Raw genomic sequence first — 72,089 nt, forward strand, 5'->3', positions numbered from 1 at the left:
GATCCTTTTCATGCTTTGTAAGTTCTCTGTGAACCATGGCTTTTGCTGTAGCAGGCAACTGAGTAAATATCAGGAAAATCCTACTAGGACAGCTGAACTTTATTTGGAGTTAATCAGCAAGAAGACTGAATGCTGTAATTAAATTAAAAGGTGCTTCAACAAAGTATTAGTTTAAGAGTGCACACAAGTATGCAACCAGCTTATTGTACGTTTTTTATTTTTTATATTTTTCCCCTAACAGATTTGTTTGTTTTTCAATTGAATTGTACAGGTTATAAGCCACATTAAAGGTGGGAAAAGTTTTGAAATGATTTATTGTGGTCTCATTTTTTATATCACAAAAACCTGCCATTTTAACAAGGGTGTGTACACTTTTTATATCCACTGTACTTGTATTACTTTTAGAGAAGATTTTTGAGTTCTGGTTCAGACCAGCCAATACATTGTGTGTAGATGACTGTCAGTAAACTATGATGTCCATCCCAGGTCTGAAAATACATTTATAATTATAGAATCATAATTGTCATGCTACACCAGTTACACCTATAATAGACATGATACCATGTGTATGCTCAATCAACATGTTATACATAGTTATTGTTATGTATATTTTTGTATTCTATTTTTTGTGAAACATTACAGTAAGGTACCCTTAATAAAAAGTGGAGTGTGTTGGATTAAAACCTAGGTTCACCTAGGTTCTTGTCATGAACTTACGTCTGGTGCCACAGGGACAGTTAGTCAGCAGCTGTATTTTTTTACACTCATACTATCCAGAGTGCTGACAGCCTATCATCACCACTTACCCTGTTTGCTTGAAGGAAGATGAAGCAACAATTGTTTTAGTTTTTTTTCCTTAAGCAGTGAACTGTGTTTGCACACAGGTGAGCAATGCATAAATGTAACAGGCAATAGCAAACATATACTCTTTTGTTAATACTCATTATGATCCTTCCTCAGTAAAAATAACTACTGTGGAACTCAAAATGCGGTTTACTTAGCTAATCTATTGTGTACCTCAATGTATTTATACCCTGTGCACACAGTTGGGTCACAGGTGTAAATTCTGCTGTCATTAGCATCCAAGTTGCTGACCATTGCACAATACCAATAAGTGTGCTTGCACTTCTTAAGGCAATTGACAAAACTTTTTACATTTTTATACATTTAACCATGTTTGTGCTATGCTTCGTGCCATGCAAATGTTATCAAGAGAATTTTTTTTTAAAGTTAAACAAATGTTAACAATTACACAGCTATGGATTTGAACTATCAGGGTTAATGAAATAAAAGTTGTAGTGTGTTACCTGTATTTGCCACAGTCACAGCTTTGCAACAGAAATCAAATCGTGTGCATACAAGCAATTCATACTTCCACTACAGTATAAACAGGATATACACTTGTACATTCTCAATTTGTTGTACAGGTGTGACTAACACATTTATTGCAATGATTGATCATACAACCATTTCTGAATATGTTTGCAAAAATGCATCTCTTCCTTCTCGTTGTATTGTGTTCATTCTTTCCTTATCTCTGCTGTCTATATTGCATTTTGTATCATTTTCTTTTAAATGTGTGATAAAAATACATAATAGTGAACAGCAGTTGTCCAGGTCCCCTTCAGGAAACACATTACACCGAATAACATTTGATGACCTTTATTAAATTTCCATAAACATAAATGTTAATCAATATTTATTAATTTCAACCAAACATGATACAGATGAAATAACATCCATGTAAAATTATCTTAGGACAGGACAGTGTAAACCTGCTCATCCTGATCAGTAAGCAGCATCCATACCTCCACTCACTTACTTATGAAGCAGCGTACCCGCTCACTTCCATTAACATTTATCAGTACTTATCAAGCAGCATAACTGCTCACTTTCATTACCATTTATTGCATTATACCATCAACCAAATAAGCAGCTTCCTCCACTTACTTATGTACTCAAATAGCATAACTGCTCACTTTCCTTTTCAAACTTATTGAATTGACCATGCAGCACCAGAGGGGGAACAAAAGAGGGCAAGCCTGCCCCTCTTCTCTGCCCTGTCCAAACTAAACATAACCATATCCCCGCTAATAAAAGAGGGCGGGAGGGCAGGTAGCAAGTTCACGCCAAAATGTGACTATTCCAGTTACACTTGCCTAACATCTTTTAAGCCCCTCCCTACCCCTACCTCACTTCCTCCCAAACCTCATCCATTCCTATTTAACCCTATCCTCTCACTATCCTCCCAAATACTACTACTCTAACTAACCCCCCACCTTGAAGATGTCCCTGGACAAAATGGTCTGTTCCAAACCTCATTTGTCCAGGCCCCCTTCAAGAAACACATTACACTGAATGACATTTGACGACTTTATTAAATTTCCATAAACATAAATGTTAATCAATATTCATTCATTTCAACCAAACATGATACAGGTGAAATGACATCCATGTAAAATTATCTTAGGACAGGACTGCGTAAACCTGCTCATCCTGATTAGTAAGCAGCGTCCATACCTCCACTCACTTACTTATGAAGCAGCATACCCACTCACTTTCATTACCATTTATCAGTACTTGTCAAGCAGCGTAACCGCTCACTTTCATTACCATTTATTGCATTATACCATCAACCAAATAAGCAGCTTCCTCCGCTTACTTATGTACTCAATCAGCGTACCCACTCACTTTCCTTTTCAAACTTATTGAATTGACCATCCAGCACCAGAGGGGGATCAGAAGAGGGCAAGCCTGCCCCTCTTCTAGACCCACCAGTCTGACCAGGCTGTTCCCCTCTCTGCGGCACACTTCCAACAAACTAAACACCATGACGGCATCCGGCCAAACATCATTCGGTGTACCCTGTTCCCACTAACCAAGGTGGGTAGAGTTAACTCCTAAAAACCTATCGCATAACAAAATAAACAGTTACCGAAATAACTGAAAACAAAACACTGACCCTTCACCTATGCTAAGATAACCTAGCATTGCACTTCACATGAGCTAAATAATCCTCACTTCATGACCAATGGCAGCTCTGCAATGACTTCAAGGTCATTATAAAAACCACGCAGAGTCAACTACATGCAATCATGCTACATTGCATCCTCATTTACCACCCAATCCAGTAATAACCAAACGAGCTCTCCGCATTTATATTATACTATTGAAAACTCAAACTGTCGACAGAGTAATAATCGACGCGAAAATGTCGAAACCCCCGAACACTGAACACGCACAAAAAAACAAACACCCAAACACAACACAAATTGATCTATGCAGGGGGGCAAGCCCCCCCTGCACCCCCCACATGGGGGCTGCACCCCCACACCCCCCACTACTTAAATATACCAACTCTGAGATTGCACTACATTGCAGTAAATGGAAATCTCCCCTTACGGTGATTTCCGTTTACACTCGCAATGACTTTCGTTTTCGACATTTTGGTGCCGGCAATATCAGCTTCGATATTGTCGGCCTTTGACAGGGTGAAGTAAACCTAACTCTCCTTAATGCCAGAGCAATAACAATTCTAATGACTCCCCCATCACTACCAACCAAAATAGTCTCATTAAACTCCCATGGTCTAGCAATCCCGCCATCACACTATCTCTTACAAGCAATAAAACAGCTCAACAGTCATCATGGCATGCTAGCAACTCAACAAAACAAGCCATACTATTTCTTTATTAAACCCAATTGCATACCATCATACCAATGAGATCTCTTTAATGCAGGTGCAATATCAATCCAGACATTAGGCCAACTAGTCTTTATAACATGAAATGATTAAACAACCATCATGGCATTGTTAGCAGCCCAACCACCATCAGCCCTGTAAGTTCCATATTGGCAACTGGAAACAAACCATAATCCCCCAACAACCCCAATGAACCTCCTACACCAGCTAACACAAACACCAAAAGCAAAATAAATACTTCATGTCCCCTCAATCATCCTCCCTCACACAAGCCACTGACTCAACCCTCCAGCTTATAAACCTTATCGCATACATAGCCAAAGTGATGAACAGGCCAAATGATTGAAAGTAAACCCTTAATCCCTCCCTGATGTTAACCCAATGCCCTCTAAAACCAGACAAGGGCAATCACCAACTAACTTTAACAGCAGTCCTATCTTAGACCAAGATCCTTCCTGTCACCCCCCCCAACTATCCAATAGGAGAGTAGCACCTAAGGACCATCCTTGCCCTTTTTGGCCCTCACCTTTCCATAATGACTAACCACAGCCATAACAAATGCCACAAATACACTGCCAAACCCCACACCTATAAATGTATAATCAAAATACAAATCCCTATAACCCACCCTATCCATCTGCCACAGGGGCTTATCAAAAGAATTAAGCCACAAGCAACAAAATTGATAAATTACACCAACTATTAACCCTACCAAAGTAACCCACTCAAACTGGCCAAAATAAACATGTCCTACATCTGCAAGAAATCACAACTGCCCCAACTGTAATGTGCCTTAATGACCATTGAATAAAATTACCTACTACCCTATAGCCTCTCCAGCACCCAAAACAACCACAAAACAAAAACCATTACCTTTCAAGTCCATTTCCATCAAGGCATTGACTGTTATTCATTCAGCACTCCATTTGTGATCTCAGTGTGCATCACCCAAGTGAACAGGACTTCCATATAAATATGCAGCCAAATTTAAACATGCAGCAAAACCATTCTCACTATGATGACCATCTAGCGTATGTGATCTATATGTCTTCCCATACAAATATATCCAATATTAAGTAACTAGCAACTTAGCAGCATGGAAGAAAAACCCAGGAGTACCTGGCAAAACTGCTACAAATGCAAGGAGGACACACAAAGCCCACACAACTGGCCCCCAGCCGAGAATCAGACTGGAGAACCTCTAGCTGTGAAATGACACAAACCGCTGCACCACTGGATCCCATGATGTTTAATAATAGAACTCTTAATTCTACCATGGATTTTACATTATCCTGTATCACAAATCAAACAAGGTCATAAAACATTAATACTTATTCTAGAGTAAACAGAAAGTTGGTTGTGCTTCATCATCCTGGACAGTCATGAGTTTCTTCTTCTTCCGGATCACTGTGCTTGCCTTTTCACATATCCATTTCTGATTACTCACCCAATGACATCACTGCTTAAATGACACCAAAGCATGAGCGGCTGCGAATTAACTGTATCTCACCACTGGAACTCGGCACACCATCATCTACAAAGAAAAGGAAAAAAATTAAACCCTCTAATAGGAACGAGAAGGCTCCACCTTATACCCACCTATTCAAAATTACAGCCACAGTGCTCCAAGACCCCATCTGCAAGAAAGAAAAAGATATGTAAAACACCCAAACTACATAACACATTCCAAGACATCTTCAAGGACAACCTGCCCTGCCAACCCTAGAAGGAATGTACCACCAACACTCCCATCTATGACAAACCAGCCATAACTGAAGCAATGCTTCCTATGACCCTATCAAATACCCAAGATAAATTTAACTACCAGTGGAGTATATTAAAAGTAAACCCCACACCTGAAGAGACCTGTCCCTATGCACAACCTGGGTAACTTTGTGATTCCAGACCACCAGAGCTGTTGGACATGCCACAGATAAAGAAATCCCAGTCCCTCAGAGCCACACACTCCAGGGATCTAAACCTTGTCATCACAATGAACAAAACATACTGGAGGAATAGGTTCCTGACCGAGAGACTCCCCAGACTCTGGAATAGACTGCCCATAGATGTCAAGCAGAGCACCTCTTTGACCTTCTTTCAAAAGGAACCTTGATTGGATGGGAGATAGGAAATTCACCCTGGGGATCATGTCAGTCGCCCTGCTAGACAGGGGTCCAGGGAAGCAAATACTATGAAAGGAAAAGTGCTTCATCCAACTGACAACGGCCCCGCCTAAAACCACATCCACAATGGAACCTCCCTTTCCACCAAACATACCAAGCACTACTCTTATGCCTAATAAATTGCCAACAAAACAGGATTTGCTTTAACATACCCCCCCTGAAAGATTTGAAGTCCAAAACTCAAATGTACTTCACTGCCCAGTGCCTAGCTCTCAACCTTCCATTTCCAAAACGAGGAACACTAGCGTTGGAATTGTGGAACAAATAGGAAAAATGAGTAACACATACTAACAACGTACTAACAACTTCAGCTAGAAAGGTCATAGGATGGTTAATCTTTGCTGGTTTTACTTCTAACTAGGATCTCTTAATGAATTAATACAAGCCACAACAATCCCAAAGGTTTCTCATTTGTACCGTTGCTCCTGCCCATCACTCCGGCAGCTTGCAGATCCCCCCCTGCACTACCACAGACTTCAAAGCAGTCAAACCCACCTTGGCGAAACATTTCATCCGCACAAATTGCCATGCCACCACTAACAACCACAAAACAAGAAGCAACTGACAAGCAGCAATGGATACACTCGGCAGTGCATTCATCCACACTTAAGAACACAGCCGTCACCTCAGCTATGCTGCCACATCTGCCCCCAACCCATCCGCCCAACAAGCAAACACTCAAGGATACCCATTTTTTTATATATATATATTTATTTATATATTTATTTGTAAAACAAAACACTGACCAGCTTAATTACAAGGGCACTACTTAGCATAAGCACAAAGATTTGTCTTTATACTTAAAAGGCTTAAGGTCAAGAAACCTTTTCTGTGTTCAGCAATAAATAAAAGTAAACAAATAAACAAACACACATATGCATACATCAAGAAACATGGTGCAGCATACTATTATAACTTGCTTCAATGACCTCACCACCCATGAATAGGCCAGCAGTACAGACCTGGAACCCCTGCGGCCCACCTCCAAAATAAGATCCGTTTTTTTTTTGTCACTTGACATTAAAACAGTCATGGCTCCTCGAGCTGCAGACTGGCAGCCATTGGACCCCCCCCCCCCACATTGCTCTTCCCATCCGGGAGCAGTAGCCTGCCAACACAAACGCCCACCCACTGGTAGGACAAATGCACAAAATGCAGAGCATGCATACTCTGCCTACAGCTTTGTAAGGAGCAGACAAAGCGTTCAAGCCTCCCTCATCTCCAGTCATGCCACGAGCATGCGCTACCAACAGCAACCACTCGCGGGCATCTCACAGCTGCAGAAAAAGCCTCTGCCAACCAACATATTATTATGTAAACCTTTTTATAGAAAGAACAAAGTGTAAAGTAAAGACAGGTTGGATCTAGATATCCATGCCTGTGTTAGTGTAGTGTACACATTAGTTACAGGATATGAGACAGTATCTTAGCATATAGAAATACATATAAAACATGCTCAATGCCAAGCGAAAAAAACAAGCTCTGCCCACAAACCAGGTAAATGACAATGAACATGCCAAATGTGAAAACAAACTTTACAACAAAAGGAAGAAACTGTTGCAGAAGAGAGGACAATCCCAGGATGCAAAAAACTCCCTTACCAGCCTCAGTAAGAAACTGAGATCCCTCATTAAATCCTCCAAAGCTAGTTATGAAAATAAAATTGCCAAAGATTCCAAAGACAACCACAAGGCATTCTATAGCTATGTCAAGAATCTAAATGGCAATGCTCAGATCTGCTCTGAGCTACAAAAGAATGGTATTAAATATACTGATCCCAAGGATATTGCCAATATCCTGGCAGATCAATTCAGTGTAAACTTCACCCCCCCTCTCACCCCCTAAAGGGCCCATCTCAATACCGAAAGATTGCCAATTTCCAGTAATAACGGCCACACAGGTAAAAACCGCACTCTCCAAAACTAAGAATACAGCATCCATGGGATCAGATGACATCCCAGGCTGTGTACTACATGAACTACAAAATGAACTGGCACCTCACCTAAGTGTCATGTTTAATCATAGCCTCACCTCAGGCTTTGTGCCCACTGAGTGGCACACAGCTACAGTTATCCCACTCCACAAGGGGGGATCCACCTTGGATTCTGGGAACTACTGCCCCATCAGTCTTACGAGCCTGATCTGCAAGGCCATGGAATGTATTATCATGGAACTTATAAACAAAGACATTGGCAACCTTCAAACACTGGAGCCCACCCAGTTTGGGTTTGTGAAGGGCCAATCTTGTCTCCTGAACCTGATTGACTTCTTCGAATCAGTTTCCAGAGCTGTGGACGAGGGTAAGATGGTCCACACAGCCTATCTGGACCTCGCCAAGGCCTTCAACACCATCCCCCACTCTGGAATCATAGATAAACTTACTAAGCTGGGCATTAATCCCTACGCCACTTGATGGGTTGCCAACTGGCTTACTGACAGAACCCACACTGTAAAAGTAGCCAACTCCAAATCCAGCTCCAGACAAGTGACAAGTGGAGTACCTCAGGGTTCAGTCCTGGGACCGCTCTTGTTTGGCATCTACTTCTCTGAAGTAGAGGCCAACACTAAGGGACTCTGGCTAACAAAGTTCACAGATGACTGCAAACTGGGAGCCATTATTGGATCCCCAAATATTGTGGATATTCTATAAACGGGCCTTATAGAAACAGATGCTTGGTGCCAGAGCCATAGACTCAAGCTCAGTGCCAAGAAATGTATAGTTATCCCCTTTGGGAAAAAAAATGTACCCATGAATTACTACATAGGTGACAGTACACTAAACACTAAAAGTGTGATAAGAGACTTAGGGACACAGGTGGACAGTGGTTTCACCTTTGATAACCACATCACCACAACAGTCAGGAAATCCTTCTATGTGGCACACCTCACCACTAAGGGCTTTTCATCCAAAAAAAAGGAGGTCATTGTCCTTCTGTACTCATCCCTCATTAGACCCATTACAGAATACAATGCCCCATTTAGTATGTACCTCTCAAGACATCTGCAACAACTGGAAAGGCTGCAGAAATACCTCACTAAAAGAATCACAGGCCTAAAGCAGATGCCCTATGTTGACCGTCTAAAAAAACTCCAGCTATACTCTGTTGCATATCATCTACTCAGAGGTGATCTCTGCTTAACATACAAGGCCATGTCAAACCCAGAGCTGTTGGACATGCTACACTTAAAGAAATCCCAATCCCTCTGAGTCACACGCTCCAGGGATCTAAACCTTGTCATCACAGTGAACAAAACATGTTTGAGGGATAGGTTCCTGACCCAGAGACTCCCCAGACTCTGGAATAGACTGCCCATACATGTCAAGCAGAGCGCCTCTTTGGCCATCTTCAAAAGGAACCTTGATGATTGGATGGGAGATAGGAAATTCACCTCAGGGATCACATCAGTCGCCTAGCTAGACAGAGGTCCAGGGAAGTAAATATTGTGGGAAGAAATAGCCAGGGAATTGTTATGGCTAGGTTTGTATAGGCCCTAGGGCCGATAGCCTAGTACCAATCTATGAACCTATGAACCTATAAACATATCCAATGCCCCACAACCACCACTGACTCCCCACCGATGACTTGCCACTCAAAATGGCCACACTGACATCAATGAAGCCATTTAGCAATAAGCACAGCTACTCTTACAGCCCAAGCCTCAATAATGTTAACATGTAAAGGTTCTCAACCACTTGACCTTTCACCAGTTTCAAAGCACTCCTCTTCAACCCACTTAACCCAGTGCTTAAAATATGAATAGCGAAACCCTCACTGGTCAGTCAAGAAATTATTAAAAGAACTACACATCTCCTAGCCTCATGGAGAAAGAGCACATACATGACTACAGCCGTAACTTGTGTACAACCACCAAACTCACCATAGGCTTCTAGTAGATGTTAAACTACAAAGCCAACATAATCAAGGGATGCAGATTACACTTCAGTACTATTATTACCACTGTAATGAGTCAACAAATCACCGGCTCTACGACTGCATGAAGCTCGACTTCATCTTCCAAGAAACTGCCCGGAAGCACTCTACAGTTTACGTCTGTACAAAATTAAGCTGTTTGCAAATCCAACATTCCACCTGCCTTTTTCCTGATTACACGCTGCCCAAGACATCAGAGCAGCAATGTATGTGTCTGAGTTGAAAGCCACACTGACATGCATGAAGCTGAAGTCACCTCGACAAGCATTCCCCAAAATCACAACAGCAGTGACACAGCACCACACAGCTCCACATGCTTCCTCTCCCAACCTGCATCCACACCCATGATGACCCAAAATGAAAGGCAATGCACAAACACAGGAAAGGGAGAGGAGATGCCCATCAAAACCTTCATGCATTCAGGTACAATAAATGGCTCCAGCGGGTTAGCAATCAACATCAAATTTTGTCTGGAAAGAGCGATACCCACTTCAAACCACATGATGTCGACTTCCACTGCTAAAAATCATCACCATCCAAATTACGCCAAGTGCCACTGAAACCCCCCCCCCCCCGACTGAGGAAAATGGCGCAAAATAATTACAATGTCTCTTTACTGAGAAGCAAGTGTGTGTCTGATCTGCAATACAAAGGCAGAATGAACCAAGGAAAACTCAGCAATGGATGATACCAACACTCCAAAACCTAACTGCCACCCGGCAAACACGCATGCACAGAGAGGCACAGCAAGCCAGAAGCCCACGAAAACCACAAACTGTCCCTGCGAACCTGGCAGCAGCTGACCCCCCCCCCCAATGTCTAACCAAGACCAAGGATCCCTGCCCCCAATCCCCCAAAGCCATTGAACCCCCCCAAAAAAAATAATAAACCAACCATACCCAGGTCCAAATCTCAGGGTTATAACTAAAGTGACCCTCAACACAGTCCCTAACCATAAACCTTCAACCAGAACACATGCTCCCCCTCCATAGCAATCTACCGACAGGGAGAATGTGTGAAAATAACCAACAAACAAACACATCCTCCCACCTACACTAACTAACCTTACTTACCTCTGCCATGCCACCAGGCCTACCTGACCATAGCCTACAGGTCATCTGGACATAAACCTGCACTATAGCAAGTTCACACCAAAATGTGACTCCTATTCCAGTTACACTTGTCTAACATCCTTTAAGCCCCTCCCTACCCCTACCTCACTTCCTCCCAACCCGCATCCATTCCTATTTAACCCTATCCTGCACCTATCCTCCCAAATCCTACTACTCTAACTAACCCCCCCCACCTTGAAGATGTCCCTGGACAAAATGGTCTGTTCCAAACCTAATTTTTCAGAAAAGGCAGGAGAATTTTACCATTAGTGAACAAAAATGATAAATGTGTGGTGTTTTTTTTTTCATTTAAAGGCTCACTGAAGTTAGTTCCATGCTTTGTATGTGTGTCCTCACTGACACACTTACTGTAGTGAAGATTGTCTGAATTGCTGTTGTGTTTTCCTTCTCCCTCCCACTAATCAGTCACAGTTGCAAGCCATTAGCAACTAACAGTCGTGTAGAGCCTACATTATGTTTGCATCTGATACACAAAGTCAAAAGTTTAGTATTCAGCAATTCTTATGAATTTACACCTCATTTGCATCTTAAAAGGGCTCAGAGGGCTGAATCAAAACTATAAAAAGGTACCTAGGGAACTTGAAGGTAAGGTGACTTGTGTATTTGGACAAAACAGAAGACTGCTATTCCTGTGAAGGTGATTTTTCTACAGAGAAGGCTTATACGTTTGCTAAGGCATGCTTGTATTTTTCAAATACATTCTAGATTTGGTAAAATGTTACAAATGTTTATACATATATCCTAAAAAATGGAACTTTTATCTGCTGGCATAGGCATTTTTGGCAGGTATTGACATTTCTACGATAGACAGGTTCACTTTCAGCACAACTATATTTTTAAAATTGGGACTTTTCAATGTTCTATGTAGTTGGTGAGAAATGTAATATACACGTCGCTGACACTAGTGTTATGCTTTTGAGATGGCCCAGGGCAGTAGCCACAGGAGTGGTTCTCACACTGAAAAATGACTGGCATTCATAAATTGACTTTTATGTTGAAAATGTACACATCCTGATAATTGTGGTAAAAGTATATATATATATATATATATATATATATATATATATATATATATATATATATATATATTCAAATTTTGTACAAACCCAAATTATTATGAACACAGTCCCTTAATAGCAGCAAAGAAGTGTTTTTCAAGTGCTTTTCGGTTGAAAAGGTGTAGGCATCAAGTCATTTCTGTTTGCAGATATATACATTACTGATGTGCTAATCCTTGGTTTGTGCAAACCTTTGTGTGTGAAGAGGAGGTGGGACAGCCACCTAACATTCAGTTATACTAAATGAAAAGAACATTTCAGATGCTTAATGTTGACAAAAGGGTACACAGACAGATTATTTTTTGTAAGAATTAAATATAGCTCAATGTCTAATTTATAGATATTTCAAAACGCTTAATTAGTTAATTAGGATTCAACTATCAACTCCTTTCATTGGCTCAGAAAATAAGGTTATATACTACAAATTAAAAACTGTACATTTTTTAATTTGTAGTATATAACTGTTGGTGGTCGCAACTGAAATTATGATCAGGTGCAGCATTGGACCACTGATATGATTACATCAGTCTGGATGAGGGCACCTGCAGTTGCCCAAGAACAGTTGAGCATGGAGGTGATACTGCTACTGAGCCACCATTGACATCAGGTGAGGAGTTACTGTCCACTCTCAGAGATCCAGACAGCTCAGTGGAAACTGCACACATTGTGCTTGATGTCAGTGCCCTTGTGGCTGGGAGGATAAGAATGTCCTAGGAGGAACTTCCAGGTAAGATTACATATGTCAGCTTTTATATTTGCTTGTAGAATACTACTTCCTGTGATATTTTTTTTTGTATCTATACCTAAAGATAAGTAGCAGAGTTATACAAGAGAGTTGTTTAGTACACATGGGTGTGGGTAGATGTCGCAACCAAGTTTCAATTTCAGCTATTTCTTACAGGACGTGTAGATGATTATGTATTCACTGTTGGGAGGGGGGCAACATCCACATGGCAGTAGGCCCACAACATTATCTGCTGTTAGCCACATTGGCTAACAGCAGATAATGTTGTGGACCTACTGCCATGTGGATGTTGTCCCCCTCCCAGACACTACCCATTCCATCATGTCATTCATCTGGTCCCTTGAATTGGCCACATGGTATAAATAGTCATGCACATCAGCATGTGCTACACCTAGAATCCTAAGCATGTGCTACACCTAGAATCCTAAGCATGCCCTCAGTGAACATAGAGGAATGTGCCTGTGCCTCCATGATGACCTTAAACAGTGTCACTGCCTTCACTGCTCAGTCAGTGGTTCAGTGGTTGAGGTGTCCACATGCAGACATTGTAGGTCATGAAGTTGTTGATCTGGGAGTACTTGTGAGGAGAACTCATCCAGCAGACATCATTAATGCTCAGGTAGCTCCAGCACATCTGACAATGGGCATGGACATGCCAGTGCAACTCCTGGCAGAGCCAGTTCTCTCAGTCAAAGGCAACAGCGATGAACTGATACCTCTACTATGCACAGCTCACACCTGTCTGACCGGCCAGGAAATAGAGCTAGCACAAAGCTTGGTTGTGTTTTGCAGACACTCACACACACATTTCACACTGAGTGCCCATATATGTGCATGAGGTATTCATGAGGCTTGCAGGCCCTTCTGTCTCAGTGGCTGTTTGATAATTAGCTACATATTTGTCTGCCTATCTTTCTTACTCCCACACACTCACTACTTTTGTGTCATCCTTGGTCTCCTGCTCACCCCCAAACCCCACCTTCTGCAAATTATGATAACCGTGCCATCACCTTGTTTCTATCTTTTGGATCCAGGGATAAGTATGTATTTTTTCTGACACAGGGTGCATAGCTAACTGAGTGGTTAGTATGTGTATTGGTGATGTTATATTGAAACTATTATTGATTCATTACAGTCTTTTTACTGTTGTGATTACTACCTTGAAATTGTTGATTATTTAGTGAGGCTTACTGCTCCACTTGTGAAATACATTGATAGGATGATACTAGGCTATTGGCCTGGAGGACATAATAAGCCTAGGCAAGGATTTTGCCCATGTTCCCACAAAGTCAGCACCTGCTTCTCCCATCCAGCAGGGAGACAGGTGGGATCCCAGGGGTGTATTTTCTGTTCCCCATCCAGTCACCAGGTTCCTCCTAAAGAGGTCTAGAGAGGTACTCTGCTTAACATGGAGATAGACCCTATTCCATGGAAGCTGAAGTCTCTGGGACAAAAATCTGTCCTGCCAACAAGTTCTATTAATGTCACAGACCAGGTGTAGGCCTTGCGTGAGAGATGCCCGAGTGGATTTTGACTTATGGATATGCAGCAACTCCATGAATGTAGGTATAATTAAACTTTGGACTTCTTTTTCTATTGTGGATATTTTAGATGCATGAGGCATGTTAGCTGATAAATAAAAGAAACCTATTAACATAAGTCAGTCCTGTCAGATACTGATGTCATTGCACTTAGGTACATTTCCAAGTAACAATATGCAAGTATCTGCCACTCATTTGTGTTCTTACCCATTTATTTTCCTGTTCCAGATTTAACACTTACTTTGATAATCCTGCAGTTACAATTGTTGTAAATCAGGGCTGAGTCTGTCTGATGCTAGCAGTACACAGCCATTATATGGTTAAGTAAAGGTTGTGAGCATTGCCTGGCACCAATTTTACAGCATGTATGTGCATAGGATGAAAGTTGCACCCCTTAGGTGGTCAGCATATATGCTGTCCATGGCCGGTTGGTCAGAGTGGGGGCATACTGTGCATGCTTACATCTATCTACATCCACAGTAGCTGATAGTTCCTCCTCTGAGTCCTCAACTGCATGTGACTGTTGTGACTTGCCAGTGGTGATGGAATATGTGCTCCTTCCCCTTGGTATTCCTGTTGCAGTTGTTTTCTCAGGTAAATATTGTGTAGGATAGCACAGACAGTGATAATTTTGGCACAAGTACTGGGATCATACTGCAGGGCACCCTCTGATGTATCCAAGCACCAAAACCTTGACTTCCACTCTGTATTTCTTGTTTGGGTGTGTGTCTCATTACAGTGTTCCTCCTTGTGTGTGTGTGTGTGTGTGTGTGTGTGTGTGTGTGTGTGTGTGTGTGTGTGTGTGTGTGTGTGTGTGTGTGTGTATTTTTGATGGGTATCATCAGCCATAGTTTGAGTGCATACCCTGCATCTCCCATTAAAAGGCCTTGTGGGATGTCCCCCTGGAAAACGTCTGGTAGACCTGTGAGTTGTGCCAGATATGGGAGTTATGTTAACTGCTGGGATTGCCAGCACACCCATTCAGGATGATTCCTTTAGCATTATACATGGCCTGGCAGTTAATGGAGTGGAAACCATTTCTGTTTATGTAGACCCTTCCCTGTTCCAGTGGTGGTACTTTGTTCTCAATGTGAGTATAGTCTATGGCACCCACAACTTCAGGGAAGTATGCTATGGGTTAGAAATCCTGCATAGTTGTAGGTCTACAAGAAAAAGAAAAATAATCTGGTTCCACACAGCAGTGAAAATCAATATGTCCTTTATTGTAGTAGGTAAGCGCTTTCTCGGAATAACTTCCACTTTATCAGACCAACAAAGATAGAATAGCAGTTACATTTTTAAACACTAAAACATACAATCAAAAATCAGATAAAATGTGCATCATAGCTAAAAGCCATGTGATAAAATACATCTGTAGAATATATAGATCATTAAAAAATTAAATAAAACAGACTAAATGAACAATATGTACTTAAAACTGGTAACAAATACAATAGTGAACAATAATAAAAGATGGATTATTGAAACATATATGATAAAATATTAAAAGAGAGATCAATGCTTTAATGGCTGTGCTTTAAGGAAGGGTTTCAGGGAAACTGTTGTATAAACCAAGAGGTTTATTAGCTTGAAAGCGCAAAATCCATTTCTGTTCACTAGATTCTGTTCTATTATTTATGTCACCTTCTCTATTGGTACTATGTAGAATCTCTAGTACCATCAAGCTAAATTTATGTTATTTACCCTCTTTAGCTATATGTAGTGATAGTGCACTAGTTTCTTTAGCATTCCTGATATCCCTAAGGTGTTCAAGTATTCTATCCTTAAAGACCCTGTTCGTTTTCCCTATGTAAAATGAGAAGCAGGTAGTACAACAGCAAAAATAGACAACTGCTATTCTATCTTTGTTGGTCTGATGAAGCAGATGTTATTCTGAGAAAGCGCTTACCAACTACAATAAAGGACATATTGTTTTTCACTGCTGTGTGGAACCAGATTATTTTTCTTTTTCTTGTATTTTCTGGTTTTTGCATCTGATTCCTTATTTGGTTCAAGGACTGTTTTCGTTTGGTATAGTTGTAGGTCTGTCTTTGGGAGTATGGGGAAATATATATAGTCAGTGGGATGCTGTAACAGAGCATTCAGGAAATGATGTAGAATCCTGGATGTTGATGCCTGTGAGACACACCCAGCATGTCCCCTATCATTCTCTGGAAGGTCCCTATAGCTAAAATTCTGAGTAGTACATATACCTTGATCTCGTAGCTCACAGCTGTTGAGATTTTCTCAGAATGTTTGGATTTTTGTCTTATATTTATTGTCTATTCCTCATAAATTTTAGTTTTCTGGCAAATCACTGGCTAATTATTGAGGAATGAATTCAGATAATATTGACAGACATTTGAGTTTCAGCCTTCATACTCATCAGAAAATTCATGTTAATACAACATTTTTCACTCTATCAACTTTTTAAGTTTGTAAGAGCAATATTTAAAAAGTGTCCCTATTTATAGACCCATTTTTCATGGTTTCATCCAGATTTCTTGCTCTAAGAGATTCACAGGTATGCTTGGTCTCCACAGGTATTGGTTCCTCTTGGTTTGCCCTTGTTCTCATCTGAGGATGACCGAGGCTGCAGAGTTCCTGGAGTGTGTCTCTATCCACCCTGTAGTGCTCTACTGTTTCCACCTCATGCCTGGAGTGTGTCTCTATCCACCCTGTAGTGCTCTACTGTTTCCACCTCATGTATGCCATGAAAAGTTAAACCATGTCTAAACACCCTTTTCCCTCTTGCCCAAGGTCTAACAGCAGCAGCAGCAGCATAGACATGAGCCTGTTGCACATACACATGCAGAACAGCAGCAGCCCCTTACATTCCTTCCCTCCAGTGTCATTTCCATGGCTGTATTCCTATAGGTTTTGGAGCTTCTTATGCTGTAATTAACATGCTGCAGTGTTTAACATGTTTGCACAGCTGTGCACACTGTGTAGTGCTGCTTACTGAATACAAATCGGCATACAGCCAACAATATTCACACCATTTTAGCAAGCTGTGTACGGTTTACTGAGCCTAGACTATTGTTTTTTTTCCTACATAAATACTTCAGTTGTTTAACACTTTTCTTTCTGACTGGAAATTTATTGTACAAGCAAATAATGTACTATCTTACACTGGTACTACCTCAAAGGGGGTAACATACTGATCAGTACTGAGGCCATTAATATTCTTACTATTCATTAATGACATGACATTCAGTCTCTTCAACCCAAAATGTACTTGATTTATAGATGATTTGATGCTTCCAAAGCCACATGAATCCTCTTGCCTTACAAAAGCACTTCAACTAGAGCTGAAGCTTGGTCATTGGCACACTTCTCAGTGCCCAAACTGGTGCTTCCTCAACACAAATTGATGACCAAAAAAGTCTTCCAAAGTTTAAATCTGGGGGAAAAGATGGTCTTCCCAAAGTAGAAAAGACTTCATTTGCAAGTAATGGTTAATACTCTGCTCTGTTTTTAATAATTTTATTCAAATTTTGCCGATCAATGAAAATGTGACCCTTATCTTTCTTCACATTAACCATACTGTCCATTCATTCCTTTGCTTCTAACTCCTCCTTAGTGACCCCCTAATATTTCCTTTCACTTAAATTCATTCATTATATTTGTGAGAGATACTGTTACGTTCCTTATAAGGTATCAATTTTATATGCTCAAAATTTATTTGTACATGATACTCTTTCTGCAAACTTTTTAAGTTTCTTAAGATTGGAAATAAATCAGCATAGTTATGAAGGATGTCACTGCTACAATTCTAGAGTATTTGAGATCTCTTTTGCTGACTATTTCTGTGCACAATCACTGTTTGATTTCACACTTTCAACTCTTGCTTTGTAATTTTTAGCTTCTCCCATGGGTCTAATTCGACCCATCAAAAACTCACTTTAAGGAATTGCAGAGAAACGAGTCCAGTTCAGCAAAAGTGCATTTACACGAAAATGCACTTTAACAAAAACACATCACTGAACAAAAAAGCAAAATGATAAAAAAACAAAACAAAAAAAAAAAAAACAAATACAGCAAACACAATTATGCAGGGGGCAAGCCTCCCTGCACCCCATCCCCGCTACTTATATATACTAACTCGAAGATAACACTACAGTGGGGAAAAGGGAATATTCCCTTATCTTCACTGTACCATGATCTATAACAAGTTATATTAGATTTAAAGGTTCTCCTCCCATACACCGTGTAACAATCAGTTTACCTGCACCACCACAGGATCCTGGAACTGGCGAACGCTCTTCTGTGATGTGTTTGTCATAGGTTCATAGGTTCATACTAGGCTATCTGCCCTGGGGCAATTATAAGCCTAGCCCGATTCTGTATGGCTTATGCCACCCCTTGATTTGAGTATACTGTGCCCTTTTTAAGGTTTAGTTTACTGTGCCTCTGTCTAATAGTGACACGGGAGTAATCCCTGGGACAAACCTACGATCCCCCATCCACCTATCGAGATTCTTCTTGAAGAGATTCAGTGAGGTGCTCTGCCTCACATGAACTGGAATTCTATTCAAGAGTGAAGGGAGCCTCTGGGTTATGAACCTGTCCCTCCAGCAAGTTCTATTTATTTCTGTGCTGAGGTTCAAGTCCCTCGAGCTGTGGCTCTAAGGGATTTAGATTTACTGAGGTGGAGCATGTCCATTAATTCTGGATTTGACATAGCTTTGTATGTCAGGCATAGATCGCCTCGAAGCAGGCGGTATGCAACTGAGTAGAGCTGGAGTTTTTTTAACCGAGCAGCATATGGCATCTGTTTGAGACCCTTGATCCTCTTGGTGAGATACTTTTGGGGTCTTTCTAATTGCTGCAGGTGTCGGGTAAGGTACATCCCAAAAGGGGCATTGTATTCTATGATGGGCCTGATGAGGGATGAATAAAGGGGCATGATTACCTCTCTTGATCTAGATGTGAAACCCTTTGTGATGAGGTGGGCTATGTAGAAGGTTCATAGGTTCATAGGTTCATAGGTTAGTACTAAGCTAAAACCTCTTTTAGCCATTTTTAAGCCTAGCCCATATCCCCCTGAGAGACTAAACCACACATTGTGTTTGTAAGGCAAACACTTTAACCATTAGGCCACCCTCCAACCCAAGGTCTTTCTAACCACTTTGGCAATGGGGTTTTCAATGGAGAGATTGCTATCAACTTGGGTCCCCAGGTCCCTAATAACTTTCTCTGTACTTAATGGGTTTCTGCCTATGTGGTAATTTGTGGGCACATTGTTTTTGCCAAAGGGTATGACTATACATTTTTTGGCATTTAGCTTTAAACCATGGTGCTGGCACCAGTTATCTGTCTCTGTGAAACCATTTTGAAGGATGTTTGTGTCAGCTGGAGAGTCGATTATGGCGCCCAGTTTGCAGTCATCTGTGAACTTGGTGAGCCATAGTCCTCCCACGTTTGCCTGTACCTCGGAAAAGTATATACCGAACAAGAGTGGGCCCAGGACAGAACCCTGTGGGACACCACTTGTGACAGGTTTCGAGTCTGACATGGCTCCAGCAACTCTCACTCTGTGGGTTCTGTCTTTGAGCCAGTTTGCGACCCATCTTGTGATATAGGGGTTTACATTTAAGCTGGATAGCTTATCTATGATGCCCGAGTGGGGTATTGTGTCAAATGCCTTTGCAAGGTCCAGATAGGCTGTGTGGACTACCTTCCCTTCATCTATGGCTTTGGTGACTGTTTCGAAGAAGTCAACCAGGTTCAAAAGGCAGGATCTGCCCTTGACAAAGCCGAACTGGGTAGGATCTAGTGTCTGTAGGTCCCCAATGTCTTTGTTTATGAGCTCCATGATGATCCTCTCCATAGCCTTGCAGACTAAGCTAGTCAGGCTTATGGGGCAATAGTTTCCAGGGTCCACCTTTGTGGAGTGGGACCACTGTTACTGTACGCCATTCTGTGGGCACATATCCTGTAGTGAGGCTGAGATTGTATAGCTGTTTTATTTGAGGGATTAGTTCCTCTTGGAGTTCATGTAGGATGCAACCTGGGACACCATCTGGTCCCATGGAAGCAGTGTTTTTTGCTTTGGAGAGGGCAGCCTTCACCTGAGCATCAGAGATGTTTGGGAGGCAGACCTCTGCCGGGATAGATACTTGCTCTTTTGGGGGGAGGGGTGGAGAAGTTTGCACTGAACCTGTCTGCCAGGATATTGGCGATGTCTGTGGGTTCAGTGTATTTTTTGTCGTTTAGAATCAACTCAGAACAAGTCTGGGAGTTGCATCCCAGGTTCCTAACATAACTGAAAAAAGCCTTATGATTGTCTTTGGTGTCCTGTGCAATTTTTCTCTCAAAGCTGGCCTTGGAGGTTTTTATGAGGGATCGTAATTTTTTGCTAGTACTGATCAGAGATGCAGATGCACTTTCACTGAACTAGACTCGTTTATCTGCAATTTGTTAAAGTGAGTTTTCAATGGGTTGAAGTAGACCCATATAGAGAATTTACATTTGTAGGTATTATAACTTCAGAAATGGATCCAATACAACTTGCTTTTATATTTACAGGTCAGCAGCCTTTTACCCAATGGCTTTACTTGGTGTTCTGGACATGATAATGTGCATAAAACTCTCTGTTCAGAGACTTTGGATACCGGTGCATCAGAAGAAGATGCAGACCAAATTAACATGTTGCACCTGTGCCTAGATTAAATTCAACATCTTGCTTTTTAACTTTTAACATTTGTTTCCTTCATTCAGAACTGTACACTTATCTTAGTTTTTTTTTTTTTATTTTACTGTGCCAACTTTTTTTTCACTTTAATGCTACCAAAACAAAATATTTTTAGATTTATGTTTAGCAACATGCAAATGTTTTTTTTAAAGTTGCCACCTTTCTTTTCCAATGGTCTTATCTGCCACACATTCCGTATATTTCTTAAAAGCAAAACTGTTTCCTTTCATAATTACAGCCACACCCAATACACGAGGTTTAAATTTTAGTTGCACAGTCTGATTGCTCTATTTCTTAACTTCACTACTGTTACAATATATTCTGATGTTTGTTCTCATTTTCATATTTATTACTGTTGCAATAAATTACTTGATTTCTCACTTTTGCTTTATGATTTGGCATATATATCTATACTGATATCTGTATCTATCTATCTATATATTATCATGGGAGCATAACAAACCTTTAAACCCACCAAATGTAGATCAGGAGAAGATCGCCATGTAATCATGGTAAAAATAAAACATCAATCCACGAAGGATCAAACAAAACATAAAATACATTTTTTACAGGAAGACAGCTCATTTGTACCCCACACACCTCCTGCTACTTTTATATACCTACTCCAACATTGAACCCCAGAGGGAAAAGAGCATATTCCTCTATCCCCATTGTACCATGACTTCATGGTGTAAAAGCTGGTGTGTTCAACCACCTGATTTGGATCAGCTGAACCGGTTTTACATTCTGTGATGAAAAGCCACCTTGATGAAACATTCTGTACCCATTATCACACGCACGCACACACACACACACACACACACACACACACACACACACACACACACACACACACACACACACACACTTTCTATGCACTTGTAATTCACTTACTTTATACACAGCAAGCATTTTAATAAGGCCATATTTGCATCTCATTTCATAAGCCACTATTATTGAAATATGCAACTCACAAAATTTACATTTTTTTGTCCATTCTTCAGTTTAGGAAAACATACATTTATAGTGCCTGTAGGACCTTCTGTTCTTGTAATGAAAAAAAATATTTCTAGCCTCACAATACTTTTTTGTATTTCCCTCAAACCTATTATTTTGTCTTTCTACCTTCCAAGAAAAGCAAAAGAAGTGAACACCTTTAAATCATCCAAATCAGTGACATGTTGTCTCTTACACTGGAGATGATTGGTGACTACCTGTAAATAGATAAACAGGGGTTGGAAACAGGTAAACCCCCCATTCCACAGGGAAAGAGTGGAGCAGCTTATTGAGCAAATATTACAGGATGAATTTTTTGTGTGTTAAAATCATAGATTCATAGGTAAATACAAGGATAACTGCCCTTGTGGACCATTTTAGCCAATTTCCCTTTCAAAATTGGGAATCAAATCATGTACCCTGTGCCCATGAGATAAACACCTTAACCATTATGCTAGTCCCCAACCCCCAAAAGTCACATATCCAACTGGGGTTTTAGACTATAGTATTTGTAACCCAAAGAAATGGAAGAACAGTGCAAAACACAAACTAATAAACAATCCACAAAGCACTGAATAGAGGAGAAGCCAGGCACCGGACAGCTGAAGTAGAATGGCAAGGTTTATTGAAGCAACCCAAACACAAACGTGAAACACTTAGACAATCACAACACATTTTTCGTCAATGCAGCAGACTTCATCAGACAGTTTTTTGTCTGGCTTCTCCTCTATTCAGTGCTTTGTGGATTGTTGACTATAGTATTTGTATTATTCATCACCAAAGACTACACACATACTTGACGCTATATACATACTATACACATATATATATATATATATATACAGATCTTCTTCTAAAATTTGAAGTTTCAAAACTTTGAATTTCTTATGGACAAGAGCATAAAATTGAAGTTCTGAAACTTCAAACAATTTAAATAGAGATCACCGTACAGCACGGAGTGATATATTTACCGTTTTTCTTACTGTAGTGTGATCTTGGAGTTCATATATTTAATTAGCAGGGGCTGTGGGGGGTGCAGATGGGATAGCTTCCCTGCAGAAATGTAAAAAAAAAAAAAAAAAAAAAAAAGATTTTCTTGTTTTTATTTTTTTTTATTTATTTAAGTTTCAAAACTTCAATCTCATGGTCTCAGCCATAAGAAAGTCAAGGTTTTGACACTTCAGAATTTAGGAGCAGACCTCTCTCTCTTTCTCTCTCTCTCTCTCTCTATATATATATATATATATAATATAAGGAAAAAAAATAGAAAATTGTTATTCAAGCAAATCAGTCATATTATTTTGACAACACAGCTGCTTATATGGAATTATTAATGAAACAGACTACAATAAACATTTTCAGGAACAAAAATTATATTAATCATACTACTGAAAGACATCACATGTATATTGGCATTGTTGATATAATAAAACAATTTGAAAAATAAATAGCTATGCAATCAAGAATATTATTCTAAATAATGGAATCATAACACTATTTGATGAAGTTCATTTACAAGAAATAAAGCCATATATTATATGCTACTAATATTCTAGAAAGTAGAAAATACACAGCATCAAGTATGACTCCACATAACATTTATGAAATTTGAAAGCTAAATCAATTCAATCATTATTTACAAGGTTTCAGTTTTATACTTTTCCCAAATAAAAATCAGAAAGAAACCAAAACTTAGCAAAAGCCATGGTCGGTACTCATAGATATGCACTGTATGCCTAATTTTCAAGGAGCTCACTATGCAAAGAGCTGCACGTATAGTCAGACATGTATTAGCAATGAATAATGATGGGATTTTTTTGTAAAGGAAAGTACAGTTGTGTACACTTACTATAAATGTAGATGTTCAAGTGTATTCACTGTTGCAGTCATTACATTTGGGTTATCTGCTTGTAGTAGCCCTCAGTCGGCCTGATTAACAAAGTCTTGGGTCCTACATTGGTTACTGTCTCTTCTTCTGTAACATCAGGTCGTCAGGGGTATAAAACATGCAGCCGATGTCATTACATCTGTTTTTCTTGCCCCAGATGTCAGGTGCCCCCCTAATGGGAAGCAATTAAATCTATAAATATTCAAGGTTATACTCAACCAAAAAAGCAAATACACCAAAAAGCTTTTAAGCATTGAAAAGGAGAGAAGAGATATAGCCTAAAAAAGTCAGGGGGCTGGAGGGAGGGGAACCAGGACTGCAACAGTGAATACACTCGAACATTTACATTTATGGTAAGTGTACACAACTGTACTATGTTCTTCGTGTTTCACTGTTGCAGTCATTACATTTGGGTAGATTCCCAAAGCTAAGGATGGGAGGAGGAATTTAGATAGCATTAGGACCAGCTATAAGGCCCTGCAAAACTGCAATGGCAAAGCCAGCTCTGGATTTAGAGAAAATTGGAAAATGGTAATGCTTGGTGAAAGTATGTATAGAACTCCAGGTAGCAGCTTCTAGGATGTCCCTGGTAGGTATGCCTCTGAGAAAGGCTGTAGAGGTAGATGCAGCCCTGGTTGAGTGGGGTCTGATCCCCTGAGGGATAGGTTTTCCATGGTGCTTGTAGCAGAAATGAATGCAGTGGCATATCCATTTGGAAATGTTTTGCTTTGAAATAGCCTTCCCCTCTGTCCCTGCAGCAATTGCCACCAGCAGTTGTTCAGATTTCCTTTGAGGTTTAGTCCTGTCCAAGTAGAATCTAAGTTGTCTGTGCACATCTAAGGAGTGCAGTATCCATTCCCCTTTGTTCTGTGGATTAGGAAAGAAGGTTGGCAAATGAATGGACTGATTAAAGGCCACGCTGGATACCACCTTTGGCATGAAAGAGGGTTGGTCCTGAGGGACACCCTGTCCACATGAAAGATGATGAAAGGCTCCACTGCCATAAGGGCCTGTAATTCAGATACCCTTCTTGCTGAAGTGATGGCTAAAAGGGAAGCTGTTTTATAAGAAAATAATTTTAAATCTGCAGTAGCAGATGGCTCGAAAGGAGGAAGGGTGAGTTTCTTCAATACAAAGTTAAGGTCCCAGGCTGGAGTTGGAGCTCTCCTGGGTGGTCTTAAAATTTTGGCCCCTCTGATGAACTGCTAGAGCGGTGGATGAGAGAAGAGGGGAGGTTCTGTGTTATAATGAGCTGAAATGTGAATTTTTATTGAGGAAAAAGACAGGTCCTTGTGAAACATCTCAGTTAAGTATTGTAAAATCTGAGGTAAATTGGGCACTGCTGTGCTCATCCCTTGAGATTGGTTCCAGGCACATAATCTTTTCCATTTTTCAGCATAAGATTTTTCTAGTACTAAGGCCTCTTTGCCTCTAAAATGACATCCATCACTGTTTTACTGAGGGATGGTAAAGGAGAGCTTAGGTAATTTAGGCAGGCTGCTAGGTTCAGTGTTTGAAGTGGAGAGTGCAGAATCTGGTTCTCCTGCTGAGACAGCAGGGTAGGAGTCTGAGGCAGGTGCCATGGGGCCAACAGTGACACATTGCACAGGAGGGGGTACCAGTGTTGTCATGGCCAGGCTGGTGCAATCAAAATCATCCTTGGTTTGTCTTGTTTGATCTTTAGTAGTACTTTGGAGAGCAGAGGCAGAGGAGGATAGGCATAAACTGATAGTTTTTTCCAGCTGAAGGACAGAGCATCCACCTTCCAAGCTTGTCTGTGGGGAGTCCTTGCACAAAATGTTTCCAATTGATAGTTCTGGGGGGAGGCAAACAGGTCTATATCTGGGCTCCCCCATTTGCTTGTCAACATGTTGAAAATCCTTGGTTCCAGTTTCCATTTGTGTGGGTCCATGAGGTTTCTGCTTAGTCCATCTGCCAGTGTATTTAGTTTTCCTGGCAGGAATTGAGCTTGTAGATGCACTTGGCAGTTCAAGGCTGTGTTCCACAATGCCATGGCTAGTATGCAAAGGGGGTAAGAATGTGTACTCCCCTGCTTGTTTATGTACCACATAACAGTGGTGTTGTCCTTCTTTACCATTAATTGTCCTGGAAGAATGTGGTCTTTGAAGGCTGTCAGAGCATTCTGTACAGCTAACATTTCTTTATTATTGATGTGAAGGTGCATTTGAATTGGGTTCCATTTGCCCTGAATGCACTTCCCTGCCAGGTGCGCCCCCCCCATGCATAGTCTGATGCATCTGTTGTTAGGGTTTGGGCAGCAGGGGTTAATGTGAATGGCAGTGCTTAGTTTTGGTGGCAGGCCTCTGCCCACCAAAGGGACTCTAGGCATAGACAAGGAATGATAGGAAGCATTGCTTCTAGATCCTGAGAATGTTGACACCATAGGCTTTTTAGATACCATTGTAGTTTCCTCATATTCAGTCTTGCGTATGGAATTAGAAGAATGCAGGAGGCCATGAACCCTGAGGCTTGTAGTATTTGCCTTGCAGATAGCAGGGTTTTTGTGGCCACTTCTTTGAAGTAGGTTGTCAAGTGAATTTGTTTCTCCGGCATGAGGAAAGCCATCTGGGAAGTTGTATTCAAGCTTGCTCAAAGGAATATAATTTGATGACAAGGTACCAGGTGTGATTTCTTTTCATTTATGGTGTACTCCAGACAAGTTAGCACCCTTTGTACAAAAGCCAGATGATTCAAAAGTATGTCCTGGTTTTCTGTCTGAATTAGACAATCGTCCAGGTATTGGTATATTTGAATATTTCTTTGCCTGAAAAATGCAATGACTGGAGCTAGGCAGTTTGTGAATACCCTGGGTACAGTAGATAAGCCAAAGGGCAGTGCAGAGAACTGATAGTGCGTGTAGCCTGCTTTGAAGAATAGGTATCTTCTGCAAGATTCCCTGATTGGGATGTGCAGGTATGCTTCCTTTAAATTTAGTGTTGCCAACCAGGCATATTTGCTTAGCATAGGAAGCAACTGGTGAAAAGTCAGCATCTTGAATTTTGGAATCACCAAAAAGGTGTTTAGAGTAGGCAGGCCCAGGATAGGACGTCATGAATTGTCTTTTCTGGGTACCGGGAAAAATATCAAGTAGAAACCTTGTCCCTTTTCTTCTTCTTGTACCAACTGAATAGCCCCTATGCTTAAGAGAGAGTACTTTCTTTTGGGCCTCTGCCCACTGATTTGGAAGTAGATCTGGCCAACTGCTTGGAGTTGGTAATGTGTGGAAGTGAAATCTGTATCCTTGGGACACTATATTTAAAACCCATTTGTCCTGGGCAATGAGTCCCTAGTTCTTTGCATGAAGTTCAATCTTTCCCCCCAAAGGGGCAGTCAGTTGAGAAGTGCTTGGAAGTTTTAAAAAGAGGTCATAGAGACAGTTTACCATAGGGGCAGTTTTAATACTCCCAGATTTGGAAGTGGAGGCCCCCCACTGTTTAGTACTGTGCGTTTCCTGGGACTGAAGCCTGGGTGCTCTGCTGGATCTGGGTTTGGACTGAGAAGGTCTGGAAGAGGCAGAAAAGGACCAGTTCTTAGAAGGCCAATGCCTATTAAATCTTGGAGGTTATACTTGTAAAAAATCTTTAATAGTCTGCATAGATTTAGCTTTTTCCTCCATCTTTTTAAGAACTTCTTCTGCCCTGTTGCCAAACAGGTGGTCCTGATTTAAGGGAGCATCCAGTAATTTTGCTTAACATGATGTGGCAAGGATTGCTCTTTAAGCCAAGCATGCCTTCTAAGTACAGACCCATTTACCGCAGCCCTGCAAGATGTCTCTAGTGAATCAAAACCACATTGCAATGTATGTTTACCAACTTGTTCAGCAGAATGCATTAAATCCTGTAAATCCTTATTTTCAGCACAATCAGGAAACAACATAATTTTCTGTTTAAGCAATCCAATAATATGCTTCTGATACTTTAACAAATGAAACCGGCAATTCAAGGCCCTAATGGCCAAAGTTGCAGAAGTATATACCTTCTTACCCCATCTATCCAGCACCCTGGATTCTCTGTCAGAGGGGGTAGGATTTTTGGCAGTAGTAGCTGTAATGTCCTTGGGTCCCTGTGAAATGGTTTCAGGATCCGCAGTAGGATTTTTGAAAAGGAACTTGTGAGACTCAGGAACCCTGTAATATCTATCAGGTTTTCTGGAAGCAGGAGGTAAAGAGTCAGGGGCCATGCTAGATTCCAAAAAGGCATCATCAACAATGTTCAGTACAGGAGGTATAGCTAAAGGCCTGTGCTGGGGCAGAAGTAAGAAATCCCTAAGCATCTTTTTAGAATAAGAGAAATCCTGGCTTTCCCAATGAAAATGCTCCCTGAGAATATGCAAGGTTTCACCAAAAGAGAAATCATCTGGGGGGGGGGGGCAGAGGGAATAGAGTCCTCAGCATCAGAATCCTCATAGGTAGATAAGGGTAAATCCTGGTCATCAGAGGAAACTGAAATTTCAGAATCCTGGTCAGAAGTACCATAAGCAAACTCAGTCCTAGGTCTCTTAGAGGGGGAAGGTTGGCGTCCCCTGATTAAAGTAATAAGATCTTCAGTCATTCTTATCATTTGTTTTTTAGGCATAGAGGCCTGACCATGCAGTCTGGGTGTCAGTTTTCTAGGCATGGTTCGAGTTTTAGGCCTTGAAGAAGAAGATGGCATTGGTTTAATATGCAAGTCAGTAGGCCTGAATACACCATCAGAAGCCGTGCCTGCACAGCAGCTCCTGACCCATCCAAGGTAGAAACATCCACAGGTTCCACAGTCGAAGCATCTTGCAACATACCGGACTCCAAATGAGTCTCAGTAGAGGCCTGCGGATCTGAAGTAGCGGATATCAGGGGCTACGAAAGCGCCTCACTGAGTACCGGCGAACTGGGCGTCTCTGTCTTTATCTTTGCATTTTTTTGGAATGTCGGTAGTCGAATGGCTTACCAAAGACATATCAGGATAATTGAACCAAGCACCAAAATATTTAGAAGTGCAAATATACCAACTACGGATAGTTCATGGTTTAAATAAGGCACAAAACCGACAGCGAAGTATGTTGTGGTCAGGGCCTAGGCAAGGAATACAGTACGAATAAAAATCTTTATGAGGTGTTTGCTTTCCACAAGAAATGCAGTTATTTACTTTTACTGACATCGGATTAGAGCAAGAAAAAGTTTCCCCAATGGGGTACTTAGCTTTTAGTTGAAGACTTCAGTTCTGAAACTCGAAAATGAAAATTTCAGGAGTCGGCCGACCGGCACTTGCATACTGCTTCTGCTTCGGACACCGCACGACAAGAAAGACTGCTGTAATGATGTCAGCTGCATGTTTTATAGCCCTGATGGCCTGACATCATGGAAGAAGAGACAGCAACACAGCAACCGACGTAGGACCCAAGACTTTGTTAATCAGGCCGACTGAGGGCTACTGCAAGCAGATAACCCAAATGTAATGACTGCAGCAGTGAAACACGAAGAACATCTTGTAAGTGGAGAGGTGCATAGCAATAATGAGATAAGCAGTTCTTGGTGGCTCTATAGTAGAGGTAGCACTAGAGTAACAAATGTGACCGATGTGATGGACATCACAGCCAAGGCAGAGAAGCACAGGCAATGTATGCATGCTGACGCTCACAGTGTAATGTCACAAAGCTGCATGCTGCACCTATGCAACATAGGAACAGCCACATAGTGAACAGCAAATACATTAATGTGGGCTTGCACAGCAAAGGGGCAATACTGTTCACCATTTAATTCAGAGGAAATGGGGTAGAATAGAAAGTTGGAAATGAAAAATCTACAAGAAGAGGGAACCAAAAAAGGCATCTTTAAGGAATATAGGGGTAAGGGAAGGAAGGGTATTTTTTGTTGGAAAAACATTCCTTTTCTAAGAGGTCCAAAGGAAGGGTGGGGAAAACAACTAAGGAATGCTGTGGAAGAAACTGAAGGAAGAAAACAGGGATCAGGGACAGACAGACAATCATAAGAAGAAGACACAGGGAGACAGGGATGGTATGCAGAAAAAAAGGTGGGGAGGAGAGTGGATGGACACATATAGACAGATGGTGAAAAATGGTAATAGCAATGGCTGGGCAATGAAGAAGGAAAGGATAATGAGATATAATGGAGGATGGAGAGAAAAACACCTAGAAGGGCATAAAATAGGATCTTGGAATGGGTGGATGCCAGCTGACGCAGAGGGCAACCAATACATAACTCACTTAAGTGGCCAGTGTTACAGGCAGGTTGCTCTTGGCGTGACCCAATGAATGGGGCCTGTCAGTTGTATGATGACCAGTCTTGGCAGAAAGCACTTAGCATTGGTCAGTTGAACATCCACCTGCTGGCACACCTTAGCAGCTTACAATTCTCCAAAACTCATGCTGGGTGACCACTAGAGAAATTGGTGGTCTACTTTCAGGACAGAAGCCTTCATATCCTCCTAAAAAGCAGCTTTAGAATGAACACCTATGGCCCCTCCAGGTCACCACAGCAAGGGAAACATCATCGCATTGCAGCCACAGATGACTCAGTGTCAGAGGCAGTGCCTGGCACAGACTGAGATGACCACAGTGTCACCTCCTCATTCTGATCAACTGAAACTGTAGAAGAAGGACATGATGGGAAAAAGTTATCACACACATGTTAGAAACACAGTTATTGTTATACAGTGGGCTGTGCACGTCACACTACCAGTACAAGTACACCACCTTCTGCTTTATGTTCACTGTGATATGTACAGCTCATACCATCATGTATGCATTGTGCACTGTATACTAGCAGTTACTTTGGAAAACTGGCACTAACTGACATTGACATGACTAGCATGCTAACTGAGACTATCTAAACAATCCTATCTTTGGTTTGTGATTTACTGTGGAGATGACTGGTAACAGAAGTTTTATTTGTATTTATATTTTATTTTTTACCACTATTTTTTACTGTTTGTAGGAAGGAAGGGATAACTTGTAGACAAGAATATTTACATCGATTTATATTTTGTTGTTTTGCCTTTAATTTTCACTTTTGGTTGGTAGAAAGGGTTAGGTTTTAGACAGGCAAGCTCTAGCCTTCCCAAGGGACCTAGTCAGTTATAAATATGCACAGAGTGCAGAGAGAACAATCTACAGCTTATCTAAACAATCATATTTTGATTTATTGTAAATTATTGTTAAAACGAAGTCTGACTGCAAGCAATAGTGACTTTTGTCTGACTTTCACAACTTGTACTTTCAGAACAACAACTTACGGTACTTACTTCAGGATTTATTTGTATATTGCTTGTATGATTTTTCTCATAGAAGTTGATTTAAGTGGTTTGAATTCTGTAGTTACTGATTTTTATTATTCTTTTATCATTTTTTATTCATTTAAAGCTGAATATGGATTCCTTAAATGAGTATGCCATTAATGATTTGCTAAAACATAAATATCTTGTACAGTGTAATCAATGCTATGCATATTTAAAGGCGACATCTGCTAGCACTGGTGATCTGCATGCCTCATCTCAAAATCTGGATGATTTGCTTATCATTATTAGAAGTAAATCTTAACTTACTGATGATTGTAGTTGTGCAATTGAGACGGCTTGGAGAACTGTTGTTACATATATTAATGACTGGACTGGTGAGATAAATGATGTTAGGCAAAGAGCAAATAGAACACACTTAAGAAATGATGTGCTTATTGTCTGTAAAGATCATTCAACCCCTATGAAACAATATGATGCCCCTGACAACTTTGGAATTCTGGATACAAGTATTCAGCAATTTGAGGATTCAGAATGTTTAGAAGGAAACCAAAGAAGAAAAAAAGGCAAAAGTTCACAACAAATAAGGAAGAAAAAGAAACTGATAAAAGTCTGAAAAGTAAAGAAAATACATACTGAAAAGGACACAGATTTGTTAAATAACACACAGACTACAGGGAATGATAACATTTTTCTATCAGAATCCTTCCGTCTACAGAAAAGGCATACTGCAGGATTCAAGAAACTCTGTGCAGGGTTCATGTAGAGCCTACATGGACTGATTCCCTGTACAAGAAGTTGTACCTGTGGTGGTGCCATCCAATGCATATTAATGAAGCATGGCGTGCTTAAATAAGGCTTTGCAGCATGCAACAGTGTTTTTTTTGGCTGTGAAACCTCTTTGGGAATGTCAATAGCATTTCTGTGTAAGGTTTATGTTTGCAGCATGACAGTCATATCTCTCAACCTCTTACAGCAAGAAATCTGAACAAAGATATGTATAATGGGGGGAATAGACCCACAAATAAGGACAATTTATAAATACTGCTCTTATAAATTTAAAAAGTTGCTAGAGTAACAGGTTTTGCATTAGCATGAATTTTCTGAAGGGTATGAAATCTGTGTCTCGAAGCTCTGTCATAATTTTCTGAATTTAATCCTCAATGATTTGTCAGTGATTTGCCAAAAGCCCACAATGTTATGAGAAACAGACCAAAAATGTGAAGCAAAATCTGGACATTCTGCGAACATCTGTACAGTTGAACGGTATAACAGCAATTGTATTCCCTTGTTTGAAATTTGGCAGGGTCACAAACAAACTCAAATTGAGAAAAATCATATAGGGGACCCTGCCATAGATATGTCATTATACATTTATTAATTTCATATATTTTATTGTATTTCATTTCAATCTCTTTTTTACTTTAATGTTTCACACGTTTGCATGATGCTTAGCTTGTTTGCACATTCTGCATGTTTTTATTTTTTTGTTTTTCACATTTGCGCAATGCTTAGTTTGATTGCATGACTGGACCCACCATGTATCAGACACGACCCAAACAGCCAAAAATAGAAACCAGATGTATTCAATTAATACCACTCAGCATTGTGCAAACCTGGGAAGTGAGGCTGTACTAACACTGTCAAGTTAATTATGAATACTAATATAGGGGATGTCATGTAACTAATCCTGTGGCAACAGGTGGTAAGTCCAGGTCTGGAGTGTAAATAGTTATGAGTTCTAGTAAAGGGTGAGCAAACATTTCTTTTACTGTGTTGACACTGCAGATTATACAAATGAAGTGCAACATAGCCAAGTGTTTCCTCAACCTTCTTGTGGCAAGAGCTGTAAGTTTAGGACTACTGAGAACCACATGGTCCTGGGTTTGAAAACCACATATTCCATGCAGTTTTAATGTTGTTCCATGTCATGTCATATTTACTCTCAATCCTAACACATGACATAGTGTAGCTGATATTAATATTTACATGTATGAGGGCTGAGACTCTAATATTGTGTCAGTTATCTGCTATTCATTTATATGGGTATTGTACATACAGTATCAAAAGTATGACTGTGGGTATAATGTGTACTGTATCCATGCAATTATATTTCTGCAATCATATTTAAATAACAGAGCTACACAAGTGATTGTATATGAAATATCCTTGGCAGTGCATTGCTTTTTATTTTTTTATTTATTTATTTTTTATTGCCCACTGTTGTGCATCACTTATCAGCATGCACCCTGGCTTACTGTGTTTATGCGATGGTAAGTGGGGAGCAGCTTTTTCAAATGTAGCAAAAAACAGATAGTGCACACTCTCAGTAAGCACAATACATTCAACTGATGGGAAAACACATATTTAAAATGGAATTGGTGGGAAATGCTCATTATACATTGACCTTGATCTTTAGGAGACATGGCTGGTATTGGAGAGGGTGTGCACTTTCAAGCACAATGGTGGGGTGTTCAGGAGTCCAAAGTTTTTGCTGGGCTCCTAGTTAAAGAGCATGGCTCATGCCTTTTGTAGAGGGACTACTCAGGTTCTCGGTATAAGTCTGAAGCCTGGACTAGTTTGGCTAGGCCTTTGACCAGTGCGACAGGAATCCCACGTACTGGTGAGCAGTGCCATCATTATTACGATGATCTCCATAGGAAGAAGAGGGATACCCTTGGTCAGTGGATCAGGAATGTAGAGCAGGGAACACTCCACAGATGTGAACTATAAAATGCATTGACCAATTGTAAAAGTTATAGCTGAATAAGACTGGTATTCATAATGGCATTCTGTTTTGTTTTTCTTTTTCCACAGCTGCTGAAGACAGGGCCTCGAATGTGAGGTCTCATGGAGTATGCCTGACAAGGATGAGGGAAGCATGTGGTATGTATGCATATCTAAAGTCCTGTTATTGTAGCTTTAGCAGTTAAAGACAGATTACTTGTTATTTTAGACAGCTGTATGTAATTGAATATGCATATCTCAACTGTAAAAGATAGTATGCATGCCTTACTCTGTAGCACAAAGGAACCATTTTACATGTTCAAATAAAAGTGAGCAGGCATGTATAAAGTGTAAAAGGAAAGTATGCATGCATGTATGGAGAACATCAACATTTGTGCCATAACAGAGACCTGGTTCAAGGCAGCAGAAAGAACCCCTGCATTACCAGGCTATAACTGATTCCACATCTTTCGGCCCCAGAACTTGGACCGAAGTTGCAAAGGCAGTGGTGTTTCCATATTCATAAAGGATGCACACACTTCCAGACTGGTAGCCCAACATAATGCATCTGAGATACTTCAGGTGCAGCTAACATTGGGTAAGACAACGATTCATGTCGTAGCCTGCTATAGATCCCCAACCATGTCCCAAAACTCACACTCCACATTCCTAAGCACCCTGGAGAATATTAGGGTCCAGTCTAACACTCTCATATTGGGTGACTTCAACTACCCCTCCATTAACTGGGAAAACTACTCATGTACCAATACACTTGCCCAACGTTTCTTGGAATTCATTAATTCCAATGACCTAGACCAGCTCATTCTTACTCCCACTAGGGGTAGCAACATCCTTGACCTGGTCATTACTAACATGGGTGACCATTGCTCTACACCAATAGTCAATTCCGCCCTCGTTAGATCTGACCACAAACTAATCTCCTTAGAAATCCACACCCCTCCCACCCCACCCTCACAAAGGTAACCACCATCAAAAACTTCTCCAAAGCTAACTTTGGGCTTCTAAAAACAGAGGTGGCTAACTTCACAGCACCCATGCAAATGGAGATCAGTTGCATGACCACCGAATCATACACCAATGCACTGTATGAACACATACACAAATGCATGGATCTTGCCATACACAATAGAACCAAGACGCTCTCTCCAAAAAAAGGAAGCCAATCTGGTGGTCCCCTGCCATAAACAAACTCTACAACAGAAGTAGGAAACTGATGCAGAATAAGGTGAAGTCCCAAGACTGGAAAAACTCCCTTATCAGCCTCAACAAAAAGTTAAGATCCCGCATCAAATCCTCTAAAGCTAGCTATGAAAAAATAATTGAAGCAGATAGTAAAGACAACCACAAAGCCTTCTATAGTTATGTAAAGAATTTCCATGGCAATACCCAGATTTCCTCTGAACTACTGCACAATAGTATCTCCTATACCAAGCCAGCAGATATTGCCAATATACTGGCCGACAGATTCAGTGCCATCCCCCACCAAGGGACCAGTCACAATACCAGTAGATTGCCAGGCACCCAGTATTACTGCTGCACCTGTTAAAACAACACTGTCCAAGGCCAAGAATACAGTTTCTATGGGACCTGACAATATCCCTGGCTGTGTTATACAGGAACTATAGAGTGAACTGGCACCACACCCGTGTGCCCTGTTCATTCACAGCCTCACCTCAGGCTTTGTCCCTACTGAATGGTGCACTGCTACAGTCATCCCGCTCCACAAAGGATGAGTGACTACAGACCCTGGGAACAATTGCCCCATTAGCCTGATGAGTCTGATATGCAAAGCTATGAAACGCATCATCATGGACCTAATAAACAAAGATATAGGGAATATCCAAACTCTGGATCCCAGACAGTTTGGTTTTGTGAAGGGTAGATCATGCCTGCTCAACTTGGCCAACTTATTTGAGTCAGTCACCAGAGCTGTGGATGAAGGCAAGGTAGTTTATACAGCCTACCTTGATCTGGCCAAGGCCTTTGATACCATTCCCTACTCAGGAATCATAGAAAAGCACACTAAGCTTGGCATCAACCCCTATATCACTAGGTGGGTTGCAAACTGGCTCACAGGTAGAACCTACAGTGTGAAAGTAGCTGACTCCAAGTCAGACTGCCGACCAGTCAGGAGTGGACAGGTTCGGTCCTGGGTCCCCTCCTGTTTGGTATCTACTTCTCTGAAGTCCAGGACAACATGAAAGAACTCTGGCTGATAAAGTCTGCAGACAATTGCAAGTTGGGAGCTATTATTAACTTCCTGATTGATGATGACATCCTACAGATAGGCTTCACTGAGACCGAAGTTGCAAAGGCAGTGGTGTCAGAACCATAGACTTAAGTGCAATGCTAGAAAAAATGTGTCATCATCCCCTTTGGGAAAAACCCAGTTCCATGATTTACAACATTGATGGTAGTCCACTGAACACAGAAGGCGTTATAAGAGATCTGGGAACACAGGTTGACAGCAACCTCTCTTTTGACCACCACATTGCCACTATGGTGAGAAAGTCATTCTATGTAGCACATTTCATTACTAAGGGTTTTGCATCCAGGAAGAAAGAGGTCATTGTCTCCCTCTACTCTTCCCTCATTAGGCCAATTATTGAGTACAATGCCCCATTTGGCATGTACCTCACTAAACACCTGCAACAACTGGAGAGGCTGCAGAAGTACCTCACAAAGAGGATCCTAGGCCTTAAAATGTGTCCTATATGGACAGACTAAAAAAACTCCAACTATTCTCTGTCTCATATTGCCTACTTAGAGGTGATCACTGCTTGACTTACAAAGTCATGTCTGACTCAGCTCTGTTAGAAATGCTACATCTAAAGAAATCCCAATCCCTTTGCACCACATGCTCCAAAGACCTCAAACTCATTTCCACAATCAACAGAACATGCTGGAGGGATAGGTTCATAACCCAGAGACTGCCCATGCTATGGAACAGATTTCCCATACATGTCAAGCACCTTACTGGCCCTCTTCAAGAGAAATCTTGATGAGTAGATGGGAAATAGAAAATTCACCCCGGGTATCTCTCCAGTGGCTTTACTCGACAGAGGCACTAGGAACTAAGGCTGGGTGGCACGATGCCAGGGTAATCCTATTGGCTAACCTTGTAAAGACTCCAGGGCCATTAGACTAGTACACACCTATGAACCTATGAACATATGTATAAAGTGTAAAAGGAAACTATGCATGCATTACTCTGTAGTACAAAAGAAAAGTACAGTATTACAGTAATCAGAGGTTGTGGGTTCAAATACTACACTTCCCAAATATACAATAGTGTGCACAGTAGTATTATGTTTTCATTATTATATACATAATACTGTTAGCTAATCATCATTATAGCAAGTTACTTTCAGACCTCAATACCTCTGGCATGAATGGCCTGCTATCAAGTGTAATCATGAATATGTACAATATATGCACATGTGAATGATTGCTGGCTGCAATCTGATCACAATCTGATCAGTGCTACAGTGTCCATCTGTTAGTAATTTGGTAGTCTTCAAAGTAATAAAGACATTTCTTAGGAGTTGGTAATGTTTAAAGTAAAACATAACAGAATAGAGTGAAATAATTGTAGAATGCTTTTGTATATTAACTATGAAGTTGGTAATATTTTCCTGTTTTTTTTTCTGTCACACCACCTCTTTTCTTCCTTTTTTATTGTTTACTTTGTTTTCATTTTGTTATTATTATGTATAATTTTGTATTCTTCATTTTAATTTATTATTTCTAATTTTGTTTATATTTGTTGTTATATATTTTTTATTTTTGTTATTATTATGTTTAATTTTTGTTTTTCATTGTTCATCTATTTATTTTTTTATGTCTAATTCTTTTATTTTATAATTATATGTCAATGTTCTTTTTTATTAATACAGCACAGTAGGGTAGGCAAGTCTCATGTGATCTTCCTACTCTCACTCCACCAGCTACAGCAGCAAAACCCAGCACTTCTGGGCTGCAGCTTGGCAGCACCCCCTCTGCTCACCCTGCACTACCTGGGCCCTCAGGTAGTTCTGCCCCAGAGGATAGGCTTGTGGTCCCCTCTGGGAGCAGTTGTCGAGGAGGTGCATTATCACTCAGAATTAGTTGCCAGGTATGGTGTGTAGGGTTGTGCACTACACAGTGGACACACGTGTACACTGGATGGAGACATCCTGGTACAAAGTACCTATTGAAGACACACACATCGGGCACTGCAGCTGCTGGCACAGTGAAGGGGCAGTGGTGACAGGACTTTATTCCCACTGTCACCCATCCTGATGTCCATGAGACCTCGATTTCCCCATCCTCACCTCAACAATGATGTTCACCCCTTCTTGTGTCATTCACCATCCCTGTATCTTTTCATTGTATGTCCTGTCTGTCAGAAATTGCTTCCATAACTTGCCAACTTGCCTGCCAAAGACATGCCTATATCCCCTCCCCAACATTACTCTCTCACCAAAAAAAAGGACACCTCCCCCAAAAGAAAAAAGAAAAACATTGTCCCATACATAGTTGTCCATTTCACACATGTGCCTACTTGATACACTCGATTCAGTACAATTGGCAATACAACATGATTATGTTGTTGTCACCTCTGTCTCTGGGGGTTACAGTCCAAATTCAGCTAATATTGTATACATCTGATCAGTTTTTACTGTTGAAGAAATGGACAGCTATAGTTCTTTCTTACATCCTTTTTGCACATTACTGCCCTCTTTTTACTTTGTTTATACCTCCGCTTGGTTTCCATTTTACCATTTTCATATTTTCCCAATTTCTTTTCTTTAAAAAAATCAGTCCACAATGGTGTGTGATCCTCAGCATTGCTAACCAACAGTAAAAGACAGTAGTATCAGTAAATGTATGTAAAATTATCATACACACTTGTAAAATTCATGCCTATACTCCATTTCAAATCCAGTACCATCTGCCTCCAAACAACAATGCATTAACCTGTGTGGACACAGTTCTTTAGCAGGTGTATTTTATACAATCAATATTAACTGTCACATTTTATATTAATATTTCCCTTTGTACTCCCCAGTGCTTGCTCCTTATATCATCAATGTCATGTTTTCAGCATTGTGTATGAAGCATCATTGCATGATAGAGGCTAATGTTCTTTAAAGCCTTAATGTGCAACCCCATTTACTTTTATAAAGCATGTGTGTCGCGCAGCTTTGCTAAGCAAGGCAAATAAAAATTTTATTACATAATAGAAAGGAAAATAGTAGTGAATAGTAGTGAATAGTATTAGCTACAGTTTTATTTGGAACCAGCTCTATGCAGTCAAAAAGGAACTTATCACTGGCTGAAGTCAATTACTACCTGCAGCCAAAGATTCAGTTAAGTAGCAGGTGTATGCAACAGCAGTGAAGTCTGCAATTTTCTATTCAGTGTGTAAAATACACCTGCTGCTCAACTGACCCTGTACCACCATCTGTCAATGCTTTGATCCAACCTTGTTTTGGTTCAGATGATACTTGGTTCAAATATAGGCAATGTAACAGTTTCACATACTTTTAAGTGTAAATAAAAATTATAAATTGGGATACTTATGAATCTGCATCATCATTTTTATGGAACATGGTAGTGGTTTAAATACAGGTTTATGTAATAGCTGTAATTGCTTTTGCTGTAGGTGTACATTGTTGCACAATGCAAACCATCTTGCATAGATTCTCTAAAGAAAAGAAATGGGAAAGACAGGAAAGTGGTAAAATGGGGAGCAAGCATGTGGAAAAGCAAAGTTAAAGGAGGGCAGGAATGTGCAAAAATGGTGTAGGAAAGAACCATAGTTATCCATTTCTGCAACAGGAAAACATGATAATATATGAAGAATATTAGCTGAATTTGGATTGTCACCTCCTGAGAGAGAGGTGATCACAACACAATCATGTTGTATAGCCAATTGGACCAAATCAAGGATGTCATGAAGACACTTTTGTGAAATGGAGAGCTATGTATGGGAGGATATTTTTTGGGACAGGTGCCTTTTTTCTTTTTTTTCTTTTTCGGGGATAGCAAAGGGCACAAGAGGGGGTGAACACCATGGGTGGGGAGAGGGGGGACATCAAGAACCCATGGATGTCAAGTCTGGAGACTGAGAATTGAGTCTTCACCCAGTGGACTGTCATCACTCTCACCTCAATGCACCAATGGCTGCAGTGTCTGACATCTGCATCTCTTTGTATTATTCAGAACAACAATGAAGAGCAGTGTCTGCACCCGGCATAGGTGTGCACCAACTGTGTGGCACAAAATCCTATGCACCAACCCTGGCAATTCATTGTGGGTAATAAAATCACAACCTCTGCCACTGTTCCCAGAGGGAGCCACTGGCCTGTCCAGTGAGGTAGAACTTCAGGTAGTGCAGGAGCAGCAGAGGGGTGCTATGAGGGTGTGTCTCTGATGTGGTGGGATGTGGTGCAGTAGCTGGTGGAGTGGGGGCAGGTGGTTCCCATAGTACTGGCCTACCCCACTGTGCTGTGGAAAAAAAGGAAAGAAAAAAGATCATAAGGGGTGGGAGAGAGAAAAAAGAGAGAACATTAGCAACATCATAAGTAACATACAAGTCAGTGATATAATTATTTCACTCTATTATGCTACCTTTACTTTAAACAGAACAAACCATAAACAAACTTTTTTATAACATTTCTGAATACCCAGTTGATACAAGATGCACACTATAGTACAGATTTCAGCCAGCAATCCTTGATGTGCACATATATTGCACACATGCAGGCTTCAATTCTACTAATTACATTTTCCAGCAGTCCATTTGTGCCACTGCTAGAGAGGTTTGCAGTTACAGTGCAATGTTGATGAAAACATAACAGTACTTGTTCATTTGGCAATTGCGGTGTTTGAACCCACTGCTGCTGACTACTCTGTCCTACTGTAGTGTTCTGTTTTCCCATAGAGTATTGCATGCATACCTTCCTTTTTCAGATGTGAGATGTATGGTGTATTTTATAGTACTGTATTCATAGGCCTCAAACTATGGTTAACTAAGTGTACATGCATGTGAGATACACCTGTTTGCATATAGGTAAGCAGTGTGCAAACATGAGCCACGTTGCTAATGTATGACAGTAGCTCCACACAAGGTTTTCCTGATGGCCAACAGCATTTATTGAATGTATCCAGTTTCTATGTCTGCCTGTCCTCTTCCTAGGTGGACCAGTTTCACCAATGCCAGTCTTCATGCAAGCCACATAAGCACAGCCGAACTTGCACTTATTTGTTTGAGCTATATGGCAAATTGCAAACAGTGGAATAAAAAAAAAGTGGGAAAATAAATGGAAAGGGAGACATACATCAACTGAGCAAAAGCAAGGTATGACATAGACACTACAAAATGATGCTACACATCAGGTATTTCTACAAAGTTCAGGATTTGAATCTCACATCACTGCAGATTCAGAAAACAAGTTGGCTGCCTTAGCCTTCTTTGCCACACAAACAGCTTTGCAGCAAAGAACTGAAGTCATTGTTCACACAAACAAATGCATCAGAATGTACACTGCTATGAGATCTTCAGCTGTGACTTGCACTTTTAACCCTCTTTATTATATTTGGATGTAGTGCACTTACTGATCACGTAACCTATTAGGATTCTGCTCGCAAATATACAGCTTTGTCTTACTTGTCTATGTTCCTTGATACTTCATCAGTTATCTGAGCAGTACTTTGAGACATTCAAGTGCGTAAGGCATTCAATATCCATGGCTTAAACTGTGTGCGGATATTGTCTGGGAGTTATATGATATGCATTTGCCAGCAAGTGAAGGCCAGGTTGGATGTCACAAACAGCCATATACTGTTCTTTTGGGGGGTTGATGAGTTACTGTTATGGCATACGCAAGGCTACACTGCTCTTGGGGGGAGCTCATGTACTATTATGTCACAAACAAGCATAGCCTGTTCTTTTGTTGATAAACAAAGTTGTTATTGCTATGGCACAAACAAGGATATGATGCTCTTGTTACTCTTTGTTCTACTTCCTGCATGTTGTTTGGTCTTGGGGAAAGGTTGTGAAGACAGAAACTGAAATGTGTATCAGTGCTGTCTAACTTCTCTCTCTTTACAGATTTTCCAGTACAAAGTTATGGTGCAAAAATAAGGCCATGAAGTGAGCATCAGTACACTTCAGAGGTAGGACTGTGTGAATCTTTGAAACCTGAAGACTAGTACTTACTAATGGGCACATATGAGTAAATTAAAGCTCACTCTTCTGTCATGTTAAAGTACATTTTTGCACAAATCCACGGCACTATTTACTTAATTCCTGTTCCAACCTACTAAATACAGGGATATGCCATAATATCATTGAAAAACTACACTCTAGGTTCAGAACTTACCTTGCAAATGCAGTAGTGGACGCATTTTGAGTTCAGGGCTGACTGTCTGATGCAAGCAGTACACAACCAGTACATGGGGAGGTACAGGTTGTGTGAGTTGCCTGGCATCAATTTTACTATATGTGTGAGTAGGAAAAAGGTATTAGGCACTGACCATGTCTAAATTTGCCTGCAGGCACAGCAGCTAGTGGTTCCCCCTCTGAGCCCTCCTCTGACTGTGGCTGTGATGACCTAGACATTGGTGGAGGGATGTGTGTCCCTTCCCCAACTGCTTCTGCTGCTGCTGCTGTTTCTGGAAGATCAGATTGTGTAGAATAGCATAAACTCTGAAGACTTGTGCACATGACTCTGGATTATACTACAGGGCTCCACCAGATGTATCTAAGTATTGGAACCATGACTTCAACAGCCCAAACACATGCTCTATGATGTTTCTGGCTTGAGTGTGTGCTTCATTATGATGTTCTTCCATGGGTGTGTGTGTATGTGCACTTCTGATGGGTGTCACCATCCACAGTTCCAGTGCATAGCCAGCATCCTCCTGTAAATGGCCCTGTGGGATGCCCCCCTAGCAAACATCTGATGTAGCTGTGATGTGTGCCAGATATGGGAGTCATGATAACTGCCAAGGTTGCCAGCACACACATTCAAAATTATTCCCCGGGCATTACACATGACTTTGCAGTTGATGGAGTGGTATCCCTTGCGGTTAATGTAGATTCTACCCTGCTCACGAGGTGGTGCCTTAATGTCTACATGAGTGCAATCTATGGCAGTTTCTTCACTGACATGGCTACTAACCATGTAGATTCCAGGCTATCAGCATGGTGAAAATGCACACACTAAAATCAGAAACATCATAAAGTGTGTGTTTTGGGCTGCTGAAGTCACAGTTCCAGTGCCTAGATACATCTGGTGGAGCCCTGCAGTATAATCCATGCACATGTGCACATGTTTTCACAGTATATGGTATGCTACACAAGCTGATCCTGTGGAAACAGCTGCAGCAGGATCATCAAGTGGAAGGGGCACCCCCCCACCAATGCCTAGGTTACTACAACCACAGTCAGAACAGGACTCGGATGGGGAACTACCAGCTGCAGTGCCTGGAGGCAGATATAGGTGTGCTCAATATGCCCTTTCTTTGGCTAAGAGAAAATGTCTAGAACATTCACTGACCACCTAGGTACGTAATACCTTTCTCCTACTCAGATACTTATAGTAAAGTTGATGCCAGGCAACTCACACAAGCTGTACCTCCCCATGTATTGGCTGTACTAAAATTGTGTCAACTGCTGCATTTGCAAGGTAAGTCCTGAGCTAAGACTGTATTCTTGAATAATATTATGGCAACTCCTTGTATTTTATAACTTGGTACAGTAATAAAGTAAATAGTGGTGGCTTTGTACAAAATGTTCTTTAACAGGTGACAGCAGAGATGTATTTGACTTATAGGTGTCCATTAGTAAGTAGTAGGCCTCAGGCATCAAAGCTTCACACACTCATACCTCTCAGGAATACTGAAGATCACTGCATGGCCTTAGTTTAGCTCCACACCTTCGTACTGACAAATTAGTAAAGAGAGAAGTTAGAAAGTAATGATGCACATTGCAGTTTCTGACTTCACAACCCTTCCCTAGATCAAAAACCAGGCAAGATGCAGAGCAAGGACTGCAACAAGAGCATCATATCCTTGTTTGTGCCATAGCAATAACACCTTTGTTTCCCCACAAAAGAACAGCCTATGCTTATTTGTGACACAACAATAAATGAGCTTAGTTACCCTCCCCAAAAGAGCAGTGTACCCTTGTATGTGCCATAACAGTAACTCAGCTATGCTCCCCCCAAAAGAACAGCATATGCTTGTTTGTGCCATCCAACCTGGACTTCAGTTCATAGCAGCTGCATATCATATAACTCCCAGTTAATATCCTCATACATTTTAAGGGCAATGATATGGAGCAGCTTACACACTGCACGTCTCACACTACTAGTCAGATAACTGACAAAGTACCAAGAAACACAGACATGTAAGAGAGAGCTGTATATTTGCAAGCATAATCATAACAGGTTGTGTGATAACTAAGCTTACTACATCCAAATATAATAAAGAGAAACAAGTGTACAAATCACAGCTGATGGTGTGATAGCAGTGTACATTCTGATGCAGTTGGTTGTGTGAAAAATGACTTCAGTTCTTTGCTGCAAAGCTGTTTGTGTGGCAAAGAGTAATAAGGCATCCATTCTGTTTTCTGAAGCTGCACTGGCGTGAGAGTTCAAACCTTGAAATATGTAGAATTATCTCATGTGGGCTATTATTTCCTACTGTGTATGCCATACATTGATCTTGCTCATTTCACTTATGTCTCCCTTTTTATTATTTCTACTTTTCTTGTTTTTAATTCCACTTTTTTTGCTATGTGATGCATAGCACAAACAGTGGAACCAGAGAACAAATAAATTCAGTTCTGGCTGTGTTTATGTGGTTTGCATGAAGTGCAGCATTGCGGACACAGGAAAAAATGGACCACCAAAAAGCAGACAGCCAGAAAAAGAAACCGGATACCCAGCCTGGAGCACAGTTGGTACTGGGTTCTAGTACAGAGTCTACAGCTTTTGTTTTACTGCTTTGACATTGCAGATTGCAGCAATGAAGTGCAACACAGACAACTGCTTCCTCAACTTTCTTGTGGCAACAGGTGTAACCACAGGACTGCCATGCATATTGACTTGGGGTTGAAATCAGCAAATTCCATACAGTATTAGTTTTGTTGATTGGTAATCTATGTATTATAACATTTATGATCAACTGTATGACTGTGGGTATACTGTATACTATAGCCCTGTACATGTGTTCCTTCTATCTGATCTGGCATGGCCTTCACTTTTGCCAACAACACATACACAACTGCCTGTCCATGCAATAACAATGACATTGCATTGCTTGCCACTGCTGCACTTTGCTTACCATCGTGGAACTGCGGTGCTGATGACTAGCAGGTATATGTTAGATAATAACTGTGAGATGGTAGAAATGTGGCTTGCATTTGCACCCTGCTTATCTACATTCAAACAGGTGTATCTTGCATGCATGTGCACTTTGTTAGCCATTGTGAAAATCTGCTGCTCACTACACTGAGGAACTGTATATATGATGCTTTATTATTGGTGTTTATTGTCCATTTCCTTAGTATGACATAAAACTATATATCAAATATTTACAATACATACATGTATTGCCCCCCCCCCCAACAAGTACTACAACCCTGGGGTCTCAGTACTTTTTCCGCATGTATATCAACCACGCTGCAACCACGCTGCAAAGTTTACTATATAATGTTGTTTGCTCCCTCAAGGACAGGGCCAGTTGGTGGTGCTGTTATGGGACAAGACCACCTTATTAAAATGTATATTAATTTCAGTTTATTAATGATGCTACTATATGATTATTAAAAAGCAAATATAATTTGTATGCAGGGCTGGGAAAAATAGAGCTTCATAAGCCCACAGTATTGCTGTTTTTCTTACTGCATTCTTTTAGTATGTAATAAGAGAGAATAGTACATGTTGCATGAAGTGAGGCATGTAGCTATACAAAAAGAAATTTATTAGCCTGACTCCTCCAGGCTAAGAGTGTGTTATTGCTAAAACAGGTTTGAAACATCCAAGGTCAGAAACAAGACCCTTTGGAAGCAGGTGAATCATGTATAAGAAGGTGTTCACGTGAAGTCTAAAGCGAAAATCACAAGGGATGAGAACATTTGCAAAGTTTTCTGTAGGACATTCATTATAATGTCATGAAATTGCATGAGCAGTTTGATAAGAAAATGTATAAAATTACAGTTTTTGTATGTAAGGTGAGAATGCTTCTTCAAGAATTATGAAGAATGAAATTTCTGTTTGCACATCCTGAAGTATTGTTCCTGACTAAAGGCATATAAGGTAAATTATTAATGTTATTTATTTATGACTTTAACAGTGTTCACAAACTTCACTGTGCTAAACCCACTAAGCCAAAACATCCAGCTATGCTGAATAATGGTATTTGTGTTGTTACACGGCTAGGTTTCTAAACAGCCTAGTTTTATTAGTCTAGTAGCCTCATATGACACTATGAATCTATGTGCCTATGCAAGCCTCTCAAGCTTTTGTTCCTCACATGGCTTACTAAGTTCACCTGCACTTCTGTATAACTCAGACTTGTGCTGCGGCACTTGTGTTTAGTACTGTCTTCTATAGTCTGTGTACTTAGGTATGGCTTCTGTTCTCACTTCAGTTGACTGGATGTATGTGCATCTCTAGTCAGCAGACTAGACATGGTATTCTATAGTTATATCCCAAATGGCATGGATGGCCAGCTTTTGATAGTTGCTCATGCCAACACATCCATTTCATGCAGGACTCCCAACCTCTTGTCTCCCACATGGCCTGCTGATGTCATCTACTATAAGTTCACCTGCACTCCTGTATAAATCAGACTTGTGCTGAGGTGCTTGTGTTATGTCTTGTGTTCTGTAGTCTGTGTATTTAGATGGGTAGGTGTTCTATTCTCACTGCAGTCAAGTGTGGGTGTGTGAGCTGTTGCTTGACATTACAGAAAGCATTTTACACCAGCATGTGGGTGTTGCTATCTTGTCCTCAACAGACACTGCTGATTGTTGTCTGACACACTGCAAGTCAGAACTGATCTGTAACACTTGTATTAAATATCATGTTCTGTAGTCTGTCAAGTTGGTTGGGTAAGGGTTCTACTCTCATTACAGTCAACTGTGTGTGTCTTTGTGTGTATTAGCTGTTGCTTGACATTACAGAGAGCGTTTTACACCAGCATGTGGGAAACTTAGTCTGGACTCTGCTGATGTCATCTGTTATATGATAGTTATGGATATGCAGTAATCCCACCAGGGCATGGTCAGACAGTGGGCTGGAGACCAGGCAGACATGACCTCATCCTGTGCCAGACAGGTTAGAGTGACATGACTTATAATGTATCCACAAACATCATTGCATGCTTTCTAGCATCTGTGTTATGTTTATAAGGAAGGCCTGTGGGCTCTCCAGAGACACTTTCTAGATCTAAGCTGACCCACTCAGTGGAAGTAAGGCAGCCTGTAGTGCTGTTGTAAATTCCTCCTCTCAAACAGTAATCACCCACAGCTGCAATCAATTATTAATCTGCACCATATAAAAAGGCCACCCTGTAGCTAGGAAAACTAATGTTGTGGAGAGTTCTACATGTTTAGGACAGTGACTGTAAGCTTTTACTACAGGATATATGTACAGAGGAGTACTGCATCTCAAAAGGTATGTTTCCATTTTGACACCTACATACTGCATATTGTGGTATGTATTTAACAATAATGTGAAGCATAGGCTTTTTATCTGTATGCATTACTTAGAAGTGTACTGATGGTATGGCCATGTTTGTCAAGACATTTCAGAGGTACACATGATTGGCAAGACATGTAAATACATGGAAAGGAATGCTGTTTGAGAAATATGTACAAATATTTCAGGGACAGGTCCTTTGATAGGACTTTTAACATTTCAAAGATGTTTTGTTAGCCAAAATGGCCATTTGCCTATTTTTGTGAGGGTAGGGGCAAAGATGAGTTAATTTTATGGCACTAACAAGGATATGTTGCTCTTCTTACTCTCCTTGTTTTGCATCCTGCTGTTTGTTAGTATAGCACATATGTAGACTGTTTAATGTTTCTCCAGTGGGTAATAGTGACTGGCTACCTTTTGTGTTGCATCTGTAAACACTTACTTTGTAGTTATGTGATACTTATGTATCTTATACATCTGTTTTCTTTTCGAACACCTACAATAATGGCAGGGAGATGCTTCAATCCACACCAAAGACCATTTACAGATGCCAAAAACCAGATTATCATTGATGGTTTGCAGCAATATAGTACCTTCCTACTTTACAGAGGAACGCAAGAAATGGCCTTCATCTGCAAATGTGGCAATAAATTGCTGCAGATCTCAACTCCATGGGTGGCCATAAAGATGAGCAGCTGCAGTAGGCCATGACCTCTTGGTTACAGGTGTAGGCCCTCCCAGGGAACCACCTGTGACCCCCAGTGAGCAGTTCCTAGCAAACCTAAGGGACACAGATAACTCCCAGAACACTGCTGTACCACATGTGCTGGACATGGGAGTCAGCATTTTGGAGATACCAACCACATCCCAGGAGGAGCTTCCAGGTAGGCCTTGTTATCTGAACAGTTGAATACTGTTGTATAATTAAATAATTTTATTTATTTATTTATTTGATATTTGTTGACTGGGAATGCCTGACTGAGCTTGCTCCCTTTTTCAGCAGAGTCCTGGGTAGGAAAGCTCCACAAAGTATTACATACACCATACAAATGTTTATAAACAGTACAGTATACATGAGGTAATATAAACACGCATTATAATGCTTGGATTCACACTTGTAGCATATGTTAAATCTGTGCCATAGGTTCATAGGTGTGCACTAAGCTAATGGCCCTAGAGCCTTTACAAGCCTAGCCCATAGAAGTGCCCTGGCATCATGATGCCCAGCCCTGGAGCCTTTACAAGCCTAGCCCATAGAAATGCCCTGGCATCATGCTGCCTGGCATTAGTTCCCAGTGCCTCTATCAAGTAGATCCACTGGAGTGATCCCCGGGGTGAACTTTCGATTTCCCATCTACTCATCAAGATTTCTCTTGAAGAGGGCCAGTGAGGTGCTCTGCTTGACATGTATGGGAAGTCTATTCCAGAACACGGGCAATCTCTGGGTTATGAAACTGTCCCTCCAGCATGTTCTGTTGATTGTGGTAATGAGGTTGAGATCTCTGGAGCATGTGGTGAGGAGGGATTGGGATTTCTTTAGATGTAGCATTTCTAACAGGGCTGGGTCAGACATGACTTTGTAAGTTAAGCAGAGATCACTTCTTAGTAGATGATATGAGACAGAGAATAGCTGGAGTTTGTTGAGTCTGTCCACATGGGACATGTATTTAAGGCCTAGAATCCTCTTCATGAGGTACTTTTGTGGCCTTTCCAGCTGTTGCATGTGTCTAGTGAGGTACATGGCAAATGGGGCATTATACTCATGATTGGACTAATGAGGCAAGAGTAGAGAGTGATGATGACCTCTTTCTTCCTGGATGCAAAACCCTTGGTAATGAGATGTGCCACATAGAAGGACTTTCCAACCACAGTGGCAATGTGGTGGTTGAAGGAGAGGTTGCTGTCAACCTGTGTCCCCAGATCTCTTATTATCCCTTCTGTGTTCATTGCCATCGATGTGGTCATTTGTGGCAACTGAGTTTTTCCCAAAGGGGATGACAAAGCATTTTTTGGCATTAAGCTTAAGGCCATGGTTTCAACACCAGTCATTGTTCTCAGTGAGGCCTTTCTGTAGGATGTCTACATCACTTGGGGAGTTAATAATGGCTCCCAGCTTGCAGTCGTCTGTGAACTTGTTCAGCCAGAATCCCTCCGTGTTGGTCTGGACTTCTGAGAAATAGATGCCAAACAGGAGAGGACCCAGGACTGATCCCTGTGAGACTCCACTCGTGACTGGTTGGCAGTCTGACTTGGAGTACACTACTTTCACACTGTGGGTTCTGTCTGTGAGCCAGTTTGCAACCCAACTAGTGATATAAGGGTTGACGCCTAGTTTGGTGAGTTTATCAATAATTCCTGATTGGGGAATGGTATTAAAGGCCTTGGCCAAATCAAGGTAGGCTGTATGAACTGCCTTGCCCTCATCCACAGCTCTGGTGACTGACTCAAAGAAGTCAACCAGGTTGAGCAGGCATGATCTACCTTTGACAAAAGCAAACTGAGTGGGATCTAGAGTTTGGAGAATCCCTATATCCTTGTTAATTAGGTCTATGATGATGCGCTCCATAGCCTTACATATCAGACTTGTCAGGCTAATGAGGTGATAATTTCCAGGGTCAGTAGTTGCTCCACCTTTATGGAGAAGGATGACTGTAGCACTGCACCATTCGGTAGGGACAAAGCCTGAGGTGAGGCTGTGATTTACAGGGCACACAGATTTGGTGCCAGTTCACTTTGTAGTTCAATGTAGAACACATCCAGGGATATTGCTAGGTCCATGGAAGCTGTATTCTTGGCCTTGGACAACGCATCTTTAACCTGTGCTGCAATAATGCTGAGTGCCTGGCATTCCTCCGGTATTGTGATTGGTCTGTTGGGGGGGAGAAAGGGGTAAAGTTGGCACTGAATCTATCGGCAAGTATGTTGGCAATATCTCTTTGCTCAGTATAAGAAGTACCATTGTTCAGTAACTCAAAGCAAACCTGGGCATTGCCATGGCGATTCTTGATATAAATATAGAAGGCTTTGTGGTTGTTTTAGTGTATTCTGCAATTCTGCCTTCATAGCTGGCTTTAGAGGTTTTGATGAAGGATCTCAACTTTTTGTTCAGGCTAATAAGGGAGTTTTTCCAGTCTTAGGACTTCACCTTTTTCTGCAACAGTTTCTTCCTTCTGTTGCAGAGTTTATTAATGGCAGGGGAACATCAAATTAGCTTCCTTTTTTTGGAGGAGAGCGTCTTGGTTCTGTTGGGTATGGCTAGTTCCATGCATTTATATACGTGTTTATACAGTGCACTGGTGTATGATTCAGCAGTCATGCATCTATTTTCCATTGACATAGTGCCATGAAGTTAACCACCTCTGTTTGTAGGAGCCCAAAGTCAGCTTTGTAGAAGTTTTTCATGGTGGTTACCTTTGCGGGGAGTGTGGGTGAGATGTGGATTTCCATGGTGATTAGTTTGTGGTTGGATCTAACCAGGGAGGAATTGACTATTGGTGTAGAGCAATGGTTGCCCATGTTAGTAATAACTAAGTCAAGGATGTTGCTTCCACTAGTGGGGATAAGAATGAGCTAGTCCACGGCATTAAAAATGATGAATTCCAGGAAGTGTTGGGCCAGTGTATTGGTGCATGAGAAATTTTCCCATTTGATGGTGGGGTAGTTGAAGTCACCTAGTCGGGTTGGACTCTAATAGTTTCCAGGGTGCTTAGGAATGTGGATTAAGAGTTTTGGGACATGGTTGTGTACCTATAGCAGGCTATGACCTGAATCACCATCTTACCCAATGTTAGTTGTATCTGAAGTATCTCAGATGCATTATGCTGGGCTACTAGTCTGGAGGTGTGCATATCCTTTATAAATATGGATACACCACTGCCTTTGGAGATTCGGTCCATGTTCTGGGGCTGAAACGTGTGGAATGAGTTATAGCCTGGTAGGGCAGGGGTGCTTTCTGCTGCTTTAAACCATGTATTTGATTTGTGGGGGATTGAAGATTGCTATAGGTGTAAGCTCAGCTTAAAGTTGTCAGCCACATTATTGTTTAAACAATTGTTTACTGTAGATATAAAGGGGCAAATATATTAACATCTGTGTTACTGTTGATTGTGATGTTGTTGCCCTTACGTCTTCCTTAACTTCTGTCAGGACCATCTGGCCTCCAGTAATGCTTGCATTCTGCAGTTGGTAAGCCAATTAGTTTGATGTCAGTACTGCTGATCAATTTAAACAAATACTGTAGTGTGTGATATTGATTTCAGGTGTGTTTTATGTATTGCTGTACTGTCTGTCATAGTGGCAGCAGTGTTACTTTGTTAGCATATATTGCACTATAGTAGCACCAGTATTAATGTATTCCTGTGTTTTTTGTTTTTTTTTTATCACAGGTGAGTCTGACAATGGAACTGTGCCACATGATGTCAGTGTCTCAGCAGACTCTGATGATGATGGTGGCTAACCTGGGGCACAGTCAGAGGTGCACAGGTTGAATCTGACAGGGATTGACATACTGCCATCCCCTGCATTTACATTGCAGACAACCAGTAGGCTGATCCTACCCTGTCCACTGTGTCCACAGATATTGGACAGGTGGAGGGTGAGGACATTGATCAGGGAAATGTGGCTACTGTGGCTTTAGTGCCCATTGAGTTTGGCCATAGCCAAAGTGTGGGCGAGGTGCCATGCAGGAAGATTGATATAGGTGCTCGGAGGGTGTCTGCTATCCCCCCTCCATCTAGTGGAGGTGTCACTTCCTGTGCCACACTACATATGTTTAGGGCCATCATGGAGGCACAGGCACATTTCCATAAGTGCTCCAGGCAAATACTTAGGGTTGCAGATGCGGCTCAGGCTGACATGTATGACTGCCTCCACCATGTTGCCAATTCATTGGATTGGATGAGTGTCAGGTCAGAATGAGGGATTTATGTCAAGGAACAATCATTGTCTGTGATGGAACCTCTGCTGGGAGGGGAATGTCATCCTCATGGGTGAAGGTCAGCTACATCTGCTGATAGCCGACGTGGCTGTGCCTGATCACACTTCCATAGTGGCAGTACTTCAACTGTTCAGTCATTGAGTGTGCTGTTCACACCCAAATGTGGCAGGCTATGGGGTCATGGTCCATGGTATTCCCATGAAGGGAGCTTGTCCAGCAGACAACAGTCATGTTCAATTAGCAGCACTGCATCTGTGTGTGTTCCTGGATGTCAACATGTCAGTGCAACTCCTGGCAGAGCCAGTTATTGCAGTCGGGGACAACAATGATGAACTGTCATGTCTACCATACACAGCTCACACCTGTCCAACACACCATGATGTAGAGCTAGCATCCAGCTTGACTGTGTTCATACAGACACTCATACACTAATTTCACCTGGAGGATCCCTACACACACCCAAAAGTTACTTATTTTGTCTCACTGCCCATTTTTTTGTCCAAATGTCTGCCTTTTTCTCCTTCATACTTACACACACTCACCAACCTCTTGTGCCAGCCTAGGCTCCTGCATCCTCACACAACACCCTGTGCAAGTGATGATAACTGTACCATATTCCTGTCTCTACCTATCTGATTCAGGGATAGAAAATCTGTGTCTGGTGCTCAGGGTGCATAGCTATCTTACTGCTTACTATATCTGCACTGGTGTTGTAGAAATGTTCATTGTACCTGTGACTTAAATTGCTCTTGGAAATTTAGAGAGTTTATAACATCCACAAGCCACACTTTTATAGTGGATGCTGTTGTAAGGTTTGTGAAGTCAGAAACTGCAATGTGTATCACTACTTTGTAACTTCTCTCTGTAATAACCACCACACAACACCCTGTGCAAGTGATGATAACTGTGCCGTATCCCTATTTTCTATATTTTGGATTCAGGGAAACAAAGGCTTTCTATTTGATGCTCAGGCTGCATAACTAACTTACTGCTTAGGATATCTGCATTTGTGGTGTTTAACTGGTCCTTGTATGTTTAACTTATACTGGCCTTGGAAAGTTCCACAGTTGATAGCATCAAAATGTCAAAACATTATAGTGGATGCTTTTATGAAGGTTGTGAAGTAAGAAACTGCAATGTGTATAATTCCTTTTTGACATGTCTCTTACAGGATTTTCAAGTCCAAATGTATGGTACATTTCACAGGTCACGCCATGATATTCTGATCTTAAGATTGTATGACAGCATGACATTTTCTTTTCCTTTTCATTACTGTTGTTCATTAAAGTTCTTATTTGTTGCCACTGTTTGTGTTTGTGTCAGAGGGGGGAACCACCAGCTGTTGTCAGTTTATGCAGACACAGGCATGCTCAGTATGCCCTTGCATTGGTTAGGAGACAATACATAGCATTCTCACGCACCACCTAGGGGCCTAAAACCTTCCTCCTACTCACATATGTATATGCCAGGCAACTCACACGACCTTTACCTTCCCATGTATTGGCTGTGTACTGCTTGCATCAGAGTCAGCCCTGAACTAACACTGTGACAACTGCTGCAATTACAAGGTAAGTCTTGAACCTGGAGTGTCTTGTTTAACAATATAATAGCATAGCCTTGTATTTCATCACTTGGTACAGTAAGCAAGTCAAGGGTGGAAGATTTGTACAGAAATTACTTTAACATGTGACAGCAGAGACTTATTTGACTTATATGTGCTCATTAGCAAATAGCAGGCCTCATGCATCAAAAATCCACACAGTCATACCTCCCCAAAGTACAGACAATCACTGCATGCCCTCAGTTTAGCAATATATATTTGTAATGGAAAATCATCAAAGAAAGAAGTTAGAAAGTTATGATACACATTGCAGTTTCTGACTTAACAACTCATATAAGATCAAACAGGCAGGATGCAAAACAAGGAGAGTAAAAAGAGCAACATATTCTTGTTTCTGCCATAGCAATAACTCATCTTTGCCCCCCCCAAGAGAACAGTCCATTATGATTTGTACCATAACAGTAACTCACCTTTTCTCAGCCCAAAGGAACACTGTGTGATTGTTTGTGCCATAACAGCAGCTCAGCCTAGGTCCACCCCCTCAAAAGAACAGTGTACCCCTGCATGTTCCATGACAGGAACTCACCTTTGCTCCACCCCCCAAAACAGCAGTCTATGCTTGTTTGTGCCATTCAACCTGCCCTTCAGGCAACTGCATATCATATTATTCCCAGTTAATATCCTCACACATATTAAGGTCAATGATATAGACTGACTTACACACTGCATCTCTCTGAGTACTGGTCAGATAACTGATGAATGACCAAGAAACACAGAAATGTAAGACAGAGCTGCATATTTGCAAGCAATAATCATATCAGGTTGTGTGATCACTAAGTGCAGTACATCAAAGCATACTAAATATAATAAATGCACAAATAGTTTATGTCTTGATATCAGTGTACATTCAGTTGCACTTGGTTGTGCGAAGAATGACTTCAGTTCTTTGCTGCAAAGCTGTTTGTATGGCAAAGAGGGATAAGGTACCCATCCTGTTTTCTGGAGGTGCATTTAAGTGAGAGTTAAAATACAGACCTATGTTCATAGGTTCATAGGTTCATACTAGGCTATCTGCCCTAGGGCATTTATAAGCCTAGCCAGAGTGTGTATGGCTTTCGCCACCCATTTTAAATTAATTTTGCTATGCCTTTTTTCGAGGTTAGTATACTGTGCCTCTGTCTAACAGTGACACAGAAGTGATACCCAGGGTAAACCTACGATCTCCCATCCACTCATCAAGATTCCTCTTGAAAAGAGTCAATGAGGGACTCTGCTTAACCTGGACTGGGATTTTATTCCAGAGTGAAGGGAGCCTCTGGGTTATAAATCTGTCCCTCCAGCATGTCCTATTTATTTCAGTGCTGAGGTTTAAGTCCCTCGAGCGCATAACTCGATGGGATGTGGATTTTCTGAGGTGCAGCATGTCCATTAATTCCAGGTTGGACATGACTTTATACGTCAGGCACAGATCGCCTCTGAGCAGGTGGTATGCCACTGAGTAGAGCTGGAGTTTCTTTAATCGGGCAGCATATGGCATCTGTTTGAGCCCCTTGATCCTCTTGGTGAGGTACTTTTGGGGTCTTTCCAGTTGCTGCAGGTGTCTGGTAAGGTACATCCTAAAAGGGGCATTGTACTCAATTATGGGCCTGATGAGGGATGAGTAAAGAGGCACGATGACCTCCCCTGATCTAGATGTGAATCCCTTCATGATTAGGTGGGCTATATAAAATGTTTTTCTAACCACTTTGGCCACGTGGTTGTCAAATGAGAGATTGCTATCAACTTGGGTCCCCAGGTCCCTAATTACTTCTTCTGTACTTAATGGATTACCACCTATGTGGTAATTTGTGGGCATTTTGTTTTTGCCAAAGGGGATGACTATACACTTTTTGGCATTTAGCTTGAGGCCATGACTCTGGCACCAGTTGTCTGTTTCTATGAGGCCCTTTTGGAGGATGCTTGTGTCAGCTGGAGAGTCTATTATGGCGCCCAGTTTGCAGTCATCTGTGAACTTGGTCAACCACAGTCCTTCCATGTTGGCCTGTACCTCCGAGAAATATATACCGAACAAGAGAGGTCCCAAGACTGAGCCTTGTGGGACGCCACTTGTAACTGGTTTGGAGTCTGACATGGCTCCAGCTATTCTAACCATGTGGGTTCTGTCCTTGAGCCAGTTTGCAACCCATCTAGTGACATAGGGGTTTATATTTAAGCTGGCGAGCTTATCTATAATGCCCGAGTGGGGTATTGTATCGAAGGCTTTTGCGAGGTCCAGGTAGGCTGTGTGGACCACCTTCCCCTTGTCAATGGCCTTGGTGACTGTTTCAAAGAAATCAACCAGGTTTAAGAGGCAGGATCTGCCCTTAACAAAGCCAAACTGGGTAGGATCCAGTGTCTGTAGGTCCCCGATATCTTTATTTATAAGGTCCATGATGATCCTTTCCATAGCTTTGCAGACCAAGCTAGTGAGACTTATGGGGCGATAGTTTCCAGGATCCGTTGAGGCACCACCTTTGTGAAGAGGGACCACTGTTGCTGTACGCCACTCTTTGGGTACATATCCTGTAGTAAGGCTGAGATTGAACAGTAGTTTTAGGTTTGGGTTTAGCTCTGTTTGGAGTTCATGTAGGACACAGCCCGGGACACCGTCTGGTCCCATTGATGCTGTGTTTCTTGCTTTGGAGAAGGCAGCTCTTACCTGAGCATCTGAGATGTCAGGGGGGCAGCACTCTGCTGGGATAGATATTAGCCCTTTTGGTGGGCACGGCGGAGGGCGAGTTTGCGCTGAACCTGTCAGCTAGGATGTAGGCAATGTCTGTGGGTTCGGTGTATTTTTTGTCATTTTGGACTAATTCTGAGCATATCTGGGAATTCCCACCCAGGTTCCTAACATAATTAAAGAAAGCCTTGTGATTATCCTTAGTGTCCTGTGCAATTTTTCTCTCGAAGCTGGCCTTAGACGATTTTATGAGTGCCCGTAGTTTTTGCTAATACTGATCAGAGATGCCTTCCCTTTTGGGATTTTGCTCTGTCATGTAGTAGCTTCCTCCTTCTATTGTATAGTTTGTTTATGGCTGGGGTCCACCAGACAGGACGCCTGCCTTTGGAGGATTGAGTCTTGGTTTTATTTGGGATTGCATGATCCATGCATTCCTGAAGGTGTTCATAGAATGCGTTTATAAAGGATTTTGTGGTCTGGGCCAGATATCCACAGGCCGGGGCTTTGAAGGATTCCACCTCGGTTTTGAGGAGTGTGAAATTTGCTTTAGAGAAGTTTTTCACTGTGGTTTTCTGGGCATGGGGTGGGGTTGGGATGTGAATATCCAGTGAGATTAGTTTATGGTCTGATCTTACCAGTGAGGGATACACTTCTGGTCTGGAGCATAGAGTCCCCATGTTGGTGATGATCAGGTCCAGTATGTTTTCCCTCTTGTGGGAGTAGTAACAAGTTGTTCCATAGCATTTGAGTTTATAAATTCTAGGAACCTTTGGGCTAGGGTGTTGGAGCTAGAGTAATGCTCCCAGTCTATGGTTGGGTAGTTGAAGTCACCCAATATAATGGTGTTTGGAGAGATCTTCATATTTTCCAGTGTTCTCAGGAAGGCTGAGTGGGGTTCCTGGGTTTGGGAGGGTGGTCTGTAGCAGGCTATAAACTGGAAGGCAGTTTTACCCACTGTTAGTTGCACATGGATAGTCTCTGATGCTTCGTGCTGTGCCACCAACCTGGAGGTGTGGGTATCTTTGACGAATATTGATACCCCCCCTTTTTTTGTGGTTCGGTCCAAGTTTTGGGGCCGAAAAGCATGGTATGAGGTATAACCTGGTAGTGCTGGGGTGCTCTCGAGAGCCTTGAACCAGGTTTATGTTACTGCACAGATATCGATGCTCTCCATGCTAAGGAGAGTTTCGAGTGCGTGCATCTTGAGGTTTAGACTTCTGGCGTTGAGTAGCATTACTCTTAGTTTCTTATCCCTTGTGATACCTATGGAGGTGGGTAGACATATGACCTATGTAGACATATCTCTTGTGTACTAACATTTTCTACTGTGTATGTCATAGACTGATTTTCCTCATTTCAACTATTTCTCCCATTTTTTTTTTTTTTTTTTTGGGGGGCAGTGTTTCTGTGATCTGCTGCTGAGCAGAAACAGATTTGACTGTGCTCATCTGGTTTGCACAAAGCACAGCAGTGCATAAACTGGACAAATGGATCACCTAGGTAGCAGACAGGATCCAAACAGCCACAAATTGAAAGGATGCATTCAATTAATGCTAAACATGTTGCCCAGCAGTGCGCACCCTCAAGCACTCTGCATGATGGTAAGTGACATGCAACAGTTTCAAATGTTGCAAAACAAAAAGGTGTGCACTCCCAGTAAGCACGGTGCCTGCAATTGGCAAGAAAACATCATTTTACATTGATTTTAATCTGTGGTAGGCATGGCAGGTATCATGGAGAGAGATTTTGATTCCATGCTCAAACATGGGTGTCCAGGAGTGCAGTGTTCATTGGACTCCTAGTGAATACACATGGGCCCAGGGTATCATAGAAGGACGATTGTGACTTGGATTATAAGTCAGAGGCATGGAATAGTCTTGCACAGGCTTTGACCAGTGCTACCAGTATTTCCCTCACTGGTGAATAATGTAGGTATCACTACAGTGACCTCTGGAGGAGGAAAAGGGATACCCTTTAACATTGGATCAAAGAATGCAGGACTGGGGGCACCCCGCAGATGTGTGACTATCAGTTACAGAGACTATTTGTAAGAGTTAAAAGCTGAATTTAGTCAGGACTGGTATTCACGATGGTATTCTGCTCTGTTTTTTTTTTCCACAGCCCTCACAGACCGAGAACTGAATATGCGAACCCATGCTGCTAGATTGACATGGATGAGGGAAGTGTGTGGTATGTATGCAGCAGAACAATACTTTTATTGTAGCATTAAAAGTTTAAGATTTTTTTGGGGGGTGTGGAATCTTCTACAGTTGTATCAAAGTCAGCATGCATATCTCAACTGTAACAGCAAGTATGCATGCATTAGTCTATAGGCTAAGCCAACAATACAGTATTAGGCAGTAGTCACAGGTTGTGGGTTCACATACCACACTTCCTAACTATACAATACTGTTAATTTGTCATTAGTAGTGTACGGTACTTTCAAACTGTATGGCAGTGGCAGAAATAGCCTATTGTCAACTGTAGTCTGTATAACTGGAACTCGCATATGTGCAATATATGCGCACATCAAGGATTGATTACTGCAAGCTGTAATGTAGTGTACATCTATTATGAACTGCATAGTCTTAAAAGTAAAAAAGTTATTTGTTAGGAGTTTGTGGTCTTAAAAGTAAAGGTAAGTGAATACAGTTAAATAATTATATAAATGCATTGTATTTCACATATGAAGTTGTTAATGTTCTCCCTTTTTTTCCTGTCACCCCAACTCTTATCTTTTCTTTTTTTTTCCTACAGCACAGCGGAGTAGGCCTGCCCCACAAGACCCTCCTGCCCAAATGCCACTGGCTATAACACCAAGACCCAACACATCTGAGATGCAACCTGGCAGCACCCCATCTGCTGCCCATGCACTACCTGGTCCCTCAGGTAGTTCTGCCCTGCAAGATAGGCCAGTGTTTCCCTCCAGGAGCAGTGGCAGAGGTGGTGATTTTATCACTCATGATGAACTGTCAGGTTTGGTGTGTAGGATTGTGCACCACACAGTTGGTGTTCTGATGCATACATGTCACATGCTTCTCACATCCTTGCTAATCTTGAGGCATGGGTCCTCACATTAAGAGCTCTCTCTGTGGCAGCTGTGGAAAAAACAGAACAGAACAGAATAGAATACCATTGTGAATGCCAGCCTTGACTTTATTCACCTTTTACCTCTTACAAGTGGTCTCTGTAAGTGATACTTACACATCTGTGGGGTATCCCCGGTCCTAAATTACCCAATCCAATGGAGGACAGTATCCCTCTTCCTCCTACTGAGGTCATTGAAGAGGTGTTGACATTGTTCTCCAGTGCAAGGGATACCTGAAGCACTGTTCAACGCCCTAGCAACACAGTATTCCATGCTTCAGATTTGTATTCTGAGTCTGAACAGTTCCTCTGCAATAACCACTACCCATGATGCTGAATAAGGAGTCTGACAAACACTTTGGACTCCTTGACACCCCACCTGTGTGCTCAAAAGCACACTCCCTCATCACAAACACCAGACATTACTATCAGAGATCAAGCCTAATGTAGAATGAGGTTTTCCCACCAATTGCTCTTTATATCCTGATGTTTTGCCATCAATTCCAGTTATTGTGCACTTACTCTGTATGCACACAGTATTTAAAAATGTTGTGTGATGCTTACCATCACACAAACAAGATGTGTCAGTTCTCTGCTTCCAGTGTCTGCTCTACACAATGCATTGCACAAACAGTGGCCAAAAATAATTAAATGAACAAAATTAAAGAAAGGGAAAGGCAAATGCTGTGGTTGCATACTATTCTTGGGCAGAACCACTGCTATCTGTATCATAGCTCTCAACTTTCTATCTCCAAAATGAGGAACAGTAGCCCTTGTCACAAAAGGGAGATACTGCCAGCACAGCTGTCTGGAATTTTGTAAATGGTTATGTGTCATTTGAGAATATCAATATGATTCATATGCTTGTGTTACAAATGTATTAGAACTGTATGTCATATAAGACGGTTTGTACAGACGTGTGCTGAAGAGATATGTTGTAGAGTACTCAGCTTAGAGATGTGTCCACATCATACCCTACTGAAAGAGAACAGAAATGTACATAAACTATTGTAAACATGTAAATGTATGTCTTTAACAGTGGCAACTGGAACATAGAAGGTTAACTTGCAAAACTTTAGAAAAATAGTTGAAATAAAATTATTTTATAACTGTGCTGTGATAAAAGATGGTTTCAATGCAACAAGGAGACAGGATGTCTAAAACTAGGGAGCCTTCTGCATTGTCTTGTGTTTTATTGTTTTATGTTTCCCAGCAGCTGCTGCAAACATCTTAGGCTTATGTATTTTCACAGGAAGATGGTAAATGCTGGCAGTTTCTAGCAATGGGTGTTTAGCTTGCGAGCTAAAGTCAAATGACAAGAAGTGATGTCATCCTGCAAGCTAACTCAGCAGTAATATTTGAGATATTAGTTTAAGAACTCTCTGAGATAGAGACAGAGAGAGCATTTTGTATTTTGTCTTTGACCTGACAGCATCAGTTGGAAGACTCACTCACCACATCTGTCTTGCCTGGCTCTGTAAGCAAGTTAAGTAGGGTACAATAATTTCTCTTAGATACAGACAGGAATATAGTGAAGTATAGCTTAGATGTTTTCTTTATTCATTTGAGACTGTCCTGCAATGTTGTTTTAAGTATTTCCTCTGATTTTCAACTCTGATGTAACTGTTTATTTACTGAGTATTTTATTCTTCTTTTATTATTTATTATTAAATATACTTAAACCTATCATTGTGGCTGATATTTGTGAGACATATTTAAGTTCTTGGAGTACTTGCATATTTATTTGGTGACACTGTGGACCACTCCTAATAGACTTGCTCTTGGTCAAGCTACCATTTGGATTACTAGTAACATTACACAGTAAGATTGGACACCCTTTGTTAAGAGCCTTACAGTAGCTGATAAAGAGTTGGCTGGTGGCAGTAATAACTACCTTATAGTCTGGGCAAAAGGGGGGCATAGATAGTAATTTGGTACCAGCCTTTCCCAGGTGTGTGTGTGTGTGTGTGTGTGTGTGTGTGTGTGTGTGTGTGTGTGTGCGCGTGCGTGCGTGTGTGTGTGTGTGTGTGTGTGTGTGTGTGTGTGTGTGTGTGTGGGGGGGTTTGTATATAAATCAGGTCTCAAAGAGTGTGTGTGTCAGCTACTTGGGCAGGGACACAAAGCACTGGCTGGACAGAGAGGATGCTGGAGGTCTTGGCTTGGCCACACAGCTGAGATCTCAACTCTATATAGAGGATCTGGAGAAAGAGAGAGAAACAAGCCTCAGGGTGACTGTGGTCTCTATGTGCTCTAAAGGGAAATTGCACTTTACTGTGTGCACTTGTCATCTTCCCAGTGTGTACATCCTCAACTGTTGCCAGTGGTGAGAATTGAGGCTCCTTGATTACTGGGCCAGTGGTGGGGCATCACATATTAATTGGTTGTCATAGTGGGATATCCACATATTAGGATTCAGTGATGTTGATGTTGAATTCCTGTAGCCTGTAAACAGTGGTCACTGAAGAACGTTTGTACTCTCAATTAGCCACATAGCGAACATTCAGAGTTTCATATCACAATAGTTTTATTTTTGATTTGTTAGCTTAGTTAGTCAGGTAGAGCAGGCAAGGATGTCAGCAGAGGAGTATGGCAAGCTGACAAGGAGCCAATTGGCTGAGATGTGCTAGACTAAAGGACTGGTGCATGCCAACCTGACCAAAGCAGAAATAATTGCAGCCTTGGGCAAAGCTGCATCCCAGACCAGCAATCAGGAGGACAACCAGGATGGCCTTGAAGATGTACAACTCTCAGAAAATGGACAGTTCAACCTTTTCACAGAGGACTTAAAAATTCATTTGGAGTTAAAGAGACTTGAACTGGAGGCCAAACATTTGGAAATAGAAGCAGCAGAGAGAGTGAGACATCTGGAGGCTGAGGAAAATGAGAAACTGAAATGTCTGAAAGCTAAGGAAACTCAGAGGCAGAGGCTATATGAGGAGATACTGACTCTTCACCAGGGTCATGAAGGTAATGGGGAATTAATAACCAAACCCCAGAAGCCACAAAGGTCAGTAAATGTCTTTCACAATTTACAGAGTGTGATCATTTTTATGGTTTCATTGGGTCTATATTAAATCATCGAACTCGCTGTTCCAAAAAAAAAAAACACTTAAAACATAACATAAAGTGGGGGGCTTCATCCTCCACACCCCCTGATGTGGGGGGCTATGCCCCCCACCCCCCCTACTTAAATATACCAACTCCAAGACTGCATTACAGGGATGAAAACGGCAAAGTGACGGATACGGCCAAGCGATTTCTTTCCCAGGGAAATAATTCGCTTACATGCCACTTCGTCATTTTGCCTTTTTAGTCTTTTCAAGTTCAACCAAGATGCATTAGAAAGAATGCATCTTTGGTCATCTAATAGGAACCCGTTTCATTAATATGTTTGAAAGGGTATGTAAACAGTATAATGTTGACCAAGGGCTCTGGGTATGGTTTCTGACCCCCATCTTACTCCATGGCAAAGCTGTAACTGCTATTTCTAGATTGTCTGATACTGATTGCTTAAATTATAATACTGTTAAAATTGTTTGTTAGTGGCTTTTAAGTTAACACCTAAAGCTTATAGAAAAAAGTTTCATGAGCATAGATGCAAGGCAGATGAAAGTGTGTGTGAATATATTGCTGAACTAAGCACTTATTTTCATAGATGGGTGAGTGGGTGTCAAGTTACCACTTTTGAAGGAATGGCAGACCCTTTGGTGATTGAACAAGTCCTTAGCAGTTTGCCTGAGGACACGAGAATCTGGTTAGTAGACAGGCAATGCAATGCTGCAGATGCATTGGGGAAGAAGGGAGGTCTATATCTAGCAAGCAGGGCATCACTGCACAAGAAAGGAATACCCAGTGCTACTCATGGATCTAAGGGAACCCATGGTGGGCAGCCTAAACCACCCCAACAGAGTCCATCAGTAGCAGGGGTATACATCCAAGACCAAGGGTTAAATGTTTTAAATGCAACCAGTGGGGCCATGTAGCATATAGATGTTCATGGAAGCAAGGTGAGGAACAAAAGTTGGGAGAGCCAGTAAGTGGGAATGACAGAATGCCAGCAGTAAGCTGTCTGGAGACAGCAAGGGTACCAAACTACCACAAGTGGTTATATCCTATCCTAGTAAATGGGAAACAAGCCACTGCTAAGAGAGACAGAGCCTCTGACCTAATCATTGTGAAGCCTGCAATGGTTAAAGAGGAACACTACTTGCTTTGTAAGTCTGCTCCATTTAGAGCTTTAGGAAGGACCCCATTCCAAATACCTTTAGCTAGGGTTCACCTTGACTTGGAAGATGGAAAAGGAAGGCAGCAAGCAGGTGTGTTTGAAGATATCCCTGCAGATGTCCTGATAGGGAATGATTTTGATAATGCAGTTACACACAGTCAGGCTTGGAGACAAACCTGTGGGTCTGGTAGCCTGGGGGACACAGACAGACCACAGACTTGAAGCCAGGACTGGTGTGGTGATTACTTCTGGGAGGGAGCTACCCTGTAGTAGTGAGACTCAAGATGAGCCACAGCTGCTTGTGAGTACTAATGTTCCCTTGGACAGAGTGACTGCAAGGGCAGACATAAGTAGTAGTTCCAAGGTTGACAGTGAGACACCACTGTCAGAGAATATCAGATTCCCCGTGGAAGAAGAGCTGGGAAGGGTTACAAAGAGAGAGTTGAGACAAGCCCAGTGCTCAGACCTTACATTACAAGGCTTGAGGCAGGTAGATAGCGAGGCATCTAATTATCAAGGAAAAGGGGAATCTGTATACTGGGACAAGGGGTTACTATATAGAGAGTGGACCCCTGAGGGAAGGCTAGAGGGTGAGAGAATACAGCAGTTGCTAGTGCCCAGACCCTACCATCTGGCAGCTCTAGCCATATCCCATGACATTCCCTTTGCAGGTCATATGGGCATAAAGCATACCAAGAGATGTATTATGCAGAACTTTTATTGGCCTGGGATTTCCAGGGATGTAACAGGGTACTCCAGGGCCTATGAGCAGTACCAAAAGGTAGACAAGGCAGGAAACAAGATGAAAGCTCCTTTGATGCCTCTGCCTATGACTGAGGAGCCATTTCAGAGGGTAGCTAAAGATATTGTGGGACCTCTGGGTACCCCAAATTCCACAAGGAAAGAGTATATCCTAATGGTATTAGATTATGCTACTAAATACCCTGAAGGGGTGGCCCTATCCTCCATTGAGGCAGAAAAGGTGGCAAATGCTTTCCTTAGAGATTTTCAGCAGGTACGTTTCCCAAATGAAATACTGACTGTTGTCCTTGCCAGAGGACTGGATAGCCTGGTGCAAAATGATGGAAGTTGTCTGTTCAGAGGGGAGGTAAACAGATCTATCTGAGGTGTACCCCATTTGTTGACTATGTCCAAGAACACATCCCTGTGGAACATCCATTCATGGGACTGTGACATGGACCTGCTCAAGGTGTCTGCCTGGGTGTTCAGCTCTGAAGGGATATACACTGCCTGCAGAGTGACTCCCTGTTGTGTGGCAAGGTCCTAGACTTGGAGAGCTAATCTGCATAGCAAATAGGATTTTTGCCCCCCCCCCCCACTTATTCACATACCCAGAATTGTAATGTTGTCTGTGAATAATTTTAGGAGGCCCTGCTTCGGAGTATGTTGGAAAGCCTTCAGGGCCAGAAGAATTGCTCCCATTTCTCTGATATTGATATGTTCCTGTTTGATGGAGCCTGACCAAGTGCCCTGGACTCTTAGGGAACCCATGACTGCTCCCCATCCCAGATCTGAAGCATCTGTGTACATCTCCTGTACTGGCAAGGGAGCCTGTAAGGGGAGTCCTGGGTTGGAAGTCACTTGATTCAACCACCAGAGAATCTCTTTCCTGAGACAAGGTAGGGAGGGGATTTGGCACTCTAGGGGGTAAGAATGCTGAGTCCATATAGACCTTGAATACCATTGTAACTTTCTGATGTGGAGCCTTGCCAATGGAAACATGGGAATAGTCTATGCTATATGTCCTAGAAGTCTGAGGTACCTGGAAGTCAAGATTGTAACTTGAAGGACAGAGAGCAGGTACTGTCTTAAATTTTCCAGTTTTTGAGGTGGCAGAAAGGCCCTCATGACATCCATCTTTATCCTGCATCCCAGGAATATTTGGTCCTGAGAGGGGTTTAGGTTGGACTTGGGGTAGTTTACTTTGAAACTCACTGCTTGCAGGACTGATATTACTGTTTGCAGATGGCATAGCAAGGATGTTTAACAGTCTGCCTCAATCAGAAGGTTGTCCAAGTAAGGGAATATTTGAATCCCTTTGGTCCTGCAGAAGGCAATCACTGGTGCCAAGTACTTGGTGAAGACCCCGGGTGCTGTAGAAAGTCCAAAGGGCAAGTCAGAGAACTGAAAATGTGAGGACTCCACAGAGAAGTGTAGGAATCTCCTGTAATTGGGCCTTATGGGGATGTGCAGTTAGGCATCCTTGATGTCCAAGGTAGCTTGGAATCCCTGAGGTAAAATCAAGGGGAAGACGGTCTGCAGAGTGAGCATTCAAAAGGTTGGAACTTGCAGGAAAAGACTGAGGTGGGAAAGATCTAGGATTGGTCTCCAGGGACCATATTTTCTTGGGACTAGGAAGAGTCTGGAATAGAAACCCTTTTCCTTTTCTGTCATTGGGACAGATTGAATTGTTCCTTGGGCAATAAGGCTGTCTGTAACTGGATGAAACAGGGGAAGCTGCTCTTTGGGAGGCTGTGGAATAACCCTCAAGGAAAGTGTTGTGATCCAGGTCATGAAATAACCTTTTTCTATGATGACTATGATCCACCTCTCTGATGTAATGGTTTTCCAAACAGGGAGACAGTGAGAGAGTCTTGCGGAAGGGGGGGGGGGGTTGGAATATAGAGGTTTATTCAGTAAGGCAGGTAGTCACAGACTACCTGCCCTGTCCTGAAACTGAGGCTTCTGGGCCAGAGGTTGAGCAGACCTCCTCATACTCTTTCTGCCTCTGGAAGGAGGAGGAGCTGAATGTTTCCTTATAAATTGAGTTTTTGAGGGGTAATTCTTGTGGAATTTGTGGATAGGAGAAACAAACAGGTGCTTCAGGTCTTGTAACTCCTTTCCCTTCCGTTGTAGAGTTTTGAACAACTCAGCCACCTTGGTCCAAAAGAAGGCAGAGTTATCCAGAGGCATCCATAAGGGACAGGAATATCTTCTCATGACTGAGGCAGATTCAGAAGATCTGGCAGAGGCTTCAGCTGCTTCATAGCTGCAACTAACGGAACACCTAATGACCTGAGAAGACAAGGATATAAGGTGGATATCTGTGCCTTGGGAGGAGAGTCTGGGATCTCAGTCAAAAGCTTAGTGGCTTGTCCAAAAAGGGCTAGGGCATATTTTGACATCTGAATTTCATAGTTTATTGCCCTGAATGCCCATGTAGCTGAGGCAAAATCTTTTTTCCAAGGCACTCCATGGTCTTACTGTCTTTATCTGTAGGGAGAACTGAGGTGAATGGAAGCAGTTTTGACGGCTTATCAGCTGAAACTGATACAGTACCAGGGTCTGCTACAGGATATTTGATAAAAAGTTTGGCCCCCTCAGGGACCTTGTAGAATTTGTCAGGCTTTCAAGGGGGGGGGGGCTGTGAATTTTGATTGACAGAGGCTACATTAAAAGCATCCAGAAAAGCAGGCAAGCTGGAGGTATAGCCGAGGGAGCAGCAGTGTCCATTTTGTAGAAATTCATAGTATCTTTTCTGAACTTCTGTCATCTCAATGGAATCCCACTTAAAAAACTCCCTCATTTTGGAAATGCTCTCTCCAAAGGTGTGATCCGCATCTGGGGAATTTGTCTCATCAGAATCTTCCTCTGGGGAGGTATAATCAAGAGGAGATGGTAACTGGGAGACATATGACATGGAATCTTCTGAACAGAAGTCAGAGTCATCCACTTCAGGTTGAGAAATATCTGGAGCCTGAGGCCTAGGGCTAATTCCCGGGGGAGCCACTGGCGAGGATGAGGGAATGGCAGGCCTAAGAGTCATAAAAGCATTGAAGAGGCTCTGAGAAAATGCCTGCCAGTCTGGCTGTCTGGCTCTGTACAGGAGAAGAAGCATGCTTTGTTTTCTGTTTTCTTTTTAAGGAAGGCCTAGAGGGCATAGGGGCCAATGTAGGCCTAGGTTTGCTAGCATCTTCAGCAGTGGAAGGACCCATCTGGGCAGCCGGTACAAGCAGAGGTTCCCCCTCATTGTCAGTAGCCAACATCTGGGATACCTCCGCTGACATGCCTTCCACTCTGGGTTCTGCTGCTTCCTCAATGGTACCCTATGTACCCATATCGGTGGTGACCAAATGTTCCTCCAGGCTAATGTCAGCCACAGGAGGGACATCAGGTGGAGGAGGTGCAGCAACGGATTCAGGCCTAGCAACTTTGGCCTTTTTCTTGGGTTGCTTGACGGGCTGACTGGATGGCTCCTCAAGGTACTGATTTTCTAAAAAAATATTCAAGGCATGCAGACGACTGTGTAATGTTTTAGAGACAAAGGCCTCACAGATGGAGCAGGACTTATGGTTGTGCATAGGCCCTAAACAGAAGAAGAAAAGCTCATGGGTGTCCTTATGGGGGATCTGATGACTACACCTACACTTTCCCCTTCCTGGATGACATGAACCTGAACAGGCATGCAGTGACCCAAAAGAATAAAACGTCCACAATGGGGTACTTATCATTGAAAACATGATCTGATGGCTGCTATGGCAGAAACAGCTGACATTCAACTGGTGGCAGAGAAGTTCTGAGGTCTGGTACGTGCCAGCATCACTTTTATGTCCCATGTTCCCTTAGCCAGTGTCAGACATCCCACATACCCTGCAGTGACTAGAAGCTTTTGTATACAGTCTGGATGTTTGAGTAGCAAGAGAAGAAAACCCAAGGGTTTGGAATACTGCAACATGAGAATAGAAGGAAATCTTAAAAACTTGCTACAGACTCAGAATTAGGACTGGTTTTATTGGAAATTCACCATCCTCCTCAGCAACCATCGCTTCCATCTCAACCCCAAATGCAATGCAAGAATGGAAATAAAAGGTGATAAATCCAGCTATTACAGACATAAACAAAATACATTTCTAACAAAACTCCAAATCAAATTGGGTGGAAGTTCAATGATTGCTACATTATGCTAACTCATAAAGAATTTTTTTTCACAAACTAAATACTTTCCCCTGAAAGGTAGTGTTACCTTATTGGGCCACTTCATAATGACTGTCCTTCAGTCTACCCCACTTTCATTTTCCTTCCATCCCCTCTTACCCCAATAGCATCAACCTCTGCTTAGATCTATTGAAATTTCAGTTCAGAGCCATCTCTGAACACTCCATCACATCCTTCTTACAAACATAGGATCATAGGAGATTACTAGGCTTTCGACCCAGAGGTCATTTTAAGCCTATCCATTTCATTCCAATGCAAAACCATGAAAATGCTAATCAATACCCAAGATTGCATTTAGTGATGACTGCTCATTTCCAGGAGGGTTGTGGGCACTATTCTTGGTAAGACTTTATGGTGCCCAATCCACTCATCCAGGTTCCTCTTGAACAGTGTCATAGAGGTGCTCTATTTTTCATGAATTGGTAGCCTGTTCCGTATAGTGTTGACTGCAGTGCAGTGCATTAGCCCACTAGGCTACTCAGTTCCAAAGATGCAGCAGTCACTGGGAGATAAATCTGTCTCTCCAGCATGTCCTATTTAAGCCACAAGCCATATTTTGTCCCTGGAATGGGTAGCTGTAATCCTGTTTGATTTACTGATATACATCAAGTTCATTAGGTTTGGGCTTGGATCACTCTATAGGCCAGGCATAAGTTTCTGCTATGAAATCTATAAGACACAGAGTATAGTAACAGGGAGTATAGTCAGTCTGTAAGGCACATGCTGGAGCCCCTTGATCTTCTTTGTTAGACACATTTGAGGTCTCTCCAGTTGCTGCAGATACTTTGTACAGTATATGCCGAACAGGGGGGTTATACTCAATTATGGGCCGGATTAGTGTCGCGTATAGAGGGGTTATAACCTCTTTTTCTCTCAAGGTGATGCCTTTATTTATTTACTTATTTCCAGTTTGATGACCAGGGAGGACCACTGGGCTCAAAGAGCCCATTTTCAGTGGAGGCTCGGTGAGAAAAGCTCCAATAATACATAGTACAAGCTCCATAATATGAAGTACAATACATAGTGGAAACAGAAACAAACTAAGCAAATTTTACATACAAAATAGCAAAAACAAAACAAAAGTTAAACAGCAGCTTGGAGAAGGATGCAAAGCAAATTTAGATGTTTAGTGGCTGAGAACAGTAGTACAAGGTTAAATTAATACAGAGGTTTAAATCATCTGAGAATGATATAGAAGCAACATTAGCATGGATGAGTTCTTTATGCATGAATATTAGCATGAGCTAAATTAATACAGAGGTTTAAATCCCCTGAGAGTGGTATAGAGGTAGCATTAGCATGAAGGCAGTACATAGGGTTAATCAATAGTGTGTAAGGAAGAACAAACTTTGTGTGTTATAAAGTATTTATGTATTAAGCAGGTTAGGTAGGTGGAGTGCAATTGCATTTCCATTTCTGGGAGAGGTAAGAATGCAGTTGGGTTTTGAAGTGTTCAGAGTTCTCAGAAATTCTTAGAGATGGAGGGAGAGAATTCCATTTTTTGATGACGGAAAAGGATAGGAGAAGCTGACCAGCAGGACAGTTTGGTTTATAAACAGAGATTAGATTTTGGTGGGTAGATCTTAGAGTTCTGTTTGGGGTGTATAATGTTAAGATGTTTGTTAGTGCTGGGCATATAGTTGGATTGAAAATAAGCTTGTGAGTGGTGATGAGTTGGAGGTAGTCAAGGTAATTTGGGAGTTCTAGCCATTGCAGCTGGTGGAGAGGTTTATAGTGATGAATGGAGTATTTGGAAGTGGTGACGAACTTTAAGATTTTATTGTAATAGGATTCTAGTTTAGAAGAGATGGAGGACGATAGGTTGGTTAGTAGGGGAGCACCATACATTAGTGAAGGTAGTAAGAAGGTAGTGGTGAGGGTCTGTCTTGTTGAGGGGGAGAGGAAGTGGGAGTATCTGTACAGCACGCCAAGTTTCTGATGGGTTTTCTTTATATTTAGCTGAATTTGGGTATCGAATTTTAGGTGTTCGTCAATAGTAACTCCAGGAAGTTTAGCAAAAGGAACAACTTCTATAGTGGAGTTGGCAAGGCTTGTAATCTTGAAAGAGGTTTTGTCTAGGTGGATAGATTTTGAGGGAGAGAATAGAAGGATCTTTGATTTGTTGGCATTCAAAGAGAGGTGATTTTGGAGCATCCAGTTCTCAGTAGTTGAGAAGGCAGTTTAAGTTTTTATTTGGAGCTCAGGGAGGTTTGATGCAGAGCAAACTAAAGTTGAGTCATTTGCATATTGTACCATTTTTGTCTTAGGAATGGCTGCATGGAAATCATTAATTAAGATATTGAAGAGCATAGGGCCAAGAATGGATCCCTGGGGTACCCTGGCTGGGGTGGGAAGGAAGGCTGAGGTGTCAGTCTTCCATTTTACTGCCTGAGATCTGTCAGAGAGGTAGCTGCTGAACTAGGCAATGGTGTTTTGTGAGAGGTTAAGATTGGAAAGGTGGTGAAGAAGGTAGGTATGGGAGACTGTCGAAAGCCTTGCAGAGGTCAAGGAGGACTGTGGATACAAGTTCTCTGGAGTCACAGGCATGGTTTATGATGTCTAGAAAAGAGAGAAGAGCTGTTACTGTGCTATGGCCTGGACGGAACCCATGTTGTGTTGGGGTGAGGAGTTGGTTATGTGTAATGAATGGCATGAGCTGCAGGTGGATGCATTTCTCAAGAATTTTTGAAATAGGGGAGAGAATCGCTATGGGTCAGAAGTTGGAGATGTTATTATTTTTGTCTCCTTTATGGAGGGGTAGGATAAAGGCTGCATGCCACAGTTTGGGGACATATGATTCTTGTATGGATCTGTTGATGAGTATGCTAATGGGGATGGTGATGCTGTCTGCTGCAATTCTTAAAACGAGTGAGGGGATATTGTCAGGGGCATTGGAGCAAGGCTTAAGCTTAGAGAGAAGTTTTCTTATATATAAGGTGGGGATGGGTTTGAGGTGGAATATGGGAGGTGAATTTGGGGTGGAAAGTTGGGCAGAGGATTTGATTTGGGGGGAGGTGTTGTTGTTTGGGAATGT

This window comes from Protopterus annectens, chromosome 3.part1 (assembly GCF_019279795.1).
Source record: "Protopterus annectens isolate FY-2018-M chromosome 3.part1, PAN1.0, whole genome shotgun sequence".
In the NCBI taxonomy this organism is placed as follows: Eukaryota; Metazoa; Chordata; order Ceratodontiformes; family Protopteridae; genus Protopterus; species Protopterus annectens.